The sequence below is a fragment of the Alnus glutinosa genome, chromosome 1, assembly GCF_958979055.1.
Source record: "Alnus glutinosa chromosome 1, dhAlnGlut1.1, whole genome shotgun sequence".
In the NCBI taxonomy this organism is placed as follows: Eukaryota; Viridiplantae; Streptophyta; class Magnoliopsida; order Fagales; family Betulaceae; genus Alnus; species Alnus glutinosa.
In genome coordinates this window covers 11751463-11810317 of record NC_084886.1, presented here as the reverse complement: position 1 = coordinate 11810317, position 58855 = coordinate 11751463, and the positions used below count along the sequence as shown (strand labels likewise).

Genomic DNA, 58855 nt, shown 5'->3' with positions numbered 1-58855 from the left:
AACGCCAAACAGACTCTCCCCATTCGTTGGGTTGGCTAAAGGCGTTTCAAGTTGACACGCCAAGAATTTGTCAAAATTCTTTAGGAAAATCTCCCACTCCGTCGAGTTTGTTTTAGTGTTTAATTATTGGACGACACTCTCTTGGCAGAGGAATGAGCTTTGTTAATGGTATATTCCCATGACTCACGACACAGTACTATTACCACATATATAGGTGTGCTTGAGAGAGAATTAAAGAAGCTTATTCTGATTCTTAATTAATTTAACAACAAATGCACTGGAAAGACCCAAAAACAAGATTCGTAGCAGTCTTCCCTTACTGTGAACCGTGCACTTTCCGTGCAAAAGCTAGAGAATCTAATTTAGTCTTTATTTGATTTATACTGTATTAGTTCTTGAAGCAAAAGTATATGCAAAACTTAAGCATAAGTAGATGTGTTTATACTCTCTAGAATTTTATGACGGTTGGATTAGTAATTATTGGATAATTCTTATTCAACACAATATAAAAGTAATTGCATTCCAATTTTAAAGATATAGAACAATTTTCTCTCATTTACTGTTTTCTTTTTGATTTTTTTTTTGTACTTTAAATTTTGAGTCTCCGCTTCTTACTATAATAGAAAATATAAGGATATTCAGGTATTGGTTTTTTGTTTGTCCAAAATGCAACTAAACAACAGAAGATTTTTGGGCTCCATTATATTCTGGAGAAATTTTGTTATAATCCTTTGCATCTTATAATCCGGTGGGGGCAAATATTTTCTTAAGGAAAGTGACGTTGTAACACATCTTAAGAGATTATATTATGCTTCAATAGCACCACAATCTCTGAAAGAACTTGCTACTGACTTCATCAAACTCGAAAGGTTTGATGGATCCTCGTTCAAAAGATGGTAGAAGAAGATGCATTTCCTCCTTGCTGAACTGAGGGTGGCTTATGTGCTTACAACTCCCAAACATGTAGCACATGACAACGAGACAATTGCTGATACTTGAGCAAGGATGAAGTGGGAGCAGGATGACTACATCTTCAATGCTATGGTGGATTTTTTGTTTGACAAATACCAAAGAAAACTAACGGCCAAAGATGTTTAGGATGCACTCAGGCTAGGGCTGACAATTTTTCACATGACCCGCAAACCCGACACGAAGTTAAAGGGTTAGGGTTAAGCTTAGAAGGGTTTGGGTCATAAAAATGTTAACCTGTTAGACCTGTTTAATAAAAAGGTCATTATAGGGTTAACTCGTTTGACCCATGGGTCAACCCGTTTTGACCCATATACTTACACCTTTTTTTTTTTTTTTTTTTCAACATTAAAAATTAAATCTAAACAATCATGTTACCTCTCTCTTTCTCTCACTATCTAAAGAGTAAAGACTAAACAACAAAAAAATCTCACAAAAAACAAAACAAGCCCTTTTCTTTTATTAAGTTAGAACTTAAACAAAAAAGGCAAATACTAACATAATTTAGTGGAGTTTTTTTTTTTTTTTTTTTTTTTTTTTTTTTTTTTTCAAGTTTTCGAACTTAGAAGTTGAACCAAAACAAGTAAACAATAAAACAACTCAATTAAAGAAGCTTATTCTGATTCTTAATTAGTTTAACAACAAATGCACTGGAAAGACCCAAAAACAAGATTCGTACGTAGTAGTATTCTCTTACTGTGAACCGTGCACTTTCTGTGCAAAAGTTAAAAAATCTAATTTAGTCTTTATTTGATTTATACTTTATTAGTTCATGAAGCAAAGTATATATATGCAAAACTTAAGCATTGGGTACGTACGTACGTTGATAATGGCTACCATATCAAGATGATGTAGATCATATAATGATTTATATGATTTGTTTATGAGATCATTCACTATAAAAAAGAAAAGGCATTTATTGACGGTTTTTTTCTAGACGGTTTTAGAAACAATCTAGAAAACAAAATTTGCAGACGGTTTTTTCGAAACCGTCTGTAAATTTTTTTTTTATGGACGGTAAAATTCCAGGCGGTTTTAACTAAACCGTCTGTAAATGTTATTTTTAGAGAATTTTATGGACGATTTTTACCAAATCTTCTGTAAAGAAAAGAAACCGTCTAGAAATATTTTTTTTCCACGCCATGTCATCAATCCGCGTGATGCCCCCAGATTTCACCACATCCATCTGATTTTTTTCCCAGCCAAAATCACAACCGTCTGTTTCTTTTGAAAGTCAAAAAATTTCCCAGCCTAAACATGCTCATGATGTGTGAACCATGTGTTTGAATGATGATTTTCGCTCAATTGATAAATACGGCATTTCAATGTTTGTGGGTACCATTTCTGGCAAACCCTCACGAGACTTCACTCGTCCACTAGGGAGTCCTAGGGGTTTAAAAGGCTTATTGCATATGCTAAATGCAATCGTTTATCCCACGAAAGAGGACTTATGTTTCATGCTTTGCTTTTGTTTTTCATTTTGTTTTTGCTAAGGGACTAGCAAAATGTAAGTTTGGGGGTATTTGATGAGTGCCAAATATTGTGTATTTGGACCCCTTGATTTGCATTAGTTAGACCTTTAGCCTTGTTATTTTCTAATGTTTTGGTTAGTTTTTGTGTTTTCTATTTCTGTAGGACAATAAGAGAGGAATGACAAATTTCATAAGAAGATAACTGGAAATTCGGAGACCCTGACAAGTCGATCGATCGAACTTAAAATTCGATCGATCGAATATTTGCCCGAAGTCGATCGATCGAAATAAAAGTCGATCGATCGAATTTTCCCAGAAACTGCTTTTGCAGAGCGCGCCAGAACGCCCAATCAGAAGCCAAAAAGCAGTCCTCCCTCTGATTTCCGCTGCAGAACACACTGGTTTCGTGTTTGGGGTTGTCTCTAGCTGCAGAAGAACCCTAGAGGAGGGTAGAGGAGTCATTTCTTGCCATGGCTTTCCTCTATAAAAGCCATAGCCATCCCCTTGTTGAGAGAGTAGTAGAGAGAGTAGGAGAGGAAAGAATAGAGCAGAAACTCTGTAGTTAGTTTTAATTTCGTGCTTATTGTAGTGTAATTCAGTAGTTTATTTTTAGAATACTTTCTCTTTGTAGAGCTTTTCTTTCATTTCCATGGTTGTTCATCATTTTCTTGTGGTGTTCTTAGTCATGGAAGGCTAGTAACCTCAACTAGGGTTGAGGATGAAACCTTTCCATTGATGACACTCACAACCTTGCTGTACCACTTGCACATTTAATGATATATCATGTTAGTTGTTCAAGTTCCATTCATTTAAAGCTTTATCTTTTGCAATGAATGTGGTTAGTGGTGGATAGAGGACATTTTATGTGTTTCAACCGACTAATACATTGTTTTATCGGTTTGAATGATGATATCCATTGTGATTGAATGATACATTGGATGTTTTGATTTCAACCGGTACTCTTTGTGATTTGTCAATGTGTTGGATTCATTTAATGGTTCTTAGGTTTATGGTTAAGAAACTTGAATAACACCCTAAGCTTAATGTTCTTTGGGTGTTCAAGTGGAAACCAAGAGTGTGAGTTGTAGGATTTGGTTTGGTGGATTCCTTAACCTTAGTTCCTTTTATTTTACATATTTCATTACATCTCTTTCATTTAGTCTTTTGTTCTTGAATCAAGTCTCAAACCTTTGGAACTAGGTTAAAATGAGGTTGATTAAGCAAAATACCAATATTTGACCATTTGCCTGTGGGATCGACCTCGCACTTGCATAACACTATATTGCAAAACGATTCGTGCACTTGCGAGTACTATTTAAAACACACATCAGATAGCACCCTCCAGCTCCCAAGTCGGTTTCATGTTCATCCCTACTAGAAAGATCGACCCCGTTCAGCCCAATCCTTCTCCTTGACGGCCCTGGAAATCGTCAGAGCCATGGGGCCCCAGCTTGCTAGCGGTGGGTTCTGCGTGAACCTTGCCTATGGGGTTTTGATTGGATTTGAGTGGCTGGATTTGATTTGGGTTTTGATTTGGGTGTTTCTGGCTAGATTTGGCCGTCTTCTCCGTCATCAATTGACCCTCTACAAAAAAAATGCCATTCGCCATTTGGCTACAGTAGTCGTTACTGTAGCCACGTGGCCATATAGCAACGTGGTCTATATGTCCACGTCGCTGAATGTATCTGTGGCGTGGCCAACTAAACACGTGGTGATCTGGCCATGTGGGATTTGTCCACGTGACCACATGGCCACGTGGGATTCGGGCACATGGTCACATGGCCACTTGGTTTAGTGCATGTGGCCACATCCAGCCACGTTTCATTGTCCACGTGGCCGACTGGCCACGTGCACTGGTACAACGTGGCCAGATGGCCACGTGGAATATGACTACGTGGCCAGTCGACCACGTGTCTTTTATCCACGTGGCCAACTGTTGGAATTTTTTAAAAAATTACAAGGTTTTATTTTTTATTTTTTTACATTAGACAAAATAGTCCAATACTTTACATGTGAAATAAATCATTTAAAAAATAAATACAACTTTTATGTAATACTACGTACACATTTTGGTATATTAATATATTCTATGGTTTGAACTCTAACCCTAGTTTAGTATTTATATAGCATGCATGTATACGTATGGCTAGGGTTTATATTTGTGTAATATATGTATATATAGTATATATACATTAAAAATATATACTTGTTTTAATTAATACTATATACATATGGCCATAGTATATATATAGCACAAACCCTTGTTTAGTGCTATATATAGTATATAGCACTAAACTAGGGTTAGTGGTTGTGTACTACACATATAAAACATAGACTTTAAAAAATATAGTAATTTGCAATATATTAGTACTATATACATAAACCGCAATTGTTCGTTGCCAGGTACGCATAATAAAGTGAATGCACAAGTTCATATAGATCATCGATCTGCATAAAAGTCAATCTCATCAAATAGAACATGGTAATGTGTTGGCCTTGTGGTCCCGAGCATTCCAGATACTACTTAATTTATTCAACATATATACTTTTCTAGGTATATTTTATTTATTGAACTCTAACCCTAGTTTAATACTATATATAGTATATATACTTAGGGTTAGGGTTTATATCCGTATAATATATATTCCTTTAAGAATATATGCCAATTAACTTCCATGCAATACTATATACATAATATTGTACGTACATATACTATTTATATACCATAACCCTAGACTTGTGTTATATATAGCATATATATGTATATAGGGTTAGGGTTAGGGTTGGGGTTTACATTTATGTACATACTATATATACGTTTTTATATTTTATACTTTAACAAATTAATACTACATTATTTCAAATCTCCACACTTAGTCAAATCTCGTATAAGTCCTTGTATATTAACTTCCAATTAATACTAGATATGTACATAATATTGTACGTACATATATTATTTATATACCATAACTCTAGACTTGTGCTATATACAGCATGCGTACGTATATAGGGTTAGGGTTTACATTTGTGTACGTACTATATATGCATTTTCATATTTTATACTTTAACAAATTAATACTACATTATTTCAAATCTCCACACTTAGTCAAATATCGTATAAATCATTGTATATTAACTTCCAATTAGTACTAGATATGTACATAATATTGTACGTACATATACTATTTATAGACCATAACCCTAGACTTGTGCCATATATAGCATACATACGTATATAGAGTTAGGGTTTACATTTGTGTACGTACTATATATACATTTTTATATTTCATACTTTAACAAATTAATACTACATTATTTCAACTCTTCACACTTAGTCAAATCTCGTATAAGTCTTTGTATATTAACTTCCAATTAATACTAGATATGTACATAATATTGTACGTACATATGCTATTCATATACCCTAACCTTAGATTTATGCTATTTATAGTATACGTAAGTATATAGGGTTAAGGTTTACATTTGTGTACGTGTTATATATGCATTTTCATATTTTATACTTTAACAAATTAATACTGCATTATTTCAAATCTCCACACTTAGCCAAATTTCGTATAAGTCCTTATATATTAACTTTTAATTAGTACTAGATATGTACATAATATTGTATGTACAAATACTATTCATATACCTTAACCCTAGATTTGTGCTATATATAGTATACGTACGTATACAGGGTTAGGGTTTACATTTGTGTACGTACTATATATACATTTTTATATTTCATACTTTAACAAATTAATACTACATTATTTCAACTCTCCACACTTAGTCAAATCTCGTATAAGTATTTGTATATTAGCTTCCAATTAATACTAGATATGTACATAATATTGTACGTGCATATACTATTCATATACCCTAACCCTAGATTTGTGCTATACATAGTATACGTACGTATATAGGGTTAGTGTTTACATTTGTGTACATACTATATACATTTTTATATTTCATGCTTTAACAAATTATATTCCCACTTTATTTCAACTCTCCACATTTAGTCAAATCTCGTATATTATATATATACATGTGTTAATAGTATATTTTATTTATTGAACCATAACTCTAGTTTAGTGCTACATATATAGTATATAGAACTAAACTAGGGTTTATATTTGTGTACTATACATATAAGTCCTTGAATTAAAAAAAAAAAAACTTATAATTAATACTATATACATGCATAATGTATGCATGCGGTTTAGAAACTATATACATGCATAATGACTCATATATACCCTAACCTTAAATTTGTGCTATATATAGTATGCGTACGTATATATAGTTAGGGTTTACATTTGTGTACTATATATGTATATACATTTATAAATTTTTCACGTTAAAAAATTAATACTATATATATTTCAACATATATACTTTTTGTGGGTATGTTTAATTTATTGAACTCTAACGTACCATAGCTAGTTTAGTGCTATATATAAATAGTACACTTAGGGTTAGGGTTTCGTGCTATAACTAGTTTATTTAGGATTAGGGTTTAGGGTTTAGGGTTTAGTGCCATATATAGTATACTTAGGGTTAGGGTTTACATGGGTTTATTACAAATACAAAAGATATACTATATATATATATATATATAATACTTTAATTTTAATTAAAATGCTATACAGTGACGTGGGATTACTACATGTGGCACAATAGCCACCTGTCTTATATTATGTCACACAATGGGCAACGTGTATTAGTTATACACGTCGCCCATTCGCCACGTGGATTAGACCACGTGTCGAATTGTACCACCTCCGGACAGCGTCACACCCTCCCTAAAGGTATCTCTCACTCTCTCTCTGCTCAGTTTCCTCTCTCTCTCTCTCTCACCGATCGGTTTAAACAGTGTTGTAACAATTTTTTTTTCTCTCTCCAAAAATGCAGGTACACATACAAGCAACCATCCTTACACTACAAAATCCACTGTGAGTAATTTCTTCATTTTTGTCTTGAATTTTTTGCTATAACTTTGTATATTTTATTGATTTTTTGTGATATTTGTCTAATTTTTTTCCTTGTCCAGTACGTGGAAATATGAAATATATACTTGTAGATTTTTTTTCATATTTGTTTTTTCATGCAATGTTACTGATTTTAAGTGAATTGCATATATATGATTTTTATTTTATTTTATTTTGGTGCAGTTGGTCATTATGTAGATGTTGGAATTTATTGGTGATTCTATTTTTTTTTTTTTTTTGGGTGTTTATGTCACTATAAGGTTTTGTGTTTTTTTCATTTTTTTTTTGGTTTTAAATCTTGATGTAAGGATATTTGAATATATTTTAGTGTGCTTCTATGAATTTAGTGTGCTATTGTGAATTTTGGTATTTTTAGGAAGTGGCAAAAGGAAAAAAATATCCACTATCATTTTAACTTTATAAAAATATGTTCGTAACCAACAATGGCAAACTAAAATTAAAATACAAAATTATAATCAACAAATTGTGCTATGAATATATATAAATTGTGGAAAAAAAAATTGTACTACTAATATGTATAAATTGTGGTATTTTCAGAAAAAATAAAAAATAAATCTTCCACCATCCACCATTTACAATAATATTCGTAATAAAATTTTTAAAACAAACGTCATAAATCATCGTTTGCGACGAATACGTTTTTCTCTTTCATTTTTAACTTTAATTGTTGATGTGAGGAGATTGCAAATTTATTAGAAGAATTTGGTATTTTCGAAAAAAATACCAAACATAATTTAAAATAATATACAGAAAATGCAATTTAAAACAAACATCAAATTTCAACAAGTGCAACGATCACGTTCCTACCTTTTTTTTATTTTTTTTTTATTTTTTAAGTTTAATTGTTGGTGTGAGAAGATTCTTACTATGAATTTAGTGTGCTATTATGAATTTTGGTATTTTTGGGAAGCGGAAAAAATTAAACAATATCCGCTATCATTTTAACTTTATAAAAATATTTTCGTAGCCAACAATGGCAAACTAAAATTAAGTTACGAAATTATAATCAAGAAATTGTGTTATGAATATATATAAATTGTGGCAAAAATATTAATTGTGCTACTAATATATATAAATCCTGATGATAATTTAGGAAAAAAAAAAATTCCCACATAGTCCAGTGTTTGTCATAACATACACAATCAATAGTTTAAAACTAACATCAATCTTAAACAAGTGTAACGACCACGTTCGAACTTTTTTTTTTTTTTTTTTTTTTTTTAAAGTTTAATTGTTGACATGAGCAGGATAGTCATGATTTACGGTTAGGCTATTTTGGTGTCTTCGACATAAATACAATATTATAAAATGAATTTTCCACATATGCATATTTAAAATAGCATACAGAATCAACAATTTAAAACAAACATCAAATTTAAACAAGTGCAACGACCACGTGCTTACCAATTTATTCTAAAAAATTTAAGGTGCTATGAACGTTGACAAATTTCGGTATATTCGACCAGAATAAAATAAGTACAAAATTTTCGACATATGCATATTTAAAATAATATGCGGAATCAACAGTTTAAAACAAATGGTGCCATTTAAACAGTTCTTACCCTTTTTTTTTGGTCTTTTCAGTTTAACTGTTCTTACCTTTTTTTGTCTTTTCAGTTTAACTGTTGATGTGAGAAGGTTCCTTAAATTTTAAGGTGCATGAATATAGAGGAATTTTAGTATCTCCAAATAAAAAAAAAAAAAAAAAACCTCAAATTTAAGACAGGACTATGCAAATTATATATTTTTATGCACAATCAACAGTTTAAAACAAACATTAAATTTAAACAAGAGTTTTGGGCAATGGATTTTTATTTTTTATTTTTAACTATAATAAATTTAGGCCCTTTAATTGCCCAAATTAAAAATCCTAATTTGTTTCAGTTTGTTGATTCACGTACAAACAAATATGGACAAGTCTTGGATGTCAGCACGTAGGGGTACGACACAGTATAATGACGGGTGTAGAGCGTTCGTAGAATTCGCTGTTAGTAACTTTACGGTCGCCTATGGTAAAATTTACTGCCCATGTAACTATTGTCAAAATAACCAACGCCACCCCCCAGGTTACGTTCTTGCCCACCTGACAAGGGGTAGGGGAATGTCCCCGGGATACATTTTGTGGTATATGCATGGTGAGACTGCGATTAGCAGACCTGTTGTTGGCCGATATTCGGATCCTGTGGCCACAGATGTGACAGCCGAATGCACAGATCAGGGTGGAGGCACAGAACAAGGTGGCGACATGCGTGCCATGTTGCATGATGCCTTCGGCATGCATGATGTTAGGGAAGACGTCAATAGCCAGCCATAGGCAGTTAATGAAGGAGTGGCTGGAGAGGACACATTGAAGTACTACAAGTTGCTAAAAACTGCCGAGAAACCACTTCACCCCGGTACCAAGCATAGTAAATTGAGTGCTACTGTACACATGTACAACTTGAAATGCGTTGGAGGTATAGTAATAAAATTTTCTTTGATATTCTCAAGCTTATGAATCAGTTGCTGCCTCCTTGTGATGAGACTCTGCCAGGTAATACATACAAGACAAAGAAGTTTCTTAGTGACATGGGGCTCGGGTATAAGAAGATTTCGGCGTGCCGTAATGACTGTATGTTATTCTGGAAAGGCCATAAGGACTTAGATTCATGTATTGTATGTGGAGAATCTAAGTGGAAGGATGACAATCATAGGTGTTAGTTTGTAATTGGCCACATTCTGTTGGACAAAATCTGTAACACCCCAGTTTTTAAAACATATTTTAAATACGTTAAAGAATAAAAATAATTATTTTTAGTTGTTTTATAAATATTTTCAAATCATTTGAAAAGCTGTGTTTAATAAAACTGATAATTATTTCATAAGAATTTTTGAGTTAATAAAATAGACTGATAATTAATCATTAGATTAATTATCCTTATTTCTTAATTATGCAAATATGATTTTGACAATTTATTATTTAATGTAATAATAATAATTGTATTATTATTCATAATAAAATATATTTATTTATGAAACGAACTAGACTCAAAACGGATTTAGAACAGTATTAATAATAAGACAGATTGTATTAAAAAGAACTGAGTGTTAAATTATTAGCGGTCTCCATGTGGCATCCCTCACGCTTTATTCCTCTAAAGGCATTTTAAAACTCATATTTTCAGCTCACTCGTCCTCCACTCTGTTTATTATAAACTCTCCAGCCTGCTCTCCAGCTCCCACACTCATTACCCTCACGCTTCATCAGCTAACTCCTGCACTCATCACTCTCGCATGCCCTCATTTTTTTAATCCAAAGGACAATTCAATAATCAGTCATCCTCTTCCATTAGCATTTTAAAATGAATTCAGCAGCCGCACGTTATTCCAATCTCCCACTTAGTTTTCCACTCTGGTTTTAATATACTTTCTTCAGCATGATTGTCCTTCTCTGTGTTTAAACAAGCGAGTCAAGCCTGTCTCCACTCAGACAGCTACAGCCATAATACAGTTCATCTCTACTTTGTGGACATAATGGCGCACTTCTCTCACTATTCTTTTTAATCTTTCTTTACTCCTTCTTTCTTCTCCTTTTAAAATCGACAGAGAGAGAGACCATCAGAGAAAGAAACTCGGACCCTTTCCTTCTCCCTATCTCCTTTCCTTTCAATTCTTCTTCTAGAAACAGAATGTGAGATAAGAGAAAAGAGAAACTAATAGTGAGAAGGGAGAGTAAGACTAAGAGAGGGAGAGATGTGAGACAGCAAGAGATTGAGAGAAAGGTGAGATGCTGAGAGACAGAGAAAGGGAGAGACCCGAGAGACCCATAGCCAAGAACCCAGACCAACCATGCAATCTTGACCCAGCCCGTGTCCTCCAACTGTGAGCCAGCCCCGAACTGAAACCATGAGACCCAGCTGCCCAGCATGAAGCCCAACCCTCGGCAGACCACAGCAACCCCTGCAGCCGTGACCATCGAGCACGAACCTGCCGAACCCAGCGTGACCCGAAACCCACTAAACCGTGCGTGACCCCGAACCCCTCCGGCAGAAACAGACCCAGAAATGGTGCGAACTAGATTGATCCATGGACTGGAACCCAGCAGCTTAGAAACCGATCAGGAGCTCGAACCGTCGATGCCGAGAAGCTTGTAGTCCCAGAAACCATGACCCATCAACACTGCCGAACCTGTAGCCATGCGGTCTTGACCCCCAGCCAGCACGAACCCAATCAAGAACGTACATGAACCCATACATCCGAACCTTAGCGAGTGTAACCGACCCAGCCCCATCTCGGCAACCTGAACCAGCAGAAAACCGAGAACCATGCACCATGCAAACCAGACTTCGGCAAGCACGAACTCGGGACTAGAAGCAACAACCCATTCCAGCCCAGCTGACCACCGAGACTCAGCAACGTGTGACCCAGAAACCCATACCGGTAGGCCATGATCGGCCCTCACCAACTCGTGAACCAGCTTGGCCGAAGATCACCAAACCAACCGGAACCACCTGTTGTGCAACCCTGTGAACCTAGAGAAAGAGAGAGAGAGAGAGAGAGTAAGCAGAGAAGAGTGTCGGTGGATAGAATAAATAGAGAGAAGGAGCAGGTGTGGGCTGAATAGAATGACCCGTGGACCCATACAACCCATGACCCGAGCCCGGTCCAGCCTGCCTCAATAGCCCAAAACCGATCCATAAGCCTGAACTATGGACTCGGCCCATCAGATCAGTAACTTAGTCCAGCAGTCCAAGCCCAACAGCAACTCATCACCGGAACCCGCGAACTCGAAACCCATAGTGACTCCGAAATTGTGAGACCCGAACCCTCTTATTTTTTATATTCATATAAGTATATATATATATATATATATATATATATATATATATATATATATATATATATATATATATATATATATATATATATATATATATATATATATATATTCAGTACATATAAATATATTCATATATTAAGATACTATATATATATATATATATATATATATATATATATATCAAATGCCATAGTAATCGATATTTATATACATATATGTCATGCTATGCTTTTATATATATTTAATATATATATTGCTGTTTTACCTAATTTAATAAAGAACCAAGATATGTTAAAAATAATAATTACTAATATTGATTAGTACGTCTATTAAAGAAATATTATTATAATATTTATACAAATGGAAAAATACATAATTGTGATATAATTATATAAGTATTGATAAAATGATCCTTATGAAAATTAGTATTTTAAAATACAAAAGAATATTACCAATATGAAATATTTGACATTATTAATTAATATGACGCTTCGATGTCTAGATAATGTTAGGGAGTTAATGAAGATTTTAATAATTATGTAGTCTCAATAACTAAATTAAAAATATGATAAAAATATTAGTTTACTTTAATATAAAATTGATTGTAGAAATTGAGCATGATGTTTTATTATGAGATCTTTAATATATGATAATTGTTAGAGTTAATATGTTTTGTTAATTAGTTTGATAATTGGATTGATACTCCCTAGAAAGGATTAGGTCTTGTTTGGAGTTTTAGTATTTTATGGAAATATGGATTAAGGTATTAACGTTTGAAAATTTACATGTTGAATTCTAGTCATGATGATCGCTTCCATTTATGTATGTATGTGACTTTGGAATTCATGTTTAGGCATGAGTTCCTAGAAGTAATGATATTGACCTAGTATGCACATGTGGATGTATTTGATGCAAATGATGAATTGAGACAGCACAAAAGGGCTGTAAGTATTTTTATACTTACTGAGGGTAGCACTGGATTTCAGTAATGTTGTGTTTATGTTTTATTTTAATTGGATGCGTGTGACTGATTATTGCATACTGTTAATAATCAACCTATTAATATTGGGCGCAACGTCTCCCAAAGGTTCATGATAGAGTTGAACCGGAAACAATAATAATCATATTGATTGGAACGGCTTTCAAAGTACTAGAGGAGGGAGGTCTCCGATAGTGCGAAAACAAGTTAATTAAAATGTAATGGAGAGGAGGGAACGGCCTCTAGAAAGACGCTAAACGGGGGGGCGTGCCCTTACAAGAGAGGAGTGTAATCACTATATAAACTGTTAAACTTTGCATGAAAAACTATCACCACATCATTATGTCATATCTGTTCCTTAAAATAACGCATAAATCATGATGTTGTTGAATGACAGTTAGCTCACTTATGAAACTATGTGATTGTGGCGGTAACCACCTTCTCATAGATGTTTGCGCAGGTACTGAAGATTATGGAATGGATTAACTGCTAGCATAAGAGATTTAAGGCTGTGTAGTTAGGATTATAGTACTTTGTACTCATAGATGTTTGTACTATTTGCTTGTAATATGTCTAGACATTTACTTGTAATTAATAAGTTTCATGTTCGTAATTAGCGTAAAGACTTTTAATGTATTTTCTAGAAGATGTCAGTTAAAGCTCTGAATATATCGTAGGGGAATTGTCCCTATCGGTAATGTTTAAAAAAAAAAGATATTCGTATTTTTCCGCTGCTAGATTTTATCAACTCTGAAAGGTTAACGATACGTAATTATCCAGATATAATTACTTACGCTTTTTTGTAAAAAGCGGGTCGTTACAGTATGGTATCAGAGCGGTTTGCTCTGTGGCCTAGTGAACATTCAGAGTCATACTATAACTTAGGTAAGTTACAGTATGGTATCTAAGGCTATCAGACTTGACCTTAGGAGTCTAGGATTAACACAAGAGCTATAGGAAAATTGAACTTTTTATAAACTCCTTAAAAGCTTTTGTATGAAGTTAAGCAACGTAAGAGAATAGTAACTATCATTAATGGTTAGGATTTTTATGCTTGTATGAATGTATGCATTATATGGTTCCTATGACTATATGTTTACATAGCTATGCAACTTAGGAAACATATTGATATGATCTATTAAAAATTGCATGCCAAATAAAGAATGTACTATGAATATGCGTAAGAATAATATTATTAACCACTGCGTACAGTTAGGACTTGTGTAGCATGATGACTTATTCCTCTATAGATATTGGACGATGTATGTTTGTATATGCTACCTATCCTTGATAAAATAGTACACCACACTACCTTCGATAAATCGATCATACCTTTAAATTTATTTACTTAGTTTTTGTGTATGATCTCTAAGTTATCAGTAGCTTTATAATACTAAGTGTGAATACTTTAAAGCTATCGATAAATGTTTGAATCATTATTTGTCTAGTGTAGAGTCGAATAGATATGCCTTATTTGATGTTAACAATTTGGATGTTTTAAGTACAGAAGGATTTTACCATAATCATGATCTCAGCATCATGATGATAAGATTCTTGGTTTTGGGCATTAGGCGGCAGCATGCCTATGATAAACGGAAGATTTGAGGTATGGAAGTATAATTGATCTTATAATTAGACTGAATAATACTTAGTATTATTGTGAGACATAATCTTGAAATGCTCTTTGGAGATATAACTTGCATAATCTTGATACTTGATATCTTTACAGATTTATGAATATTAAGTTGATAGATTGATATAGCACTTTATTGATGTACTTAAGTTTGATAGTTGTCCTATGATCATGATAAGGTTAACCTTGGAATCAAAAGAACATATATTGAGATTTTGAGGTACACCTGATTAACCGTAGAGAGTAAGGAAAAGATAAATCTTAAGGATTAATGATTCATGGCTTGTTGTATTACGAGCATCTATGGTACCTTTTGAAGATAGGTATATAATTAGTAGATCGATGGATCATGTGAATTTTGAGGATATATAAGTATGTCATTTAGATATGTTATGATTAACAAATATCTGTCATCTTGTATATGATATCTTTTGGAGATAGGGGCATAAATTATAGATTTCTAATTTATCGGAATATATATATTCGATGATCTATAGGGAAAGGAATTGATTAAATAATTTGATGACACTTGGAGATATTGTCTTTTTATGCATTTGATAAACTCTGGAGAAAGTTAGAAATTTAGGGATTGATAAATTGTTGAGGTTTTCTAAAGCTTAAGTGAATTGATATAACTGATTTGATCAAAAGATTTGATGATTTTTGGAGAGATTATCTTCCCTATGCATCTGACGAACTTTGGAGAAGTTTATATATATTCGAGGTCTTTCTAGAACTTAAGTTAAATAAAATTTTGATTTTGTGATTCTTAGATATCCTTGCTTGGCAGATAAGTTTATAATTAGCAGATCTGAGTATTGATTGACTGCATAACTAAATTGGAGTAATGTTAGGGTTTTAAACTATTGCAATTTGAGGATGATAGTAATTATGCAGGAATAAGAAAGAAGATCATAGTTCAAAGGATTACAGACATAGTAGATGATAAGGACAGTATGTAGAAAATAATTATTGTCTTACAAGATGAACTACTTTTGATTCAAAGAAACCATAAACTTGCAAACAGGACCTTTTCTGCACCATTCCCAGAGAATACTGGTATGCTCATACCTGCAGGTATTTCATAATACTGCAGTTAGTTATTTATTTTTGTAAATAAAAATTTGCTAGATCAAATAGAATACCTGGCTAAGCCTCAGGGCGGAAAACCCTAAGATTTTGGACTGCACGCAAGAGATCCTGGTGTTGTCCTTGAAGACGATTGGTGTTCTGCTCCAAGTCAGCATACCTCTTTCCCAAATCATTTGCATAGGAATTTACCACCTTCTTCAGCTTTCTATTTTCTTGCTGTAGAACCCGATTCCTTCGCCTAAAGTCCATATACATTCGCTGCAAAGTCAAATTTTGAGCTTTCAATGCTTGAATTTCGTTCCCTCGAGCTTGCAGACGGCGAGCCATATTGGAAACCGAAGAAGCACCCTGAATACTGAATGCTAAAGAGTCATTGATGGCTTGGACATCGGTCCTATCTGCCAACAACTTTTCATCTCGAGGAGTCATGATGCCTTGAGCTACGGATGCAGCTACTGCATCACTCAGCATCGCAGAGTCATTAGTCAGAAGAGGACCTCTCTGAGATAGGAACAATGGACGCCAAATCTCTGGTACTACAGGCGCAGTATTTAGATCAAAATTATTTTGAGAAGATGAGGAAGCCATTTTTGGAAAAACTAAGGAAATGATGATACTCCTCAAAGAACCTGAAGGAGAAAAGATAGAAATGAAGCGGTTATTCGAAAGATCCGAAGGAAGAAAAGAGAACTTAATCAGTGAACGAGACGCAGTCTAATCAACGTCATTTTGAGCGCAGCTGCCACTACACTAGTAGACAGCTCTCGAATCACGAGCTCTCTTTCTTTTTCGGCTTTCACCCTTTTCACCTTCTCGAATTTCGAATTCACCTAATAGCTTTTCCGGATTTCTCGCCGCACTTTTCGCACCGTGCAGAGCTGGATGAGCATTCCGAGAAAAGGAGAGAGCGTATCACGATACGCTGTCGGCACCACTTGCACCGTTGCCTCTCAAATTTCCTCTATAAATACACTCGTCTTCCCTCATGCAAAGCACACCTTTCAGCTCTCAACCCTTCATATTTTGAAGAGCCAAATCTTTCTTCTAAGCCGAACGCATCATCGCTGCTTGAAAGAGATGATGCAGTTCCATAACCAATTTCAAAGCCTAAAGATAGAAATATGCAGCATCACCACCAGATTCACAAACAACGAAGCAAGACTATTCTTGATCATACTATCCGGAAGCAAGATTATCCTTGATCATGCAAGACCTTCTCTTCCGTCTTGTCAACCCGGACGCTCCTCACATTTATCTTCAATCCGGTGATGGCAACCTGTGACAGAAGAGAGAGAGCACTAAGATATGAGAACCACACTCATATCCTTTCCTAATTGCTTGCCTCGCCTTCCTCTTCTTTCTGGTTTCCATGTTTCTATTTGGCAAGCCTTCCACCAAGATTATCAGAAAACATCATCACAAAAGAGAATTGTTGTACAAGAAATTTTCCGATAATGAGAAATAAATTTTTTCTTTTCTACGACTTACACCTCAGCTTAATTTGTCATACGGTGTTGAGTACTTGTTTATTTTTCTTGTTTAATAAATTAGATGCTTCTTATAAAATCTGCATCACTAGACTTAAAATTTAGGAATCTAAATTTTTCCATAATGTAAACTTTATGCAAAGCATAGTTTACGAATTTCGGGGACGAAATTCTTTTAAGGGGGGAAGGATGTAACACCCCAGTTTTTAAAACATATTTTAAATACGTTAAAGAATAAAAATAATTATTTTTAGTTGTTTTATAAATATTTTCAAATCATTTGAAAAGCTGTGTTTAATAAAACTGATAATTATTTCATAAGAATTTTTGAGTTAATAAAATAGACTGATAATTAATCATTAGATTAATTATCCTTATTTCTTAATTATGCAAATATGATTTTGACAATTTATTATTTAATGTAATAATAATAATTGTATTATTATTCATAATAAAATATATTTATTTATGAAACGAACTAGACTCAAAACGGATTTAGAACAGTATTAATAATAAGACAGATTGTATTAAAAAGAACTGAGTGTTAAATTATTAGCGGTCTCCATGTGGCATCCCTCACGCTTTATTCCTCTAAAGGCATTTTAAAACTCATCTTTTCAGCTCACTCGTCCTCCACTCTGTTTATTATAAACTCTCCAGCCTGCTCTCCAGCTCCCACACTCATTACCCTCACGCTTCATCAGCTAACTCCTGCACTCATCACTCTCGCATGCCCTCATTTTTTTAATCCAAAGGACAATTCAATAATCAGTCATCCTCTTCCATTAGCATTTTAAAATGAATTCAGCAGCCGCACGTTATTCCAATCTCCCACTTAGTTTTCCACTCTGGTTTTAATATACTTTCTTCAGCATGATTGTCCTTCTCTGTGTTTAAACAAGCGAGTCAAGCCTGTCTCCACTCAGACAGCTACAGCCATAATACAGTTCATCTCTACTTTGTGGACATAATGGCGCACTTCTCTCACTATTCTTTTTAATCTTTCTTTACTCCTTCTTTCTTCTCCTTTTAAAACCGACAGAGAGAGAGACCATCAGAGAAAGAAACTCGGACCCTTTCCTTCTCCCTATCTCCTTTCCTTTCAATTCTTCTTCTAGAAACAGAATGTGAGATAAGAGAAAAGAGAAACTAATAGTGAGAAGGGAGAGTAAGACTAAGAGAGGGAGAGATGTGAGACAGCAAGAGATTGAGAGAAAGGTGAGATGCTGAGAGATAGAGAAAGGGAGAGACCCGAGAGACCCATAGCCAAGAACCCAGACCAACCATGCAATCTTGACCCAACCCGTGTCCTCCAACTGTGAGCCAGCCCCGAACTGAAACCATGAGACCCAGCTGCCCAGCATGAAGCCCAACCCTCGGCAGACCACAACAACCCCTGCAGCCGTGACCATCGAGCACGAACCTGCCGAACCCAGCGTGACCCGAAACCCACTAAACCGTGCGTGACCCCGAACCCCTCCGGCAGAAACAGACCCAGAAATGGTGCGAACTAGATTGATCCATGGACTGGAACCCAGCAGCTTAGAAACCGATCAGGAGCTCGAACCGTCGATGCCGAGAAGCTTGTAGTCCCAGAAACCATGACCCATCAACACTGCCGAACCTGTAGCCATGCGGTCTTGACCCCCAGCCAGCACGAACCCAATCAAGAACGTACATGAACCCATACATCCGAACCTTAGCGAGTGTAACCGACCCAGCCCCATCTCAGCAACCTGAACCAGTAGAAAACCGAGAACCATGCACCATGCAAACCAGACTTCGGCAAGCACGAACTCGGGACCAGAAGCAACAACCCATTCCAGCCCAGCTGACCACCGAGACTCAGCAACGTGTGACCCAGAAACCCATACCGGTAGGCCATGATCGGCCCTCACCAACTCGTGAACCAGCTTGGCCGAAGATCACCAAACCAACCGGAACCACCTGTTGTGCAACCCTGTGAACCTAGAGAAAGAGAGAGAGAGAGAGAGAGAGTAAGCAGAGAAGAGTGTCGGTGGATAGAATGAATAGAGAGAAGGAGCAGGTGTGGGCTGAATAGAATGACCCGTGGACCCATACAACCCATGACCCGAGCCCGGTCCAGCCTGCCTCAATAGCCCAAAACCGATCCATAAGCCTGAACTATGGACTCGGCCCATCAGATCAGTAACTCAGTCCAGCAGTCCAAGCCCAATAGCAACTCATCACCGGAACCCGCGAACTCGAAACCCATAGTGACTCCGAAATTGTGAGACCCGAACCCTCTTATTTTTTATATTCATATAAGTCTATATATATATATATATATATATTCAGTACATATAAATATATTCATATATTAAGATACTATATATATATATATATATATATATATATATATCAAATGCCATAGTAATCGATATTTATATACATATATGTCATGCTATGCTTTTATATATATTTAATATATATATTGCTGTTTTACCTAATTTAATAAAGAACCAAGATATGTAAAAATAATAATTACTAATATTGATTAGTACGTCTATTAAAGAAATATTATTATAATATTTATACAAATGGAAAAATACATAATTGTGATATAATTATATAAGTATTGATAAAATGATCCTTATGAAAATTAGTATTTTAAAATACAAAAGAATATTACCAATATGAAATATTTGACATTATTAATTAATATGACGCTTCGATGTCTAGATAATGTTTGGGAGTTAATGAAGATTTTAATAATTATGTAGTCTCAATAACTAAATTAAAAATATGATAAAAATATTAGTTTACTTTAATATAAAATTGATTGTAGAAATTGAGCATGATGTTTTATTATGAGTTCTTTAATATATGATAATTGTTAGAGTTAATATGTTTTGTTAATTAGTTTGATAATTGGATTGATACTCCCTAGAAAGGATTAGGTCTTGTTTGGAGTTTTAGTATTTTATGGAAATATGGATTAAGGTATTAACGTTTGAAAATTTACATGTTGAATTCTAGTCATGATGATCGCTTCCATTTATGTATGTATGTGACTTTGGAATTCATGTTTAGGCATGAGTTCCTAGAAGTAATGATATTGACCTAGTATGCACATGTGGATGTATTTGATGCAAATGATGAATTGAGACAGCACAAAAGGGCTGTAAGTATTTTTATACTTACTGAGGGTAGCACTGGATTTCAGTAATGTTGTGTTTATGTTTTATTTTAATTGGATGCGTGTGACTGATTATTGCATACTGTTAATAATCAACCTATTAATATTGGGCGCAACGTCTCCCAAAGGTTCATGATAGAGTTGAACCGGAAACAATAATAATCATATTGATTGGAACGGCTTTCAAAGTACTAGAGGAGGGAGGTCTCCGATAGTGCGAAAACAAGTTAATTAAAATGTAATGGAGAGGAGGGAACGGCCTCTAGAAAGACGCTAAACGGGGGGGCGTGCCCTTACAAGAGAGGAGTGTAATCACTATATAAACTGTTAAACTTTGCATGAAAAACTATCACCACATCATTATGTCATATCTGTTCCTTAAAATAACGCATAAATCATGATGTTGTTGAATGACAGTTAGCTCACTTATGAAACTATGGGATTGTGGCGGTAACCACCTTCTCATAGATGTTTGCGCAGGTACTGAAGATTATGGAATGGATTAACTGCTAGCATAAGAGATTTAAGGCTGTGTAGTTAGGATTATAGTACTTTGTACTCATAGATGTTTGTACTATTTGCTTGTAATATGTCTAGACATTTACTTGTAATTAATAAGTTTCATGTTCGTAATTAGCGTAAAGACTTTTAATGTATTTTCTAGAAGATGTCAGTTAAAGCTCTGAATATATCGTAGGGGAATTGTCCCTATCGGTAATGTTTTAAAAAAAAAGATATTCGTATTTTTCCGCTGCTAGATTTTATCAACTCTGAAAGGTTAACGATACGTAATTATCCAGATATAATTACTTACGCTTTTTTGTAAAAAGCGGGTCGTTACAAAATCACTTCTTTGTAAAGATGCTTTTTAACAGGGATTCCGTTATTCAGAGTGCCTCTAGAAGATTCCGCACAGTTTACAAGTCAGAAAAATCGGATCCTTAGCAGCCGTCCGTGTTAGATTATATTCTTCTATATTGTACTGTCCCATATGGGCTATGTTGTGTATATGTCTTTCATGTACTAGCCTATATATATAGGCCTCTCATGTACAGTATTTGTGTGATTCAATATATATCCTTTCTCTCAACATGGTATCAGAGCACAGGTTCTGAATCACCAATTTATTTAATTTTTTTTTCTTTTCTTTCTTCCGGCCTCTTCCCAGCAATTTTCCGGCGCCGCCGTTGCTTTCGCCGTATCTCATCGCTCTGTCTTCCTTGGTTCTCTGTCTTCTAGTCCTTGTTTCGACTTGGTTTATATACCAATCGAAACCTTGGGAGACCACCGTGCCAGAGCCGTAAAGAACAGCCCGATCAAAGCATTCACGCTCCTCCACGCGCCGCCTGAAGATTCTGCCGCCGCCAGACTCTGCTGCTGCTCCGCCGCCAGACGATCCAGCCGTTCGATCGCTCCAATTTCAGTACAGATCCATAGATCAGCCGCCTAGCTGCTCAAAGACACCAATTTTGTCCAAATCAGACGGTGGACGCGCCGCCACGCGCCGCTAGAAGATTGTAGCCTGCTGGTTCATGCGCCCACGCGCCGCCACACCTCGCGCGTGTCATCCACGCGCCAACCTTCTGCAGTGACACGTCAGCCCTAGTGCCACGTCAGCCACTGCCACGTCAGCATTGGTTTGACCGTTGACTTTGACCACTGCATCGGCTGACCAAGTGTTTTCTACTTATTTTCTCGTTCTAATTTCATTTTTCTGGTCTATTTCTGCATTTGGCATCTCCAGATGGCACAAAACGAGATTCTTACTCATATTCATGCTAAATTGGATGGCACCAACTACATTGTTTGGTCCCAATCTATGAGGAGCTTTCTTAAAGGCCGCAAGCTCTGGCTTTATGTGACTGGGGATATCCCCAAGCCTACTAAAGTCGATGCCGAAACTGATGATGCTTTCCACACTCGTCTTATTGATTGGGACAACAAACATCATCAGATTCTTACGTGGTTTCGTGACACCACAATTCCCTCTATTGCGGCTTTATTTGGCAGTTTTGATGATGCTCAGGGTGCTTGGAATATGCTTGCTTCTCGCTACTCATCGATTGATGGTTCTCGCGAGTACCAGATTATTCTTGATCTCTATCGTCTGAAGCAAGAATCAGATCAAACTATTACGGATTTTTTTTGCTCACATGCAGTTCTTATGGGATCAATTGGCTCTTTCTGATCCTGCTTGGAGGGACCCTACTGATGCTCAGATGTATGCTGCCCGCAGGGACCAGCATCGTCTCTATCAGTTTTTGATGGCTCTGCGGGATGATTTTGAGCCTGTTCGTGGGCAACTTTTGCATCGCTCTCCTCTTCCCACTTTAGACCAGGCTGTCTGTGAGCTTGTTCGAGAGGAGACCAGATTGTCTACTTTGCGCTCTCAGCACACTCCGCATACTCATCCAGTATTAGCTGCTCCATCTCCTCAGACCGAGCACTCTGACAGGTCTGTTCGTGGACCCTCCAAGAATCGTGACAATCCTTTTTGTCGCTATTGTCGCCGTCGTGGGCATACCATTGACAAATGTTGGCGCAAGGCCAAATCTTCTACACCTGCTGCAGCTGTTACCACTACTGAGAGTGCTTCTTCTTCGGCTGCCCCAGTTGCTCCCTCTGGAGACTACCGGATCTACTCTCACCTTATCTCCAGCTGACTTTGAGGCAATTATCAACCAGGTCCTCGCTCGTTTTGGTAATGCATCTTCCTCTGTCCTCTCCGTTTTGCGAGGTAAATCTTCCTCTTGGCTTTTTGACTCCGCCTGCTGCAACAATATGACGCCATATGCCTCTTCATTTACCACTTCTGTCGCTCCACCACATACATCTTTAATTCACACAGCTGATGGCTCTTCTATGACTGTTCAATCCTTAGGCACTGTTCATACACCTTTCCTTTCTGTTCCTGATGTCTTTCATGTGCCTAAATTATCCTTTAATCTCTTATCTGTTGGGCAATTGTGTGAATTGGGTTATAGACTTGTTTTTGACTCCTCTGGTGTGTATGTGCAGGATCCTCGGACGGGCCAGACACTTGGGACCGGGCGTAGAATTGGGCGACTGTTTGAGCTTTCCTCCTTACACCTTTCCATCCCTGGTGTCTCTGTTGCTGCCGCTTCATCGCCACCATCTCTTGCTCTTTGGCATTCGCGTCTTGGTCATGCATCTGTGTCTCGGGTACAGGTTTTGGCTTCTAAGGGTTTATTAGGTTCAGTTTCCAATAAGTCTTTTGATTGTATTTCTTGTCAACTTGGGAAACAACCAACTTTGCCTTTTAATAATAGTGAGTCTTTTGCATCTGCTTCTTTTGATTTAATTCATTCTGATGTTTGGGGGCCTTCCCCTGTTCCTAGTATGAGTGGCTCACGCTATTTTGTGATTTTTGTTGATGATTTTTCACGTTACAACTGGGTGTTTTTAATGAAATCACGTTCTGAATTATTGGATATCTATCGCAATTTTGCAAAAATGGTTGAGACTCAGTTTTCTAAACACATTAAAGCTTTTCGTTTTGATAATGCCTTAGAATATACTCAACAGGCTTTTCAAAATATTTTAAAACACTATGGCACTGTTCCTCACTTGTCTTGTCCAGGCACCTCACAGCAAAACGGAAGAGCTGAACATAAACTTCGGCACATTCTAGACACTGTTCGTGCTCTTCTTCTTTCCTCTTTGGTTCCTACTCCTTTTTGGGGTGAAGCCACTCTCACAGCTGTCTACACTATCAACAGGTTGCCTACACCTCTTCTTGCACATTGTACCCCTCACGACCGGTTGTTTGGCTCTTCTCCCACTTACCATCAACTTCGTGTTTTTGGTTCTGCCTGTTTTGTTTTGCTCCAATCTCATAAACGTACCAAACTCGAGCCTCGTTCTCGATTATGTTGCTTTCTTGGGTATGGGGTAGAACAAAAGGGTTATCGGTGTTATGATCCCGTGTCACACCGCCTTCGCATCTCTAGAAATGTGGTCTTCTGGGAGCATAAGTTATTTCACGAAGTGGGGAAATTTTGCATGCCCTCTTTCCCTCCCTTTACCACACTTCTATAGACGCCTCTCTCTCCCTCTACCTCTGGTGATATTTTCCCCGTGTCTTTCTCACTTGAGCCGCAGTCTTCCAATGCTCATGATGACGCTACGCTTGAGTCCCCAGATTCTGTTCCATCCGAGGCTCCGGCTCCTGCCTCCCCACCTGCTCTTCGCCGATCCACTCGGGTAAAGTCTCTTCCATCTCATCTCCAGGACTTTCATTTTTTTCATGCCTTAGCTGCCTTACATGAACCTTATTCCTATCGTGAGGCTTCCACTAACCCTCTTTGGCAGGACGCGATGAAAGAGGAACTTGATGCATTACACAAGAACCATACATGGGATTTGGTTGACTTGCCTCGAGGGAAGTCTGTTGTTGGGTGTAAGTGGGTCTACAAAATCAAGACTTGTTCTGATGGTACTGTTGACAGATACAAGGCTCGTCTTGTGGCCAAAGGTTTTACTCAGGAGTATGGTGTGGAATGTGGATTATAAGGAGACCTTTGCTCCTGTTGCTCGCCTTTCTTCTGTACGTGCTCTATTGGCTGTTGCTGCCTCTCGACATTGGTCACTTTCTCAAATGGATGTCAAAAATGCCTTCCTTAATGGCGATTTCAGTGAGGAAGTCTATATGCAGCCACCTCCTGGCCTCTCTTCTCCTCCGAACAAGGTATGTCGTCTTCGTCGGGCTCTCTATGGACTAAAGCAAGCTCCACGGGCATGGTTTGCTAAATTTAGCGCCACTGTCTCTGGTCTTGGCTACTCCATCAGCTCGTATGACTCTGCCTTGTTTATTCGTCGCACAGATCGAGGCATCATTCTTCTGTTGTTATATGTTGATGACATGATTATCACTAGCGATGATTCTCTTGGTATTCTGGAGCTCAAGCAGTTCCTCAGTCAGCATTTTGAGATGAAGGATCTTGGCACTCTCAGCTATTTTCTTGGCCTTGAGATTTCTTCTTCTTCTGATGGTTTATATTTGACATAGGCTACGTATATATCTGTTCTGCTTTCACGGGCCAATCTCACAGACTGTAAGATCGTCGACACACCGACTGAGCTCAATGTCCGCCTTAATCTACAGGATGGCGAGCCTCTCTGTGATCCCTCTCTCTATCGGCATTTGGTTGGTAGCCTTGTCTATCTTACTGTTACTAGGCCTGATATCTCATATGCTGTCCATCAGGTGAGTCAGTTTATGGCTGCTCCCCGTTCTACTCATTTCTCTGCTGTCCTTCGCATCCTTCGCTACCTCAAGGGGACATTATTTCATGGGCTCCACTTCTCCTCTCTGTCTCCTCTTGAGTTGTATGCTTATACTGATGCGGATTGGGCAGGTGATCCTACAGATCGTCGCTCCACCACCAGTTATTGTTTCCTACTTGGCACCTCTCTTATTTCTTGGCGCAGTAAGAAGCAGTCTGTTGTTGCTCGCTCTAGCACTGAGGCAGATTATCGTGCTTTAGCTGACACCACCTCGGAGCTCCTTTGGTTGCGATGGCTATTACAAGATATGGGTGTCACTTTTTCTTCAGCTACTCCTGTCTACTGTGACAATAGAAGTGCTATTCAGATTGCCCATAATGATGTTTTTCATGAACGGACCAAACATATTGATATTGATTGTCACTTTGTCCGTCATCATCTTCTTCAGGGCTCTCTACAACTTCATTCTGTCACGTCTCATGATCAGTTCGCGGACCTCTTCACAAAGTCTCATCCTCCAGGGCGGTTCCGCGATCTTGTGTCCAACCTCAAGATGGTCTCTTGCACTCCACCTTGAGTTTGAGGGGGGGGGGGTGTTAGATTATATTCTTCTATATTGTACTGTCCCATATGGGCTATGTTGTGTATATGTCTTTCATGTACTAGCCTATATATATAGGCCTCTCATGTACAGTATTTGTGTGATTCAATATATATCATTTCTCTCAACAGTCCGGACGACGTGATATACCGTCCAGACGCCCTGTAATGTCCTAGAAAATATTTAATGGATTTATTAGGATAAAAATAAAAACAAGTCTATTTGGTGTGTTAAAATAAAACGAATTGATTCTATAGATTTGTAATTGGTAACCCAGAAAATAAAATGCAAGAGAATATTCTTAAAGTCTAAAAGAATTAGAAATTTCAAAATAGATAAGAAATAAAAATAATTAAAAAGTAAATAAAAAGAAAAGAAGTTAGAAAAAAAAAAGAAAGTAAAATGATGAGGCGCACAGTGCGCCTCACCATTTTAAATGTTGAAGGCGCACAGTGCGCCTTCAACCAAAGAGGCGCTGCCTCTTTGTTATATACATATATATATATATATATATAAGAGAAAAAGAAGTAATGTGAGGCGCACATGCGCCTCACTTAATGAAGAAAAGGAATGAGGCAGCTCATTTCTTCTGGGCACTGGGCAGTGACGAAAAAGAAGGGGAAAGAAAGGAGTGAGCCCTTAGTCCCACAAGAAGAGAAAAATTGTGATCTACGAAGATCCAACGGTCGAATCTTCAATCCGTTTTCGGAAACGTGATCCTTGCATTCGGATCTACGTTCTTACTGATTGTTTTAAGGTAAAACACTAAACTCATGATTTCGTGATTTTTGGGTAAAATCCTAAATATGAGTTTAATCCTCTATATTCTTTAGGTATTTGAGCTTATTGGAGCTTACTTGAGGCTACCCAAACTTTAGGTTGGAGTTTGGTGAATTTGGGTAAGTTTTTCTTTAAGCCTTAATTTTTGGGTATTTGATAATTGTGGGATTTTAAGAGATTAACTTTTAGTAAATGTGATTGTGTTTAAAATATTGTTATTGGGGTTAAGTTTGGAAAGCCCTAATTTGATGGATTAGATTAACTTGAAGTTTTTAATTATTTAAAAATTGGATTATTAATTTGTGGGTAAATTGTGGGTGATAGTGATGATTAATCTCACATTAACCATGGGTTTTGTAAGAATAAATATTCATGGGGTTAGTTTTTAATGTAGCAACTTGTATAAAATTGGGGTTTTATTTATAAGCCTAGGAATACTGTTAAGTATGAGTTTAGGCAACTGTCGAGTAAAATAGTCCTTAAACGATTCATGAGATAGAGTAATTATTGGATGGAAACTAAATGGGTGCAATATGTTGTGTTTAGCGGCACTTTGGGGGAGTGAGCCTAGGACTTGTTAGGTTGGTGTGCAAGCAGTCAAGGTGAGTATTCTACTCACTGAGAAAAGATATTTTTCGTATTTTATAGAAATGCAAATGATAGATGATTTTCTACTGAACCGACGATATGTTAACATGTATGCTTTAAATGTTTTAAGTAGTTTCAATTATGTTGAAATATCAATGATGTTATGAAATGATGCATGAATGAAAGGTTTTGAATTGATTTGAAGTGTGTTGCAGTTGGGATTTAATTATGCAAAGTAGAATGATGAAATTTCATGTTGATTGGTTCATGGTATTTGAAGAAAGCATGATTTGCAAAGAATAGGATTATAGAGTTAGAAAGCATGATTTGCAAAGAATAGGAGTATAAAGTTTGAATTGTAAAGCATAAAGCATGAACACATAATAATGGAAGAGAGCGTGAGGCTCATAATAAAGAAGAGAGCGTGAGGCTCATAATAACGAAGAGAGCGTGAGGCTCATAATAAAGAAGAGAGCGTGAGGCTCATAATAACGAAGAGAGCGTGAGGCTCATAATAACGAAGAGAGCGTGAGGCTCATAATGAACAAAAAGACTATCATGAGCATGCATAGCATTGTTTAAATTGTGTGATGTTTTCATGATAAGTATATTGTAATTTTGCTAGACGTATTAGTATGCATAAGAGTCTCGATAGAAAAAGAACTTATGTATATTGGTATCGGATGGTTGCATGATTTAAATGCCATTGTTTTTTATAACGAATCTCCTACGAATAATATTAGCTGCCCAGTATGTTTAAATGTTTTCTATTAGTCGGTGTTTGCTATATCAGCTATGGGGGTTTTTCAGACAAAAGTTTATAAAGTTGGTAGCTGTTATAGTGTACGCACGACTAGAAGAGAAAAGTGGTTCTTTGTGAAAACTCAGTGAATAGTATACCTCTGAGGTCTTAGTGTATTTATTTATGCTAAGATGGTGGGCTCATAATTCCACCTATACGGATGTGGCAAACCCCCACAATCGTATAGATGTAGTTCCTGTGACTGCAGGTACACCTGACTTTGAGGAAGACCCTGTAGCTGCGTATTTGGGATACTACGATTGAAGCACTCCGCGACAGTCGTATTGAGTTGGACTATGGAGTTCACTCTTTTGGGGTATTTTGTATATGGCTAGTGACGTAGGTGTCACATATTCTTTTGTGTAGCCATTCTTTTGTATCAATGGGTAAATGTAAACTTTAAACTGTTAGACAGATATATGGCTCTTTTGTATGGACCACTAGTTATTTTTAGATGTGCTTTCCGTTATGGTTGTTATATTACAATTACTCTGCTTCTAGATAATACTCTGAATATCAAGTACATGGTATGGTGCGTGTACGTGTTGGCTGAGCGACATGTTGTCGTGCCACTGTGATGACTCGTTAACGTTTTATAAATGTTTTGTACAAAAAAAAAAAACAAGTCGTCACACGCCCTATTGTCCAAAGCATCATCCGTCTGAACGACAAGAACTTTCCGTCTGGACCTTCCTTTGTGTTGATAAGCTTCGAACTGTTCCAGGTTGCATCCGTCCGGACGTTTCAACAGTACGTCCGGATGACACTCAGTGTTCAACTAGCTACCAGATTTCTTTCCAAAAAATAGATATGGAAAGTTCGCTACAACAGTCCGGACGATGTGGAATCCCGTCCGGACGCGCTCATCCATAAGGCAAGTATCGCATTCAAAATCTAGATGTCCAGACGTCAGTCCTTATTGTCTGAACGTGCGAGCATCAAATATGGAAATTGCGTGCATCAGATCAACTGCCCGGATGACTATTCCCTTGGTCCGGACAGGCGAAGCCTTGATATGAAAATTACTTGCAGTGGAAGTGCGACCGTCATAACGACAGGGCAACACTGTCCGAATGCGGCTCAAATCAGGAAAGAATTTTAGTGAAATTTTCAGAAAGTCGATTGCACAGTTGTCTATTAGGACTCCCTATGACTACTGTCTGGACGGCGCCTAGGTTTTATCGAGCCAAACGCTTAGTTGAACCTACAGCCTATAAATAGAGGTCCCTAGGCTTGAGAACAACAAGGATTTGGTATTGAATTCCTTAGTGCTTAGAGAGTTATATTGTAAGGTTATTGAGCTGAGTTAGTCTCTCTGAAGCCGTTGATGTGTGTGCTGTTGCTGCGCTGATCTGAAGTCTATCTTAGGGGTTGGCCCTAAGATAAAGGATTCCATTGAAGACCTCTTCAGGTAAGAGACCTAGTTGGGAGACGTTCGTGTTAGGCTACACGTTATAGTGCAAGGTACGACCACTGCATCAGGGGTATGTGAGTGCTATTACTTTGTAACTAGTCTTGTTTTCTGAATAATGGATATCCTGGGTTTGGTTGCTCCGAAGTGGTTTTTGTCATATTGAGTTTCCACTTCGTTAACAAAATTCTTGTGTTGTTTAAATTCCGTATTGATATTATTTTGTTAACACTTTGTGCGCACGCACACACACACACACACACACACACTCACACACACACACACACACACACACACACACACACACACACACACACACACACACACACACACACACACACACACACACACACACACACACACACACACACACACACACACACACATTTTTATTAGAAGTCAATTTAATTTTTCAATTGGTATCAGAGCTTGGAAAGCTCGTATGCAGTTCTTTTTAAAATCCGTTGACTGTTGAAGTATTGTTGAAACTGGTCAGACTAAGCTAGCAGATGCAACACTTGAACTAATCACTGAGAAAATGCGTGACTTTCCAATGATAAAGCCCTCCATTCTCTTTGTCAAGCACTCTCACCATCTGAATTCGCAAGAATTTCAAATAGTGAGTCCTCTAAAGAAGCGTGGCAAATTCTGGAAACAACATATGAAAGTACTAAACTTGTTAAATCTGCCAAACTTGAAATGTTGATTTTCAAATTTAAAGAAATTAAGATGTTGGAGCATGAGACATTTGGAGAGTTTTACTCCAAGATGAGTGTCCTAAGAAACCAAATGGTAAGTCTTGGGAAAACCGTCTCGGATGTAAAACTCATCCGTAAAATTCTAAGATCTTTGCCTGAGCGTTTCAGGATCAAGGTAACTACAATTTAGGAAAGCAAAGATGTAGAAGAAATGAAGATTGAAGAGTTGGTGGGATCTTTTCAAACTTATGAGCTGTCCTTGCCCCCAGTAAAGAAGCTGAAAACCATTGCTCTGAAAGCTTCCAAGAGGAAGGTCGAAGTCTCATCTGGAGATGACTCTGAGGATGAAGAAAAAGCTGTGGCCATGCTGGCCAAATTTTTTGAAAGATTAATGAGAAATGAGTGCTTTAAAAAGAAGTTTTCCGAAAAAATGAAGAAGGTCCCCAGAGAAGCTAAACCTGAGGAAGACGAGAAGAAACATCCTAGGGGCCCTAGATGTTATGAATGCTCAGGGTTTGGGCATATCCGAGCCGATTGTGGGAATCTCAAGCAAGGTAAGGGGAAGGCTTATAACGCGACTCTCAGTGTTGAGTTCGAAAAAGAAGAAGCTCTTGAGCAAGAGAAATTTCTAGCCTTTGTGGCTCCACATGTCGAAGAAGAAGATTTTTACTTGGAGCATAGTGATGATGGGGAAGAACTCAAGGAGGCTTATAAAACTCTCTATATTGAGTTTGAAAAGCTGAGGGAAGGTCGCAAGCAGCACATTCATGATCTGAACAGTTTACAGATTGAGAAGAGTTCATTGCTGAGCAAAATACAAGAGCTAGAGGAGAAACTACTAGAGACTTAGCTCCAATTAGAGAGAGTCACGGATGAAAAGCTAACTCACATGCTATCCGTTTAGAAGAGCCCAATCGACAAGACTGGTCTCGGGTATGTAGTTCCTCCTTCTGATACTCCCTCTACTTCCATGATTATCTTTGTCAAGCCTGCAGTCCTAGAGCCTCCCCCCACTGTTGAAGATAAAGGGAAGGACAAAATTAACGGAGATGTTTCGAGCACTCAGAAGCCTCCTTAGATCAGAAAATCTCCTATATGCCACCACTGTGGTCTAAGTGGGCATGTTCGACCCCAGTGTTCCCTTCTTAAAGCACAAAAAGCAAAGGTCAAGAAAGAAGTACATAGACAAGCAAATTATGGCACAAGACCTCTAGCCCAGTAGTAGACTCCATGGTATCATGCTCCATGGAATCAAGTACCAAGGCATCAGGCTCCTCAATATCAAGCCCCTTGGTCTCATGCCCCACTGCACCAGGTATTATAGCATCAGCGCCTTAGCAGCGATTTGTACCTGCCAATCATAGTGACAAATCCAATACCAAATCCAAGCATTTTAAACGGCCGTAGAAGGTGGAAGATGATCAATACTGGATGGAGACACCTATTTGGATGAAAAGCATGATGGAGTGGATGGGTCAACAGATGAAGTCTTGCCAACAACCACCCATAGGAAGGCAGGCTTGGGTCAGAAAGAGGGGAGACGTTCACCCCATGAGGGGGAATAAACTCACCTTGTTGGTGAAGGTACTCATGCCTAGGATTTGGTTCCCAATCCTAAGGCATCAAGTTAGATTGCTTGATTCTTACTTGATATATTCTGTGGTTACTATGCAATCTGGGAACCATCTTTTTGCCCTCGATTTCTCTTGAGAGAATATTGCAGGTACTATTTGGGGAAGACAGAAAAAGCAGGTCGAGCGACTATTTTTCTGTATTGGCAACATCGAGCTTACACAGGTTTGATCATGCCTTGCATGTTATATGATGTCATTTCCATATAGCATATTGTTTAATAAAAAAAAAAATATTGGGGAGAAATTGCAGGAAATTTTTTCTTTTCTTGGCATGTCAGATATTGCTTGTGTTTTTACCTGATATCTCAGTTCTTTATGCATTAATTTACTTTGCTTAGATATGATTGAGAGTTTATGACTATATCTGCCAAGCGTTTTCCTGTATATGCAAAAGTTGGATAGCTTCTTTCCTCATGCGATGAAAATGTACACTATCCAAGACTCCCTTAAAGGTACATCTTTCCTTCTCTGACTTTTTGCTTCTAGAAATTCTGGATAAGAGGAGAGGTTTTTGATAAGATGGCCAAATTGACTAGATGCTAGTTGAACATAGAAAAAAAAAAACTCTGGCATTTTCTCTAGGTTGCAGCATCAAAAGAATCAAGCAGTTACTCTTATGAATTCTGCGCTATGTATATTCACTGCTTATGTGCTAAATTTACAATATGCCTTGTCCTTCATGGTGCAAGTAAAATATTTACCTTGTCCTTCATGGTACAAGTAAAACAATTGGATGTTGCATCTTAGGGGGAGTGTATTAGATGAGGGTGGCTAGGCCCTAGTAATTTATAAGGTTTGACTTTTGACTAATCTTTCACTGATTTTCTCTCTTGTCTAGAAAATCTGGTTGCTTTTTGTCATATCAGTGAAAGTCATACATTTTGGGAAAAGTCTTCACACACACACACACACACACACACACACACACACACACGCATTGTATGAGTTGAGTAATCTATCTAAATTTTCTATCTACAGGAAAATCTTTGTGCTGATTGAACTCTAAACTCTCTTTTGTTAGTATTTTGGCCTTATTTTGTGTTTGGAAAAAATCACTTATGTGTAAAGATGCTGTAAACAGGGATTCCACTTTTCAGAGTGATGTCGAGTCAGAAGAAATTCAAGTTCCCTATCAACCGTCCGGAAGATCGAGCCATCCCATCCGGACGCCTCTCTGTCCACTATTCCATCCGTCCAGACGACGTGTCATCCCGTCCGGACGCCAGACAGTCCAACATCATCCATTTGGATGACATGCTCCTTCCGTCCGGACCCCTACACTGTATCGAGAAGTTCTAATCCAGCTTGTATCCTACCGGACATTTCAGCAGCACGTCCGGACGCCTCTTAGTTCTCTAACGGTTATCTGATTCTTTCCAAGTTTCAAGAAAGGGAAGATCAATCAACCGTCTGGACGATGTGGTATCCCATCCCGATGCGTGTCTCCGTAAGGCGAGAATCGTAGTTTAAAATTGACCGTCCGGACGTTTGACAGTCCTGGTCCGGACGTTGGTGCATCGTATATGGAAACTGCTGATTCAACTTCAACCATCCGGACGTCTGCCCCTCATGGTCCAGACGCACGTACATTAGATATGGAAATTGCGTGTTGAAGTTCAGCCGTCCGGACGCTCCTCCCCTATGGTTCGGACGCGCGAAGCCTGTTATGGAAATTACTTGTAGTGGACGTGCGACCGTTCGGACGATTGAGCCATCCCGTCCGGACGAGGTTTTTATACATGAAAGATTTCTCTGCTAAATTTTCAGAAAATCTTGTCGCACAGTTGTCCTTCCGGACGTCCCATGTCCACCGTCTGGACGGCGCCTAGGTATATTTTGCCTGACGCCCATTTTGCACCCCAGCCTATAAATAGAGGCCCCTGGGCATTGAGAACTGCAGGAATTCGAAGTGAATTCCATTAGAGCTTAGAGAAGTCTTCAATCCCTCTAAAGCATTGTCAAGTGTGCTGTTGCCGTGCTACAACCGAAGTCTATCTTAGAGGTCGGCTCTAAGATAAAGGATTCCATCGAAGACCCCTTCAGGTAGGAGAACCTGGTTGGGAAGCGTTCGTGTTGGGTTACAAGTCAGAGATCAAGATACGACCACTGCATCGGGTTTATGTGAGTGTTACTGTCTTGTATCTAGCTTTGTCTTCTGAATAGTGGAATTCCTAGGTTTGGCTGCCCCGGAGTGGTTTTTCTCTTAATTGAGTTTCCACTTCGTCAAAAAAAACTGTGTGTCATTTATTTTCCTTTGTGCTTTAATTTTTGTTGACACTTGTGCACACACACTTTATATTTGAAGTCAATTTCAATTTTCAATTGGTATCAGAGCTTGGTACACTTTGAGAAGATTAAATTCTTGAGTGTTATATATTTTTGACTTCTATTTCCTACTATGTCTCAAACTCTTAATTCTGTTCCTGCCTTTGATGGTTCGAACTATGGCTATTGGAAAGCTCGGATGCGATTCTTTTTAAAATCTATTGACTGTTGGAGTATTGTTGAAACTGGTTGGACTAAACCAGAGGATGCAGCACTCGAACTAGTCCCTCAGAAAAATGCCCGAGTTTCCAATGATAAAGCCCTCCATGCTCTATGCCAAACACTTTCTCCATCTGAATTTGCCAAAATTTCAAACTGCGAATTAGCCAAAAAAGCATGGCAAATCTTGGAAACAACATATGAAGGCACAAAACTCGTTAAATCTGCCAAACTTCAGATGTTGATTTCAAGATTTGAAGAAATTAAGATGTTGGAAGAAGAGACCTTTGGAGAGTTCTACTCCAAGATTAGTGACCTTAGAAACTCCATGGTGAGTCTGGGGAAACCTATCTCGGATGTAAAACTCATCCAAAAAATTCTAAGATCTTTGCCTGAGCGTTTCAGAATTAAAGTAACCACCATTGAAGAAAGCAAAGATCTAGAGGAGATGAAGATTGAAGAGCTGGTAGGATCTCTTCAAACATATGAGCTGTCCCTGCCTCCGGTCAAGAAGTTGAAGACCATTGCTCTAAAGGCTTCCAAGAAGAAGGTAGAAGCATCATCTGAAGATGACTTTGAGGATGAAGATAAGGTTGTGGCTATGTTAGCCAAAAAATTTTAGAAGACTAATGAAAGATGATCGGTTCAAGAAGAAGTTTTCTGAAAAAAATGACGAAATCTCCTAGAGAAGCTGAACCTGAGGAAGAAGAGAAGAAAGATCCCAGAGGTCCCTGATGTTTTGAATGCTCAAGCTTTGGGCATATCCAGGCTGATTGTGGGAATCTAAAAAAGGGCAAGGGAAAAGCTTACAATGCGACTCTTAGTGATGAGTCGGAAGAAGAAGCTCCAGAGTCAGAGAAATTTCTGACCTTGTAGCCCTACATGAGGAAGAAGACTTGTATTACTCGGAGCATAGTGACAATGGGGAAGAGCTCAAGGAGGCCTACAAGACACTCTACATAGAGTATGAGAAGCTGAGAGAAGGCCGAAAGCAGCACTTGAATGATCTGAACAGTTTGCAAACCGAGAAGAGTTCATTGCTGCTCAAAGTACAAGAGCTCGAGGAAAAGCTACTAGAGACACAGCTCCAGCTAGAAAGAGTTACCTATGAGAAGCTGACTCGTATGCTATCCATCTAGAAGAGCCCAACTGACAAAACCGGTCTCGGGTATGTAGCTCCCTCTACTAATGCTCCATCTTCCTCAAAGACTATGTTTGTGAACCCTACAGTCTCAATGCCTCCTCCCACTATTGAAGATAAAGGGAAGGACAAGGTCAATGGTGATGTTCTAGGCACTAAGGAGCCTCATTCCATCAGAAGACCTCCTATATGCCATCACTGCGGTCTCAGTGGGCATTTTCGCCTTCAGTGCTCTCTCCTGAAAGCACAAAAAGCCAAAGCCAAGCAAGAAGTGCCCAGACAAGCCCATTATGGAACTAGACCTGTGGCTCAACATCGGACTTCATGGCATCAGGCACCAAGGTATCAGTATGAAGCCCCGTGGTCTCATACTCCTCAGCATCAGCGGCCTCATCAGCGGTTTGTACCAGCCAATCACAGTGGCACCTATAAGAGCAAACCCAAGCAGTTTAGGAGGCCTCAGAAGATGAAAGAAGAACAATACTCTAGTGAGCCTCCTATCTGGATGCAAAACATGATGGAGTGTATGATGCAGTCCTGCCAGCAATCACCTTCTGGAAGGCAGGCTTGGGTCGAGAAGAATAGTTACCTCATGAGGGGGAACAGGCGCACCTAGCAGATTCAGGTGTTCATGCCTAGGATTCAGTTCCTAATCCTATGGCTTCAGGTTTTGATTGCTCATTTTATTTGCTATATTTTATGCAATCTAGGAACCAGTTGTGTTTGCCCTTTGGTGTTTTCTTGAGAAAAATTTGCAGGTATTTTTGGGGAAGACAGAAAAAGCAGGTCGAACGACTATTTTTCTGTATTGGCATCATTGAGCGTACACAGGTTTGATCGTGCCTTAGCATGTGATGTCTTTTCATATTGCTTGTTGTTTTTGTTTTTGTTTTTTTTTTTTTTTTTTAAAAAAAAGGGAAAATTTGCAGGATTTTTTTTCTTGGCTTATTAGATATTGCATGTATTCTTGCCTGATTTCTCAATTCAGTGTGCATTGATTAAATATACTTAGATATCTTTCAGAGTTTTGACTATATTAGCCAAGTGTTTTTCTTGTTTATGTAAAAGTAGGATAGCTTCTTTCCTCATGCGATGAAAAAGTGCACTATCCCGAGCTCCCCTAAAGGTACATCTTTCCTTCTCTGACTCTTTGCTTTTGGAAATTTTGGATAAGAGAAGATGTCCTTGATAAGATGGCCAAATTGACCACAGGCTAGTTGAACCTAGCATTTATAAACTCTGGCATTCCCTATAAAAAGTTCTGTGCTTTAAATAATTTCACTGCTTATGTGCTTCAAATTACCTTGCCCTCTATGAGCAAGTTAAAATTTACCTTGTCCTATATGGTACAAGTAAAACAAAATATGTGCTGTATCATAGGGGGAGTGTATCAGATGAGGGTGGCTAGGCCCTGGCAAGTTATAAGGATTGACTTTTGGCTAATCTGTCTTTGACTTTCTCTCATGTATGGAAAATCTAGTTGCATTTTGTCATGTCTTGGAAAGTCATACCTTGTGGAAAAAGAGTCTCCACACACACACACATTGCTTGAGTTGAGTTGCCTATTTGAATTTTCTGTGATCAGGAAAAATTATTTGTGTTAATTGAAATCTCAACTTTCTTTTATATCTCTGCTTATTTTTGAGATGCTCTCTGATTGTGTTTATTAGTTAATTATACATGCGTGTTCTAACACTGACTTGGGAAAATTTGATCTTTATTAATTTTTCTCAGTTTTTCTGGTGTTTCAGTGTGGAGGGTCCTGACGGTCTTTCTTGGTGTCCGGACGGGTAGGGTTCAGTCGTTCGGACGTTTCATTTTTGGAGTCCGGATCGAGCTGGAGCCTTGTCGTCCGGACGATCCGTGTCTTACGTCCGGACATGCGCTGGCTTCTTCGTCCGGACGCGCGCGACTTGTCTGCTTCTTTCAGAGGCAGCGAGCATCGTGACGTCGTCACTCCACCGTCCGAACGGGGACCCCACAGTGGCTATAAAATGCCCAGATCGTCGGTTTCATTCTCTCCATACCCCACTAAATCTACTTTTTGGCATTTTGTGAGTGAGTGATTTTGGTGTTTGTGGAGTAATTTCATCATTGTCTTTTGTGCATTCTCACTCCATTCCAGGTATGTTTCTAGTGCCTTTCTTTTTCAGTTTTTTTTAACTGTTAGAGATTTAATTTTGGAATGAGTTTGAAATTATGTGATGCATATCTACTGTATTGGGGGTACTTGTGATTATGACTAAATTTGTGATAAAATCTGTCTTTATTTTTTTTCATAAGTCCTTTTTACTGCTGTTATTCTGCTGAATTTTTGTTATCCTAACAAGAATATTTTTGGAAATTTTTTTTGGAAAAATTCTTGTTGGATTTTTGCAGAATCTTGTCTGCCGGCAGTCCACCCCGCAGAGTCCGTCAGAGGCTTGTAGAAGATAGGGCTGCATTCCAGGCCAAGGTCATGGACCGCACAGTAATTGCTGAACTGAATATCTTGCGGGTAGATATCATGGTGCCTCCACTGGACAACATTCTTGGCATCATCCAGACGTACAATTGGGGATATCTCCATGGCTGTGCTTGTATGGTGTACACCCGCCTGGTCAAGCTCTTCTATGCCAACCTGGAAGTGGTGCAGAATGATGATCATGGAGTGGTGCTTCAGTCCTCCGTTGCTGGCCATCTGATTACTGTTGATCCTCAGGTCATCAGCAACATCATCCGAGTCCCAGTGCTCGAGATTTCGGGCACCCCATACAATGAGATGGTACTTCCTCCTTCCCTGGATGAGCTCAGGGAATTCTTCCATGCCGTTTCCCAAGGCAAGGAGCGCTCCACTGCCATCCGGATTGGTGCCCTGTCACTCTCCCACCGCATGCTGACCAAGATAATCCAGCAGAACATCTGGCCTGTTGCTCGGCGCAGTGATCTGATCCTAAAACGGGCTCAGTTTGTCTATGCAGTCCACCTCCGCTTGCCCTTCTGTCTATGCAAGCACATTTTGGGGGTTATGCTAGAGGCTCGTGATGAGAGCAATGCTGGTCTTCCATTTGGCTGCCTCTTTACTCAGATTATTCTTCAGCCAGGCGTCAATGTTACTGGGGAACCGAAGATGAAAATCCAGCAGCCCATCAGCAAGCAGACTTTGATGAAGTCCAATGCTCAACTGCGGAGAGATGACTCCGATGATGAGGTGGCCCCACTTGCTCCTATGCCAGTCGAATTTCTAGACATGGCTTCATCCTCTCACACAGTTCCACCACCTGAGCTGGAGGACAATTATGCTCAGATTATGGAGGCTCTTGCTGCTCTTCAGGGGGGGATGAGCAATATGCAAGTGACTATGTCCTCCATGCAGCAGTCCATCTCCTCCATACAGCTAGAGGTGCACTCCATCAACAAGCGCGTGGAGTAGAATCAGTTGGACCTCAAGGAGTGCCTGAAGTACCATCACCCTAGCAGTGATGATGATGAGGATGTCGATGGGACTTTACCTTTGCTTGAGGATGTTTGATTCCCTCTAGCTTTTGCTATTTATTTCTTTTGTTTTGTTTTATGAAACATTTTGTTCTTTTTCTGTTTGTATAGTACTAGAATTTATATTACTCTGTTTCCCGGGTCCTTCTAAGACCGTTAGGGGGAGTAATTTTTATTTCAGTTGATTGTTTTATTACTCTATTTTACCCTTTGTCCCTTTGTGACAAAAAGGGTGAGTAATTTTTATTTTTGGACCGGGAATGTATTTCCAAACCGGTCAAGTGATTTTTGTCCCAGAATGGCCAAAGGGGGAGTTTGTTAGTATTTTGGCCCTTATTCTGTGTTTGGACAAAATCACTTATGTGTAAAGATGCTGTAAACAGGGATTCCACTTTTCAGAGTAATGTCAAGTCAGAAGAAATTCAAGTTCCCTGTCAGTCGTCCGGACGCTTCTCTGTCCATTATTCCATCCGTCTGGACGCCAGACAGTCCAACATCATCCGTCCGGACGACGTGCTCCTTCCGTCCGGACCCCTACACTGTATCGAGAAGTTCGGGTCCAGCTTGCATCCGTCCGGACGTTTCAGCAGCACGTCCGGACGCCTCTCAGTTCTCTAACGGTTCTCTGATTCTTTCCAAGTTTCAAGTTAGGGAAGATCAATCAACCGTCTGGACGATGTGGTATCCCGTCCGGATGCGTGTCTCCGTAAGGCAAGAATCGCAGTTCAAAATTGACCTTCCGGACGTCTAACAGTCCTGGTCCGGACATTGGTGCATCGTATATGGAAATTGCCGATTCGACTTCAACCATCCGGACGTCTGCCCCTCATGGTCTGGACGCACGTACATCAGATATGGAAATTGCGTGTTGAAGTTCAGCCGTTCGGACGCTCCTCCCCTATGGTTCGGACGCGCGAAGCCTGTTATGGAAATTACTTGCAGTGGACGTGCGACCGTCCGGACGATCGAGCCATCCGGTCCGGACGAGGTTTTTATATAGGAAAGATTTCTCTGCTAAATTTTCAGAAAATCTTGTTGCACAGTTGTCCGTCGGACGTCCCATGTCCACCGTCCAGACGGCGCCTAGGTATATTTTGCCTGACGTCCATTCTGCACCCCAGCCTATAAATAGATGCCCCTGGGCATTGAGAACTACAGGAATTCGAAGTGAATTCCATTAGAGCTTAGAGAAGTCTTCAATCCCTCTGAAGCATTGTCAAGTGTGCTGTTGCCGTGCTACAACCGAAGTCTATCTTAGAGGTCGGCTCTAAGATAAAAGATTCCATTGAAGACCCCTTTAGGTAGGAGAACCTGGTTGGGAAGCGTTCGTGTTGGGTTACACATCAGAGTTCAAGATACGACCACTGCATCGGGTTTATGTGAGTGTTACTGTCTTGTATCTAGCTTCGTCTTCTGAATAGTGGAATTCCTGGGTTTGGCTGCCCCGAAGTGGTTTTTCTCTTAATTGAGTTTCCACTTCGTCAACAAAAACTGTGTGTCATTTATTTTCCGCTGTGCTTTAATTTTTGTTGACACTTGTGCACACACACTTTATATTTGAAGTCAATTTCAACTTTCATCTTGTATATCTCTGCATAGTTTTGAAATGCTTTCTGATTGCTTTATCAGTTGATTATACATGCATGTTCTGAAGCTGATATTAGGAAAAATATTTTCTGCTAATTTTTCCCTCAGTTTTTGCCTTTCCAGTGTGAAACGTCCAGACGGGTGTGGCTCAGTCGGCCGGACGGTTATGTTACACGTCCGGACGCGTGCGGCTTCGATGGCCAGATGGTAAGGTTTCACGTCCGGAAGCGTGCAGCCTGTCGCATGTTTACGAGGCAATGCGCATCTAGACGAGTTAATGAGCCGTCTGGACGAGGACCCCACTGGTTTTAAAAACCCTAGCCGTTGCATTTTTGAGCTACCCCACTCAGTTTTCTCCTCTCTTTTGGCTTCTAGTGAGTGATTTCTCAAGATTTTTTTTGCATTATCTCGCCCTCTTTTGTCCTTTTGTGCGTTACTCTCGTCATTCCAGGTACTTTATTCTTTTCAATTTTTTTGAAACTATTAGAATATTGATTATTTTGGGAATGTTATTGAGATTATTAAATGCATATTTATGATATCTGCTGTGTTGAGACTATCTGTTTCGGTGGACTATATTGTGATATTTCATGTTTGTAATTTTTGGAATAGTCCATTTTATTGCCGTAATAATGCCGATTTTTTTTGTGATCTCACGAATTATTATTGGCAAATCTTGTTGGTTTCTGTTGCAAAACCATGTCTGTCGGCAGTCCACAACGCAGAGTTTGACAGAGGACAGAGGGAGATAATGTAGCCCTTAGAGCTAAAATTATGGACCGACCAGTCATTGCTGAGCGGAATGTTGTTCGGTCAGACATCATGGTGGCTCCTCTGGACTGTATCCACGACACTATCCAGACTTATCATTGGGGGTATCTACACACCTGTGCCTGTGTTGTGTACACCAGGCAGGTCAGACTATTCTATGCCAACCTCGAGGTGGTTTAGGATGATGACCGCGGGTTGGTGCTTCAGTCAACTGTAGGTGGGCATACTATCATTGTTGATCCCCAGATCATCAGTCAGTTCATAGGAGTTCATGTTCTCCAGATTCCTGGCAACCCTTATAATGAGGTGGTAATCCCTCATTTGGATGATCTCAGAGAATTTTTCCATGCAGTTCCCCAAGGAGAAGAGCACGACACCACCATCAGGATCGGTGCCTTATCTGCCCCACACCGCATGCTAGCCAAGATTGTCTAGCACAATCTTTGGCTTGTTGTCAGGCACAGTGACCTGATATTGAAGAGGGCCTAGTTCGTCTATGCCATCAGTCTTCGCTTGCCTTTCTACTTGTGCAAGCATATTCTGGGCGGTATTCTGGAGGTCCCCTGATGAGGGCAATACCGGTCTCCCGTTTGGCTGCTTGCTCACCCAGATTATCCTTCAATGAGGTGTTAGTATTGTTGGCGAGCCAAAGATGAAAATCTAGGATCCTATCAGCAAACAGACCCTGATGAAGTCAAATGCTCAACTGCGGCGAGATGATCAGAATGATGATATGCCTCCGCCTCCTCCTATTCCTGTAGGCATACCAGATGTGGCGTCTTCTTCTCAGACTGTTCCGTCACCACAGTAGGATGCTAGCGATTCTTAGATTATGGAGGCATTGGCCACTATTCAGGGGGACATGAGTTCTAAAAATAATTGTTAGTTTGTAATTGGCCACATTTTGTTGGACAAAATCACTTCTTTGTAAAGATGCTTTTTATCAGGGATTTCGCTATTCAGAAGTGTTCCAGAAGATTCTGCACAGATTGCAAGTTAGAAAAATCCGGTTCCCTGCCAGCCGTCTGGATGACCAGTAATCCAATGCATCAACCGTCAGGAAGACGTGTCAAACCGCCCGGACGCACATCAGACTAAAGCATCAACAGTCTAGACGACATGGATTCCCATCCGGACGCGCTCATCCATAAGCAAGTATTGCAATTCAAATCTAGACTTCCGAACGACAATCAGCATGGTGCGGACGAGCGAGCATCAGATATGGAAATTCCATGCATCAGATCAACCGTCTGAACGACCATACTCCCAATCCGAACGTGCGAAGCCTGTATATGAAAATTACTTGCAGCGAACGTGCAACCGTTCGGACTATAGGCCAACACCGTCCGAACGCGGCTTTCAAACATGAAAGATTTTTAGCAAAATTCTATGAATTTCGATTGCATAATTGTCCGGGCAGACGACCTATGACCACCGTGCAGACGGCCTATGACCACCGTCCAGGTGGCGCCCAGTTTTATCAAGCCAGATGCTCATTTGAACTGTTAGCCTATAAATAGAGGTCCTTAGGCTTGAGAACAACAAGAATTTGGTATTGAATTCCACTAGTGCTTAGAGAGCTATATTGTGAGTTTATTGAGCTGAGTTGATCTCTCTGAAGCCGTTGCTGTGTGTGCTGTTGCTGCGCTTATCTTGAAGTCTATCTTAGGGGTTGGCCCTTAGATAAAGGATTCCATTGAAGACCCCTTCAGGTAGGAGACTTGGTTGGGAGGCGTTCGTGTTGGGTTACACGTTAGAGAGCAAGGTATGACCACTGCATTAGGGGTATGTGAGTGTTACTACTTTGCATCTAGTCTTGTCTTCTGAATAGTGGATATCCTAAGTTTCGCTGCCCCGGAGTAGTTTTTCTCATCTTGAGTTTCCACTTCGTTAACAAAAATTCTTGTGTTATTTATTTTCCGCATTGTTATTTTTTTGTTAACACTTTGTGCACACACTTGCTTTATAAAAGAAGTCAATTTCCATTTTTCAATTGGTATCAGAGCTTGGTACACTCTGAGAAGATTAAATTCTTGAGTGTTATTATTTTTTGACTTTTATCATGTCTGATTTGAGTATGGATAAAGTTGCTTCTATTTCTCATGCTATGTTTGTTCATAGAACTATTTTCATTAAACCTAGCATGTCTCATAATCATACTCAAGATAAAGGGGCAAGTCATTCTATACCTACATGTCACCATTGTGGTGTAAATGGTCATATTCGCCCCAATTGCTTCCATATTCGATCTCAAAAACCATTTAATAAATCTCATGCTCCTAGAAAAGATGACCAAGTTTTGAAAAACAAGTAAAGAAGTTAAGTGATCAAGTTAAACTCATTAGTGAGAAGTTATCTTACCTCTCCCCTAATGAACAAAGATTTGTCTTGATAAATAAAAGGAAAGCTTCCAAACAAGTCTAGGTAAAAAAGGAAGACAATCTGTGCTTAGTTTCTCATACTGCCCTGAAAATTCTTGATACTTGTTGGTGGTATTTGGATAGTGGCTGTTCTAAACAAATGACAGGTGACAAGACTCTACTGAAAGAAGTTCAGATGGGCAAAGGAGGAAGGATCACCTATGGAGATAGGAGCCAATCCAAAGTTATTGGAAAAGGAATGATCGACATTCCAGGTCTCGGACCATCTCAGGAAGCTTTATATGTGGAGGGGCTCAAGGCAAATCTCCTCGGCATCAGCCAATTTTGTGACAATGATTTGGTGGTGCAATTCTCCAAGAAGGAATGTAATATATTTGATAGCAGTGGCAAATGGCTTTTGGGGGGAGAAAGAACTGCTGACAATTGCTATGGCCTTCCTAGTCTCACAACAGATCCTCAAATTTTCTGCAACATGGCAACCATAGATGACAGTAAACTGTGGCATCAAAGGCTTGGGCATCTAAATTTCACCGATATGTTGAAGATTACGGGCAAAGACATTGTTAGAAATTTGCCCAAAATGGAGAAGACCGGGAAAGGAATCTGTGGTTCTTGCCAACTGGGGAAATAGACTCGAGCAGCTCATAAGAAGACCTCAGGTATTCAAACTTCCAGAAATCTTGAATTACTGCATATGGATCTCATGGGTCCCACTAGAACTACTAGCCTAGGTGGGAGAAGGTATATACTGGTAATTCTGGATGATTTCTCTCAATATACATGGGCTATTCCCCTTCAGGAAAAATCTGATGCTTTTGATGCAGTTCAACATTTATTTAAGAAGATTCAGGTTAAGCAAAATTGCCAGATTATGAGAATCCGCAGTGATCATGGAAGAGAATTCAAAAATTCCAAGTTTGAAGAATTCTGTCTTTCGTATGGAATCAAGCAGGAATTCTCTTCTCCTATGACTCCTCAGCAGAATGGAGTTGCAGAACAGAAGAACAGGGTAATTCAAGAGATGGCTCGTGTGATGATCCACTCAAAGAATCTTGCTCAACACTTTTGGGGTGAAGCAGTTAACACTGCATGTCATATTATCAACAGAGTCTACCGAAGGCCTGAAACAAACAAGACTCCCTATGAGATTTGGCGAGGTAAAAAGCCCACAATGAAGTACTTCAGAACTTTTGGAAGTAAATGCTATATCCTTCGTGACAGAGAGAATCTTTAGAAATTTGATCCCAAGAGCGACGAAGGTATATTTTTGGGATATTCCTCAAACAGTCGTGCTTACAGGGTTTTCAATAAAAGAACAAAGATTGTGATGGAATCCATAAATGTTGTTATTGATGATGAAGAAGTTGAGAGACCAAGTAGCAGGGAGGAAAATCAGCTCGATTCAGTTGACCCGTCTGTAACTTCAACTGACAATATCAAGGCTTCTCCAAGTGTGTCTCTGAATGAACCTCCTTCCCCTCCCACAGCTTCGGATACAGTTTCTAGTGCTTCTGAAGATGAAAATACTCCTGCAAATCCCCCCAAGCGGTCATGGGTGAAGCTCAATCATCCTCCTCAGCAGCTTCTTGAGACCATTGATGAAGGGCATAGGCTAAGAAATAGAGTCATCCAGCCTACCAGTGAAGTAGCCAATCAAGTCTCCTATAACTGCTACCTTGCACAAGCAGAGCCCAAGAAAGTTGATGAAGTACTTCAAGATGAGGGCTGGGTGTCTGCCATGCATGAAGAGCTCCATCAATTCACCAGAAATGATGTTTGGACCTTGGTTCCCCGTCCTGCAGAATAGAATATCATTGGTACCAAATGGATCTTCAGGAACAAAACTGATGAGCATGGTACTGTGGTCCGAAATAAAGCTCGTTTTGTTGCCTAGGGATATACTCAAATAGAGGGAGTAGACTTTGATGAAATCTTTGCCCCGGTTGCCAGGTTAGAATCAATCAGAATTCTTCTCTCCATTGCTTGCCATCTTGGGTTCAAGTTGTACCAGATGGATGTAAAGAGTGCATTTCTGAACGGTGTTCTTTAGGAAGAGGTTTATGTAGAACAGCCAAAAGGATTCCAAGATCCTCATCATCCCCATCATGCGTACAAGTTGAAAAAGGCTCTATATGGGCTTAAGCAGGCTCCTCGGGCATGGTATGAGCATCTCACCACTTATCTCCTGACTAAAGGATTTACAAGGGGAGAAGCTGATCGAACCTTGTTTATTAGAAATCAAGGTATTCACAAACTCAATGCTCAAATCTATGTTAATGACATTATTTTTGGAGCTACTTTAGACTCTCTTGCCCATGAGTTTTCTGAAGAGATGAAGCAAGAATTTGAGATGAGCATGATTGGTGAGCTGAACTATTTTCTGGGTCTTCAAGTCAAGCAAACTGCTGAAGGCATCTTCATCTCCCAATCCAAGTATGCCAAGGATTTGGTGAAGCTTTTTGGTCTGGATGGGAAGTGTCGTGCCCGAACTTCCATGAGCACCAGTGTCAAGATTAGTAGTGATCTTGCAGGAAAACCAGTTGATCCATCTCTTTACAGGAGTATGATAGGGATTCTCCTATATCTTACAGCCAGCCGACCAGACATTACCTTTAGTGTGGGAGTTTGTGCTCGCTTTCAGGCAAATCCTAAGGAATCTCACCTCACTGCAGTCAAGCGTATCATCAGGTATGTAAATGATACTCTTCTGTATGGCATATGGTATTCCAGAGAAACAAATGTTGTTGTTGCAGGATACTCTGATGCAAACTGGGCTGGAAATGCTGATGATAGAAAGAGCAGCTCAAGAGGATGTTTCAATGTGGGAAACAATCTTGTAGCTTGGATGAGCAAGAAACAAGCCTTTATATCTCTCTCCACAACTGAGGCTGAATATATTGCTACGGGAAGCTGTTGTACCCAATTACTGTGGATGAAGACAATGCTAGGCGACTACGGTTTCTCTCAAGATACCATGATTATCAACTGTGATAATACTAGTGCTATCAACATCTCCAAGAATCCCGTTCAGCACTTCCGGACCAATCACATCGACATCAGACATCACTTCTTACGTGATCTTGTGAAATTCGAGGTAGTATCTCTCTCTTTCATCCCCACTGAAAACCAATTGGTTGACATTCTTACCAAACCGCTAGATGGTAGCAAGTTTAAGTCCCTTCGGAAAGCCATTGGTGTTTGTGCCATGTCCTAGACATGCTTTTCCATGCTAGGATGAGATTTTTGTCTTGTCCTCTAATCGCATGATGTATTTTTTGTAATAATAATAATAAAAAAAAAATTGGGAATGTTGTAGCAGGATGGTTCCTTCAAACGTATGTCAGCTATCTCATTTTTTTTTCTTTTCTTTTCTGGATTATTAGTTCATTGTGCATTGATGAATTATTCTTACATATGGTTGAGAGCATAAGTCTGACATATGCTAAGTTTTTCCTGCTCACTTGTTATGATTGATAGCTGCTTCTCTCATGAGATGACTTCATGCACTATCCAAGGCTCCCCGAAGGTGTGTATTTTCCTCTCTAATTTTTTGCTTCTGGCTACTCTATACAAGAGAGAGGTTTTTGACAAGATGGTCAGATTGACTAAGATGCTAGTTGAACCTACAACCTAAAAACTCTGGTACTCTCTAGGTTGCAGCATCAAAAGAATCAAGCAGTAAATCTTATGAGTTCTACACTTTAAATTGTATATTCACTGCTTATGTTTGCTATATGCCTTGCCCTTCATGTGCAAGTAAAATTTACCTTGTCCTTCATGGTACAAGTAAAACAATTGGGTGCTGCATCTTAGGGGGAGTGTATCAGATGAGGGTGGCTATGCCCTAGTAATTTATAAGGTTTCACTTTTGACTAACTTTCACTGATTTTCTCTCTTGTCTAGAAAATCTGGATGCTATGTATCATCTCAGTGAAAGTCATACCTTTGAAAAAGCCTTCACACACCCACACATTGCATGAGTTGAGAAAGCTAATTTCATTATTATGCTTGCAGGAGAATCTTTGCCTATCTTATCCTTGTCTATCGACTATATGTTTGCATAATTCTGACGTGCTCTTTGACTACTTTCTCAGACAGGGATACATGCGTGTGCTATTATACTTGGGAAGGACCTAACCATGCTGCTCTTCTGTCTACAGTTCAGCTTGATGTTTCCTTATTTAGACCTTTTCTTTGTTTTTAAAACTTGTGGACTTTATTACTCTGTTTACCCTGGTCCTTCTGAGACCTTTAAGGGGAGTAATTTTTGTTGTGGTTGTTTTTTTTATTACTCTATTTTACCCTATGTCCATTTGTGACAAAAAGAGGGAGTAATTTTTATTTTTGGACTAGGATTGTATTTTTAATCGGTCAAGTGATTTTTGTCCCAGAATGGCCAAAGGTGGAGTTTGTTAGTTTGTAATTGGCCACATTCTATTAGACAAAATCACTTCTTTGTAAAGATGCATTTTATCAGGGATTCCGCTATTCAGAAGTTTTCTAGAAGATTCTGTACAGATTGCAAATCAGAAAAATCCGATTCCCCGCCAGCCGTCCAGACGACGTCTCATACCGTCCAGACGACCAGCTGTGCAATGCATCAGCCGTCTGGACGACGTGTCAAACCATCTGGATGCACATCAGACTAAAGCATCAACCATCTGGACGACATGGATTCCCGTCCGGACGCACTCATCCATAAAGCAAGTATCGCAATTCAAATCCAGACGTCCTGACGCTAGTCAGCATGGTCCCGACGCGCGAGCATCAGATATGGAAATTGCGTGCATCAGATTAGCCGTCCAGATGACCATCCTCCCGGTCCGGACGCGCGAAGCCTCTACATGGAAATTACTTGCAGGGAACATGCGACCGTCCGGACGACAGGGCAACATCATCCGGACACGGCTCTCAAACAGGAAAGATTTTCAGGGAAATTCTCCGAATTTCGGTCGTACAGTTGTCTGTTCGGACGGCCTATGACCACCGTCCGGACGGCGCCCAGTTTTATTAAGCCAAACTCTCATTTGAACTGTTAGCCTATAAATAAAGGTCCCTAGGCTTGAGAAATAACAAGAATTCGGTATTGAATTTTACTAGTGCTTAGAGAGCTATATTGTGAGTTTATTAAGTTGAGTTGATCTCTCTAAAGTCGTTGCTGTGTGTGCTATTGCTGTGCTTATCTTGAAGTCTATCTTAGGGGTTGGCCCTAAGATAAAGGATTCCATTGAAGACCCCTTCAGGTAGAAGACCTGGTTGGGAGACGTTCGTTTTGGGTTACACGTTAGAGAGCAAGGTACGACCACTGCATTAGGGGTATGTGAGTGTTACTACTTTGTATCTAGTCTTGTCTTCTGAATAGTGGATATTCTGGGTTTGGTTGCCCCGGAGTGATTTTTCGCATCTTGAGTTTCCACTTCGTTAACAAAAATTCTTGTGTTATTTATTTTCCGCATTGTTATTTTTTTGTTAACGCTTTGTGCACACACTTGCTTTTTATTAGAAGTCAATTTTCAGTTTTCAATAATTTATTGACTTCTAATTTAAACCAAGTGTGTGTTTGTGTACAAAAAAATATCTTAAATGCGGAATTTAAATGAGACAAGATATTTGTTACGAAATGGAAACTCTATGAAGAGAAAAATCCACTTTGGGACAGCCAAACCCAAGAAATTCACTATCCAAAAACAAAGCTAGTTACAAGACACGCATACTCACATAACCCTATGCAATAGTCATACCTTTAACTCTGACGTGTAACCCAATACGAACGCTTCCCAACCAGATCTTCCTCCTGAATGGGTTTTTGATGGATTCCTTTACCCTAGGACTAACCCCTAAGATAGACTTCACAATACCACTTGAGCACACACTAGCACCAGCTTGAGAGCTAGTGGATCTTTGATTCTCCCTAAAAAACCTTTCAAAGCTAAAAGAATTCAATACCGAATTATGTACAAAACACTAACCTAGAGCCCCTTATTCATAGACTTCAAGAGACCTCAAAAACTGCTGAGATTCGGACTCTAGCTGGCGAGCGTCCGGATGAAAGTTAGCCACGTCCTGATGGGTTTCTGCGATATCCTTTCAGAAACAGAGTTATTTTATCTTTATCGGGTTCACGTCTGGACGGCTTGACCGGGCGTCTGAACGGTTTTCTCTAAAATCCCTTCCACGTTCGAATGGAACTCTAGAATATTTTGAACTACTGGACATAACAAAACAAGACTGAACATAACAAAAATAAAGCTCAATCATCATCATCATTCGGCTTGGGATGATGATATTTGAGACACTTTTGGATGTCGATCTGGCTTTGCTCGACACGCAGAGCATGGTGCAGCTGCTGTGGGGAGATCTGGTGGAGGCTGAGGAATAGCGCCTTGAGCCTCATGCCGCAACTGGGCATTAGACTTATTGAGAATCTGAATGCCAAGGGGATCTGGGATCTGTGAGTGGAGCTCAGAGTCTGAAATATCTGTCACGACCTGCAGACAGATATGAGTGATCAAACACCTAACCGATAGACTCATGTTCTTCTCATCGCGAACCTCGAGCATAGTGTGCAAGATGTGCTTGCATAGACATAAAGGAGTCCGCATCACAATGGCATAAAGAAGGGTGGCCTTCTTGAGATTCAGCTCACTACGACGAGCTTGAGGCCAAATGTTTAACACCACAATTTTTGCTAAAAATCAGTGCGTAGGAGAAAAAGTACCGATGTTGATCTGGGAGTGGGACTTGTCCTCGTGCTGTGGTCTCATCCCAAAGAAGTCATGTAGAAAATCAATGCTGGGAGCCTCATTAGGAAAATAAACTCCAGAGACTGGTAGAACAGGGACCCTGATCACAGAACTGATGAGCTGGGGATCTATCAAAATTGTCTGGCCTCTGACCATAGTCTGCATGATCAGTCCTCTATAATCATCCAGAATAACGATCATATGGCCATAAAACTCCCGCACCAGTCTGGGAAAGGCCTGGCAGGCACAATTATAGAGGTACTCCCAGTTGTTCTCCAGAAGCATCTGAGCGATGGGAAGCAAAACTGGGTCTCTCAGATCTGCGCGAAGAAGATTCCGCTTAGATAGGACCTGTCGTGATCGCATGAGATGCAATCGGTCAACAACTGACTCTTTAGTTCTTTGCCTGACACGGGGAGGTGAGTTATCGGAAGACATAATTTCTGTACTAAAAGAAGAGACATAAATTCATGAAAGCATTAATTCCTGTTAGTCCAAAAAAAATTTGGGCATTATAACGACTATAAAATGGACTATCCCAAAAAGTATAACTTCAACAAACACAACCCAACAAAATCAAGTATCAAATATGCATAATCTCAACTCAAATAATAACATATTTTGAGGAATAATATAAATTAAACTCAAAATAATAAACACCGAAAAACAACCTATTTTAAGCATAGAAACTTAAAATAAAGTAGTAAAAGAGTACAGAAATATACTTGGAGTGGAGATAAACTGCAAAGATGACACGTGTACTATAGACTTTCGCATAAAAATCACAAGGAAAATGCACAAGACGACAAAAAGAATCAAAAGAGGCGAAAAGGTGGGCTGTGGCCTGGGGAGAATGCGATTTAACCCTACAGGGTTCACCGTCCGAACGGAACTTAAGTGACGTCCAGACGTAGTGCCACGTGGAGGTCGCAAAAACATGCTCGTCCGGAAAGGATGAATGAATGTCCGGATGAATCAACCGTATCATCCGGACAACCAGAAATACCATCCGGACATACAGGATCACCGTCCGGACGTCCCAAAACACCGTCCGGACGCTTCACACAAAAAAAAATTGAAAAAGAAAGGAAAAATAGTAGAAAAATATTTCCCAAATAATTTCCAGAGCACGCATGTATATAACACTGATATCTTAGTTCAATTAGCATTAAAAAAATCCAAGATATAATTGAGAGTTATGTTTTAATCACCACAAGAATTTCCCTGCAGAAGAACATTGCAATAGAAAACTTAACTCAAGCAATGCGTGTGTGTGTGAAGGCTTTCTCAATAAGGTATGAAGTATGCTAATGTGACTTAAAACACCCGGATTTTTCAAAGAAGAGAGAAAATCAATGTTAGATCCGTCAAAAGTCAAACCTTATTTTGCTAGGGCCTAGTTACCTTCATCTGATACACTCCCTCTAAGCTTTAGCACTTTTCTTTTACTATGTCCTTTACTGATCGTCTATTTCCGCAATGATGTGATCATTGACTGTTTCTTTAGAGACAAGATCAAGAACAGATTTATAGCATAATCAGTGGATCTTTTTATTTATCCATTTTTATTCAGTTTTGAATGCCTTTTATCACTTGCTGCTGCAACCTAGAAGGAATGCCAGAATTTATGGGTTCTAGGTTCAACTAGCAAGTTGCCCAATTTGACCATCTTAGCAAAAAAAATCTCTCTCATTAAAATCCAGAAGCTAAAATTCAAAAGAGAGACACAAATACCTTAAGGGAGCCTTGGATAGTGCACATTTTTCATCGCAAGAGAAAAGCAACTATCTAGTATGGATACCACTAGGAAACTTCGCAGATATATAAAAAAATAAACTCTCAGTTATATAAAGGCAAATGAATAAATGCATCATAAACTGAGACATCAGTTAAACATACATAAGATATCTGGAAGTTATAAAACAATAAACCTCTGCATCCTTTTAACCCCTATTTTTTTTTTTTTTTTTTTTTTTTTTTTTTTTTTTAAAAAAAAAAAAAAACATGCTTTCAAAATAAGGAGAGTAGTGTTGACCAAGCATGTATGGTTAAAACAAACCTGACCTCAGGAAGAGAGGTTTGAGAGTAACAAGATAGAAAAACAACCGCTCGACGTGCTTTTACTATTATCCCTATTTAATACTTGCAGAATTTCCTCAAGACAACCCAAGAGGGAATATAGTGATAGAAAAGATGGTTCCATAACAACATGCAAAGTATTTATAAGATGACAAAATAAATTAAACTATGCAAGTGTACCTGTCATGCTCTAGGATTTAGGAACCAAAATCCTAGGCATATGTGACCTTACCTATTAGGTAGGTTTGTACCCCCTCGGGGAGTGAGTGTTATCATCCTTGTTCTGTCCTTCCTTCTGAAGCTGTAGAGTCAGAAATCTGACTAGATCTTGCATGAAAGTACTGGCAGAAGATGTTCCTTCACTGGAGATTTCCCTTGCTGTAGTTTTCTTGGGGACCTAAGTCTTTTTCGCCTGAATAGGCTTCTGTAGCTACTGATGCCTTGGAGTATGATTTCTGGGCGTAGATCTCTTCTACCTGGGTGACTTAGGTGGAGAACACTTAGGTCATTGAACTTTGAGCCTTTCTTGGGAGCCGTAAGTCTGTCTAGAAACGGAGCTGTGGGAAAAAACTTCTTAGTACAATCTTGAGCATTTGAAATAACAGTGTTTGGCCTAGGATCTTTGTCAGGCTTGTCATGACTCTCCTCCTCTCTTTCTGCTTCATTGGCCTCTTTAGGCTTGGCCATTTGATTATCCACCTGCTTTCCTGACTTCAAAGTTGTGATGGCTTGCACATGCTCCTGCCCATGAGGAGGGGCGGATGTAGTTCCAATAACAAATTGCCCTTTTGGGTTGGGCATTGGTTGACTTGGGAACTTCCCCCTTTCTCTTTCCCCCACTTGATTGGCTAATTGGCCAATTTGCCCTTCCATCTTGGCAATAGCTTGATGTGTGAACTGCTTTGAAGACATGGTCTCGTTTTTAAGCTCTTGTATAGTCTGGTTAATCTCTTGTATATTCTTGCTATTGCTCATGGTGACCTTCTAAAGCTCTTGCATATTTTGGTTACTTGTTTGTATGAATGCTTGGAGTGTTTCTTCCAATGATGACTGTGGTACCGGTTGAGGCTGTGGCACTTGAGTTGTAAACTGGAAAGTAGGAGGTTGGGCTTGGTGAGATGACCGGAACTGATTCTGAGCCTGTAAAGGGAATCCAGAAGGATATTGATTATGAGCTTGATTCGAGGTTCCTCCGTTATTTTGAGGTTGATTTTGCTTCCAAGAGAAATTGGGATGGTTCCACCATCTTGGATTGTAAGTCTTAGCAAAAGGTCCACTTGTTGGTTTCCTATAATCATTGAAGGCATTGACCTGCTCTGGTGGGTATTCAGCCATTGTTGATAAGGATGGACAGTTTTGAGTAAAGTGCATCGGGCTGGCGCATAAAGAACATACATCAGCTTGGTAAATATTTGTTGCAGTTACTGGCTTGTTCAGAGCAAGGGCTTCAACAGTATGCATGAGATCCTTGAGTTGCCCCCTGATATCTTCATTGTCCCTTACCTCATAGAGTCCTTTCTTCTTGGTGGTAGTGGAACATTTACCCCGACGACTTGAAAAATCCCACCATTGTGAATTATCGGACAGTTCATCGAGAGTCTTATAAGCTTCTTCCCCTGTAAGATTCAAGAAACCTCCACCATTCATGGACTCGATCATGTAACGCTCCGGTTGAGTCAACCCATTGTAGAAAAATTGGTAGTGATGGGTGCAAATAATTCCCTGAGGGTCCTGGGTTGATCCACATTCCTATGTGGTTCTCCCATCTCAACAGACTTTTCCGACTTAGACTCTGAGTTTTTCAATAAGCTTAGATTCTCTCGAGCTGTTCTTTCGATTTCAGGATCAAAAGTAGTAAGTTCTAGATTTAAAGATCGTCGCCCAAGCATAAACAAAATGCAAAAACTAAAATAAACTGAAATTTAACTAAAAAAAATGCAAGTAGGGGAAACAGAATTCTCCAAGGACCCAAGGTCATTCCCAGGAAAGTGAGGGGGGTCACATGGACACTCTTAAATCCCAAGACTTTCTTAGCCAGAACTTGCCTAGACACTTGGATAATGCTACGGCAAAAAGCTGAGCGGAAGCTGCAAAATAGGCCAAAAACAAAAAATTCTCTTTTTTTTTTTTTTTTTTTTTTTTTTTTTTTTTTTAATTAGCACAAGTAATAAAACAAAATTAAAAACTTGAAAATAGGAATAACAAAAACAAATTGCAAATAAAAAATCTTAATTATAACTAATAGAATGATAAAATCAATTTAGAAATAAATTATTTGCAAAAATCAAACAATTCCCCGGCAACAGCGCCAAAAACTTGATGTGCAAATTTTAATACTCGCAAGCGCACGAATCGTTTGCAAAATAGTATATGTGTAAGTGCGAGATCGTATCCATAGGGAATTGCATTTTTGCAAACAAAATTCAAATCCAAATTAATTTAATCATAACCTAGTTCCAAAAATTAAGAGATTGTTTTTTTGAATAAATATTAAAAGCATAAACAAAATTAACTAGAGTGAATGTAATCAAATAAAAAAAGGCACTAAGGTATCGGAATCCGCACTCACAAACTCATAGCAACATATATTCCCATGATCAATAATATTTTTCAAAGTTCTCACAATAAAATCTTAAGTATGTTTTACTTTTACTTCAAATAATTAATCAAAACCATCATATGTATCCATTCTTTACACAAATTACAAAAGAAATCCAATTTAAATTAAATCATCAAGTGTATCCGTAAATCACAGCAATATATCAAATTTAAATCAAAATATCAATTGTATCCGTAGAATAAATCACAAGGGATATCCAATTTTTTTAAACAAATAAAATCAAGCACAATCAATTCTATGGAACTATCCTAAATCATCAAATGTATCCTTGAATCACAAAAGATATCCAAGAATCATTCCACAAAATTGAATTGAAGTAAAACAATTGAAAATCAAACTTATTAAAATTGGAAAATATTATATCATATGAGAATGTTGTTGCTAATCATAAGTGAGGCTTCATCCTCAACCTTAGTTGATGATTTAGCCTCTCATGGCTAAAAATAACATGCTAACTTGAATTGAAAACATTAAAAATTAAAAGAACTTACAAGAAAAATTGTTGCAAGAAGACACCAAAATTTTGCTCTCTAGCTTCACACACCTCTTTTTTACAAGAGAAAAGACTCATATATATAGACTAAATTGCTAGGTCTGGAGAGAAACTTTCGGTCCTTCACCTGCTTGGAAAGGAAACGGTGCTGCCTGTTAAGGAAAGACATGAGTTGGTGTTTTTTTATGGAAAGAAACAAGGCGTCTTTGGTTTAGAGAATCACGCATGCTGTCCAGGTGTTCTTTCGGCTCTCTCAAACTTTGCATGGCAAGAATTTGTACTGCCCTTCCGTAAGAAGACGTGCATGCATGGCTTAGGTCTTTTGAGACTTTTGCCTATTTACGGTTCTGCACCTGCTTATGGGGAGAATTAAATGTGTGTTGAGAGCTGCTGCCAGGTATTGTGCAAGTCGGTGCCTCAGCTTATAATGAAAGACGTGTCTTCACTTGTTTCACTTGGTTACTGCCAAGTCAATGAATCTCGGGTGCTAAATTTCCTTAAGAAGACTCGGTGCTGCTTTGGAAAGAATCTGCATGAGTGCTGCCAGCTACATGGATTCGGTGCTTTGCTTGTGGGCTTCACGTGCTGTCAGGTTGCTGCTCCTACTAAGGAAGGTCGGTGCTGCCTTGTTTTGGAAGGAGCTCCGTGCTGCTTTGGTCACCCATTGGAGAGAAACACGCTGCTTCTGTGTATGGAAAGTATCAATTGTCTCCAATATTTGGTGCTGTGAAGGTGTGCATAATTTGATCACTGCTGTCCAGCTGGAAATAAGATGTGCTGAACCGGTGCTGCACCTACTTAAGGAAATAAAAACTGGTCCCTAAGTGTCACATTGCTGCCTTTGCATGGAAAATATCCTACATGTCCAATTTCCTAGCATGGAAAGAATCTGCCCCTGCATGTCCAGCTACTGGAATCTTGTATTTTCAATGCCTTAATTCACGTGCATGGCTGGGTCTTTTGGAGAGAGGTTTATTGCCCACCTTTGGAAAGACTTGCTACCTTTAAGTCTCCTTGTGCTGCCAGGTCTTCTCATGCATGGCTGGGTCACGTGGCATTCAAGTCTACTCATATCTCTGCTGCCAGGCTTTTCTTTGAGAAAAATACATTGCCTTGAGTGTTTCGGTGCTGGTTTGTGCATGAGTTGCATGAATTAGGTGCTGGAAATTAATTACGTGTAGAGCTGGAAATTTCCTTGGAGACGTGTGTCCCACTTTGTCCACCTGTGATGCATGTGTGTCTTCCACTAGACAAAACACAAAATATAATTCTCTTCAACTTTGTAAATTTCACATAGAAACCACTATTTTCTCTCAAAGTTCTGCAAGATACTAAAATACCAAAACTAACAAAAAATATCAGAAAATAACAAAACTAAGGTTTAACAAATGCAAATTAAGGGGTCCACATATGCAATATTTGGTACTCATCAGATGCCTTGAGGGCAATTGTCTTTGTCTTTTTGACCGGAGGTAATGAATATTCGTATGTCTGAAGAGATCCTACCAGCTCTTCAATCTTCATCTCCTCTAGATCTTTGCTTTCTTCTATATATTGTTGTCACCTTAATCTTGAAACGCTCAGGCAAAGATCTTAGTATCTTTCAGATGAGTTTTACATCCGAGATTTGCTTCCCAAGACTCACCATCGAGTTTCTTAAGTCGCTAATCTTAGTGAAGAACTCTCCGAATGTCTCAAATTCTAGCATTTTAATTTTTTTTCAAATTTAGAAATCAACATTTGAAGTTAGACAGATTTTACTAGTTTTGTGCCTTCATATGTTGTTTCTAGAATTTGCCATGCATCTTTAGCAATTTCACAATTTGAAATTCTTGTGAATTCATATGGTGAAAGTGTTTGACATAGTGCATGGAGGGCTTTATCATTGGAAAGCCTTGCGCTTGTTTGAACAACAGTAATTTCGTCTGTTTCTTCTGGTTTAATCCAACCAGTTTCAACAATTTTCCAGATGTCTATAGATTTTAAAAAGAAGCGCATTCGAGCTTTCCAATAGCCATAGTTCGTCCCATCAAAGGACAGAACAGAATTAAGATTTTGAGGCATAATAATCAAAAACAGAAGTCAAAAGGATACACTCTAGAAATAAATCTGAAATAGAGTGTACCAAGCTTTGATACCAATTGAAAATAATTTATTGACTTCTAATTTAAACCAAGTGTGTGTTTGTGTGCAAACAAATATCTTAAATGCAGAATTTAAATGAGACAAGATATTTGTTACGAAGTGAAAACTCTATGAAGAAAAAAAAAACCACTCTGGGACAGCCAAACCCAAGAAATCCACTATCAAAAAACAAAGCTAGTTACAAGACACTCGTACTCACATAACCTTATGCAGTAGTCATACCTTTAACTCTGACGTGTAACCCAACATGAACTCTTCCCAACCAGATCTTCCACCTGAATGGGTTTTTGATGGATTCTTTTACCCTCGGGCTAATTCCTAACATAAACTTCACACGAACACTTGAGCACACACAGGCACCGACTTGAGAGCTAGTGGATCTTCTTTTCTCCCTAAACACCCTCTCAAAGCTAAGAGAATTCAATACCAAATTCTGTACAAAACACTAGCCTAGAGCCCCCTATTTATAGGCTTCAAGAGACCTCAAACACAGCTGAGATTCAGACTCTAGCTGGCGAGAGTCCGGACAGAAGTTAGCCACGTCCGGACGGCT

At 39.0% G+C, this 58855-nt stretch overlaps 1 protein-coding gene and 3 long non-coding RNA genes across 5 annotated transcripts; all 4 read left to right on the top strand.

The window, feature by feature from the left end:
* The first annotated feature begins 12550 nt into the window (after nt 1–12550).
* Nucleotides 12551–13976, top strand: LOC133872674 (uncharacterized). Its single transcript, XR_009901066.1, has 2 exons — nt 12551–13216; nt 13700–13976. It is a non-coding gene; the product is annotated as an uncharacterized LOC133872674 (long non-coding RNA).
* Nucleotides 13977–18243: 4267 nt separating this feature from the next.
* LOC133872656 (uncharacterized) lies at nt 18244–23823 on the top strand. 2 transcript variants are annotated; one of them, XR_009901064.1, is made up of 2 exons: nt 18244–19714; nt 23642–23823. XR_009901064.1 is itself a non-coding variant. In XM_062310237.1 (2 exons), exon 1 carries the CDS (start codon nt 22777–22779, stop codon nt 23284–23286), a length of 510 nt encoding a protein of 169 aa, XP_062166221.1. In that variant the 5' UTR covers nt 22176–22776; the 3' UTR covers nt 23287–23324; nt 23642–23823. The 2 variants fall into 2 exon arrangements, 1 of the variants encoding a protein (XP_062166221.1); XM_062310237.1 differs by lacking the exon at nt 18244–19714 and adding an exon at nt 22176–23324.
* LOC133872666 (uncharacterized) lies at nt 19944–21296 on the top strand. The gene is made up of 2 exons (XR_009901065.1): nt 19944–20608; nt 21092–21296. It is a non-coding gene; the product is annotated as an uncharacterized LOC133872666 (long non-coding RNA).
* A 3984-nt stretch (nt 23824–27807) lies between the features above and the next one.
* Nucleotides 27808–29096, top strand: LOC133862882 (uncharacterized). The gene is made up of 2 exons (XR_009899330.1): nt 27808–27853; nt 28829–29096. It is a non-coding gene; the product is annotated as an uncharacterized LOC133862882 (long non-coding RNA).
* The last annotated feature ends 29759 nt before the right edge of the window (nt 29097–58855 follow it).

What these genes read in the sequence shown, in the direction of transcription:
- LOC133872656 (XM_062310237.1), top strand. Translation starts at nt 22,777, where the DNA reads ATGCAGTTCTTATGGGATCAATTGGCTCTTTCTGATCCTGCTTGGAGG.